The sequence below is a fragment of the Pelobates fuscus genome, chromosome 7, assembly GCF_036172605.1.
Source record: "Pelobates fuscus isolate aPelFus1 chromosome 7, aPelFus1.pri, whole genome shotgun sequence".
In the NCBI taxonomy this organism is placed as follows: domain Eukaryota; kingdom Metazoa; phylum Chordata; class Amphibia; order Anura; family Pelobatidae; genus Pelobates; species Pelobates fuscus.
The window spans coordinates 123,665,285-123,737,373 of NC_086323.1; the positions used below are offsets into that span (position 1 = coordinate 123,665,285).

At 44.2% G+C, this 72,089-nt stretch overlaps 2 protein-coding genes across 2 annotated transcripts; both read right to left on the minus strand.

The window, feature by feature from the left end:
- Window positions 1-216: 216 nt before the first annotated feature.
- On the minus strand, window positions 217-44,846 carry LOC134569206 (coagulation factor XIII B chain-like). Its single transcript, XM_063428119.1, has 11 exons — window positions 44,735-44,846; window positions 40,780-40,962; window positions 38,819-39,016; window positions 30,493-30,675; window positions 26,450-26,614; window positions 23,841-24,023; window positions 21,957-22,154; window positions 10,425-10,607; window positions 9,159-9,350; window positions 1,420-1,611; window positions 217-224 (listed from the first exon to the last, which is right to left on the minus strand). Exons 2-11 carry the CDS (start codon window positions 40,913-40,915, stop codon window positions 217-219), a joined length of 1,638 nt encoding a protein of 545 aa, XP_063284189.1. The 5' UTR covers window positions 40,916-40,962; window positions 44,735-44,846.
- A 6,184-nt stretch (window positions 44,847-51,030) lies between these two features.
- On the minus strand, window positions 51,031-69,608 carry LOC134569207 (coagulation factor XIII B chain-like). Its single transcript, XM_063428120.1, has 9 exons — window positions 69,401-69,608; window positions 67,066-67,242; window positions 66,477-66,644; window positions 63,445-63,624; window positions 61,644-61,808; window positions 58,909-59,091; window positions 56,867-57,064; window positions 51,586-51,768; window positions 51,031-51,044 (listed from the first exon to the last, which is right to left on the minus strand). The coding sequence occupies exons 1-9, from the start codon at window positions 69,486-69,488 to the stop codon at window positions 51,031-51,033; spliced, it is 1,356 nt and encodes a 451-aa protein (XP_063284190.1). The 5' UTR covers window positions 69,489-69,608.
- Window positions 69,609-72,089: the final 2,481 nt, after the last annotated feature.

The window sequence follows — 72,089 nt, forward strand, 5'->3', positions numbered from 1 at the left end:
GAAAAATGTTGAAAAAGGTAGATATTTTGTCTCAATATCCTTCCATTTCCCATCAATCATGACTTCTGTAGACAATATAGCTGATAATAACTGACTTTTTTCTGTGGTTAAAAATATGTTGTTTTTTTTGTTCACCAAATATATGAGCTTTGTTGTCATCCTTGAAAAGGAAAACTACATCATCTTGGAATACTGTCCCAGTTTCACAAATTGTGTTCAGTCTCCTAGAAAATATAAAATATTTAAAAATAAAATCAGTTCACAAAATTTCCACATAGTAATTTTCAGAATATGATACTTTAATCATTATTTTCAGACATATAAGACAAGCAGTCGCATTACTTTCACATTTGTATTATAATAAAAGTTTGGGCAAGGCATTTGATCTGGTTATCAAATTTACACAGAAAAGGCCATACCTATCTGGGAAGTATTTTTCTTCACAGGTATAGCCATGATTCATTCAACTGATGACATAGAACATTGATACAAATAAGAATGTATATAAAGAACAGGCAAAAACGTATGAAAAAGAGGCCAGGGTCTTGCGTTATCATTTCCCATAGGGCCATGCGAAGAAGGTTATGGCCACATAATCAACCTTGCCAGCAGTATGCTCTGAAGGACATTTGAGTCTTTCAGCACCTTAATCCACTGCACGTTTCTGCCTCAAGGTGTCATATTGGTTAAAATCCAAATGTTATCTCCAAATAGTGGAAGGAATAAAATCAGGAGAGAATGAGAGGGAGCTGGACTAGAGTTGAGGCATGCCAGTGACAAAATCAAGAATATATATCAAAGTGTTCTGAAAAGTGATGGTTAAATTCCATCATTATTTTGATTGTATTTATGTGTTAAAAGAACACCAAATGTAGAGTGGAAGAAACAGATGTGAAACAGAACACTTTTTTTGAAGGCAAAATGTGCGGAAATATCAATTAATCCATTGAGTGTCCAAAAAATTGGGGTATGTTAAAAAATGATGGTTAGCACACAAAAAAGGCAACAAATATATAGTACCAAATGGAAAGCAACCCAGCCAACATATAGATAGCATCAGTTGCCCCTGACCAGAGATGGATAGCTAATTTCTGTCACATGAAAATAGAAAAGGTAAGTATCAAATGAAAATGAAACTTAAAGGAAAGATATAGTATATTTTGAACAATATTCATATTGAAGGCATATTGAAGCAAGTGCCATGATGAAATAACCTGCATACATTTTGCCATAAATTAGATGTAAATGTGCCAGCAATAATTAATACATACATCTCCCCCAATGTCCCTATGCAGTCAGAAAGGGGCCTGTCAGCCCAGAGTGGATACATCTCCAGCAAGCCAGCTAACCAATCAAAATACACCAAACAAACAAGGTGCCATCTCCCCTATAATGTAGTCATAAGTTTCAATGACTTACCGCTTTCATAACAGAAAGGATAGATAATATCTTCTTTAATGCACAGTCCAGTTACATCAGAGATACTTTTATACCCTGGTTTGCAGAGAAACTCAATTTTCTCACCATTATTATAATATACTTTGTCATCATTAACTGGATCAAGCTCTAAATGATTTCTATCCAGGTATTCTTGATTTAAACGACAGGGTCCTGGAAAATAGATTAGATATATTTACCACATATTCTAGGGATTTGGCATAGAACTGCACATTTTAGGTCAAATAACAGTACTAGGAAACAAACTAAAATAGAGAATTATTCCAGTCGGGCTATTTTGACCTACATTTTTCAAAAAGTCTTTTTTTCATAATCCATAGTTAGGGGAAGCATTGACCTCCAGCATTGTTTTGCATCATTCATATCATAAATGTGCACTTTTTACAAATAGGCTTGTCATGGTTTTTAGGCATGTTCCTCAAAAGTTGTGATGTGCAGGGTACATCCTGTCTGCTAGCCTATAATCACTGATTTTTCTACTGACCCCCTAAATGATGTAATCTTTGACCTGCTTTGGTGTATTCAAATATTGCAATGATGTATAGATTGTGGCTTCTATCCAGAGACAATGATGGCACAAGCAGACTTGTATTGCTGAGAGATAAAGAAAAGAACCATGAGACTTTGAAGGGAAGCTGAAAGGGACAGAGAGACATGGATAGGCAACTAGGAGACTCAGAAACAGAAAGCCACAGAGCTTTGACAAATATATTGGAGGCAGATATACAATGGGGATGTGAGTCTGGGATGAGCCAAACATGACAAATGTGTTTCATGAGACATACTTTGACTGCAACACCTTGGAAAGTGATTAGACGATATTAAGGGAAAGCAGATAGATATAGGTAGGGGCTCTCAGACATGAAGATGCACTCCTTCAAAAAATAATTTAAAAAAACCTTCTTCATAAAAGCGTATCAATAAAAGCGTATCAATAAAACTGTTAATAGCTCCCGACTGATTCCTCCCCTGCAACTGTCATTAGTCTAATACTATCCTCACCTTTTGTGTCACTATACCCCACTCCCTCTAGCATGTTGTCAGGGTACCTGAGGTCTCTACCTCCGAGAGAGGTAGAGACTTAGTCGTTCATCCATCCGGACGGCCTAATTTCCCTCTTCCTCGCGGTCCATCCGGTCATGCAAAGCCGGCCGCGAGGGAGTGACTCCCTTTTATAGCATGACGTCCGGAAGTCGACGTCAGGACGTCGATCCGGAACGACCTGTCACTCAATTGGTTCAGGACCAATCAGGACTCGTCGGAGGTGTGTCTACTTATCTGAACAGGGCATTTAACAGTGCTTCTTTCGTTAGCTCATTGCCCTGTCGTGGTTCTAGCTTGCTCTAGTCACTCAGTGCTCGTGTTTTCTTGTTATCCCTTTTGGTTTTGACCCGGCTTGTTTGCTCTACTCTGCTTATCTCTGTTTCCCTTGATTCGGCTTGTCTCTCGCTTACCTGTCTTCTGTTACCCTCGACCTCGGCTTGTCTTTGACCATTCTCTACTGTACTACTTACGTTAGTCCGGCCATTCTAAGGTCCGGTATACGTATCTGGCTACTGTTTGTACTCTGCGTGTTGGATCCCTGTCCCGATCCTGACATTACGACAGGGCCAATGGATCCTGCAAGTACAAACAGTCAGCTTGGTTCTCCTGATCCTAGGTTTGAAGCCATGGATCACAGAATGGATCAGATGGCGCTAGCGCTACAAGCGTTATTATCTCGTGCCAATAATCCACCAGAGGAGTTACGTACTACTCCTATATCTCCTGTAGGTTCAGGCCTAGAGGTAGCCACTGTAGGTGCTTCTTCTCGCATTACCCCACCAGTACGTTATGGTGGTGCTCCTGAGAAGTGTCGTGGTTTTTTAAACCAAATTAGTATCCACTTTGAATTGCAACCTCGCTCCTATCCTACGGATAGGGCAAAGGTGGGATTTATTATCACCTTACTCATTGAGAAGGCTCTGAGATGGGCCAACCCACTATGGGAAAACGACAACCCATTAGTATATAACTATAACGCATTTGTAGCTGCTTTTAGAAGAACTTTTGACCCTCCAGGTAGGAAGGTTAATGCAGCCAGATTACTGTTACGCCTGAGACAGGAGAACCGAACACTTGTGGATTATGCACTAGAGTTCAGGTCTCTGGCGTCAGAAGTCAAGTGGAATGAGCAGGCGTATATGGACGTATTCTTGAATGGGCTATCAGATGTAATCCTTGACGAGGTTGCTACTAGAGAACTTCCTGAAAATTTAGATGATTTAATTTCGTTCATTTCTCGTATAGATGAACGTTTAAGAGAGAGACAGAACACTCGAGAGAGGAACCGGAGACCTTCCTTTAGGTTAGCCCCCGCATTTCTAAGTCCTGACTCCACGGTCTCATTGCTTCCTGAACCTATGCAGATAGGCTATACCCGCCTCTCTGAGGAGGAGAGACAGTACAGGAGAAGGGAGGGGTTATGTATGTACTGTGGAGCCAGAGGTCATTTACTCTCGAACTGTCCTAACCGCCCGGGAAACGCTCGCACGCAAGTTTCTCTAGAGGACAGGCCTTGGGTGTTTCTATTTTGTCCTCTACTTCTAATTATAAAGATCACAGGCTTCTGCTACCAGTTTCCTTAACCTGGGAGAAGGAAGTAGTAAGGGCTATGGCCTTGATAGATTCCGGAGCTGCTGAGAATTTTATCGACCAAGCCTTTGCCACTAGACACAATATCCCATCCCAGTTAAGGGACACACCCTTGGCCGTTGAGGCCATAGATGGTAGACCATTACTGGATCCCGTTATCTTTCGTGAGACCATACCCATTAACTTAAATGTTGGTATCCTACACGTGGAGAATTTATCTCTTATGCTCATTTCGTCCCCTTCTGTTCCCATAGTTCTGGGGTATCCATGGTTGAAGAGACATAACCCTATTATCGATTGGGAATTAGGGGAGATACTCTCGTGGGGCCAGAGCTGCCAGGAGAGGTGTTTACGCAAGGTTTCTCCATTGGCTAATATTAATACACCAGGTAGTTCTACTCAGTCCACAGAGAAACAGATACCGTCCCTGTACCAAGACTTAAAGGCAGTATTCGACAAGAAGAATGCCGATTCATTACCTCCACACAGGTCTTTTGATTGTAAAATTAAGCTTCTACCTGGTACTATGCCCCCGAGGGGTAATGTATATCCTTTATCTGTTCAGGAGAACTCTGTTCTAGAGGAGTATATTCGTGAGAATTTAGAGAAAGGATTCATTAGGAGGTCTTCTTCTCCTGCCGGGGCTGGGTTTTTTTTCGTTAAAAAGAAGGATGGCACGCTGAGGCCTTGTATTGATTACCGAGGTTTGAATAAAATAACTATCAGAAATGCCTATCCTATCCCATTGATTACCGAGTTGTTTGATCGTCTTAAGGGCTCCAAAATCTTCACCAAATTAGATCTCAGAGGGGCATATAATTTGGTGAGAATCCAGCATGGACACGAGTGGATGACGGCGTTCAATACTCGGTATGGCCATTATGAATACACAGTTATGCCATTTGGACTTTGCAATGCTCCTGCAGTATTTCAGGATTTGATTAATGAGGTACTTAGGGAGTTTCAACATGATTGTGTTATTGTCTACCTGGACGACATACTGATACACTCTAGGGAGATTGAGACTCACCATAGACAAGTCAGAAAGGTACTACACAAACTTCTGCAACATGGCCTATACTGTAAATTGGAGAAATGCAGCTTTGACCAGTCCCAGATAGACTTTCTTGGTTACGTGATTTCTGGGGAAGGTTTTAAAATGGACCCTGACAAACTCCAATCTATTTTAGATTGGCCTTTGCCTAAAGGACTCAAGGCTATTCAGAGGTTTATTGTTTTTTCCAACTATTATAGGCCCTTCATTAAGGGATACTCTTCTATCATCTCGCCTATTACCAATATGACCAAACAAGGGGCTGATACTAAGACCTGGTCTACGGAGGCTCTTGTTGCTTTTAAGACTCTCAAAGAACTTTTTGCTTCTGCTCCCATTCTAGTCCACCCTGATACGACTCTGCCGTTCTTACTCGAGGTCGATGCCTCTGAGACGGGAGTTGGTGCTGTTCTGTCTCAAAGGTTAGGGGTGGACAAACCGTTACACCCTTGTGGGTTCTTCTCTAAGAAATTATCTGGGCCTGAAAGCAGATATGACATCGGTGATAGGGAACTGTTAGCGGTCATTAAGGCTTTAACCCCTTAAGGACCAAACTTCTGGAATAAAAGGGAATCATGACATGTCACACATGTCATGTGTCCTTAAGGGGTTAAAGGAGTGGAGACATTTACTAGAAGGGACATTACACCCTGTTACTATTTTAACGGATCATAAGAACTTGTCTTATATTGGGGAGGCTAAGCGCCTGTCCGCCAGGCAAGCTCGTTGGTCCTTGTTCCTCACTCACTTTAATTATGTACTTACTTATAGACCTGGTTCTAAGAACTCTAAAGCCGATGCTTTGTCTCGTCAATATGAACCGTTCACTATAACTGAGCCAGTCCTTTCCTCGATAGTCCCTAAGGGTAACATCATCGCTAACACGAATCTCAGGATTCACTCTCCGTTGCTTATTGAGATCATGAAATTACAGCATCTTGCGCCCAAACAGACTCCTGGGGATCGACACTTCGTTCCCGCCACTCTCCAACTAGAAGTGTTCCGCTGTTTCCATAACAGCAAGGTGGCTGGGCATCCTGGCATTCGCAAGACGTATGCTTTGATCTCTAAAGATTTCTGGTGGCCTGATTTACGTAAAGATATTAAGAAATTCATCGGGGCGTGTGAGGTTTGTACCAAGACTAAGCAACCTCATTCGCTTCCATGCGGATTTCTGCACCCTTTAGAGGTTCCTGAAAAGCCATGGTCCTGTTTGGCTATGGACTTCATTGTTGATTTGCCTATCTCTAAAAAGCAGACTGTTATCCTCACTGTGGTGGACAGATTTACTAAGATGGCTCACTTCGTTCCCTTACCTAAACTCCCATCTTCGCCCGAGTTAGCAGAGATATTCGCTAGGGAGATCTTCCGGTTACATGGGATACCTTCCCAAATTGTATCTGACAGAGGTTCCCAATTTGTTTCCCATTTTTGGAAATCCTTCTGCTCTCAACTAGGCATCAAATTGAATTTCTCTTCTGCCTACCATCCTCAGTCCAATGGGGCTGCTGAACGCACCAACCAAAAGGTTGAACAATATCTACGTTGTTTCGTTTCTGAACACCAGGACGATTGGGTCGGTTTGATTCCTTGGGCGGAGTTTGCACACAACAATCTCGTTTGTGATTCTACGCATTCTAGCCCCTTCTTCATGAATTATGGCTTTCATCCTTCCATTCTTCCTTCGGAGTCTCCTTCCCAAGGGGTACCGTCGGTTGATGTCCATGTTGCCAATTTAAGGAAGTTGTGGGACCAGACTCGACAAATTCTTCTGCACAATTCTATGCTGGTTAAAAAACACGCTGACAAACGTAGAAGGGCAGCACCGGTGTTTGTTCCAGGCGATAGAGTATGGTTAAGTACTAGAAACATTCGGTTAAAAGTGCCTTCCATGAAGTTCGCTCCTCGGTATATTGGACCTTACAGGGTGTTGGCTCAAATTAACCCAGTTGCGTATCGTCTAGCTTTGCCTACTACCTTACGCATTCCTAACTCGTTTCATGTTTCGCTGCTGAAACCACTAGTATGTAACAGATTCTCCTCCACGATCGCCCCTCCTCGCTCTGTTCAGGTGGAGGGTCAGGAGGAGTATGAGGTCAATTCCATCGTCGATTCTCGAATCTCCCGGGGGAGAGTACAATATCTGGTCGATTGGAGAGGATATGGTCCTGAGGAGAGAAGTTGGGTACCTCAGGAGGATGTTCATGCTCCCCGTCTCCGCAGGGCATTTCACTCTCGCTTCCCTTCTCGTCCTGGTTCCTTCCGCCCGGTGGGCGTATCTGAGAGGGGGGGTACTGTCAGGGTACCTGAGGTCTCTACCTCCGAGAGAGGTAGAGACTTAGTCGTTCATCCATCCGGACGGCCTAATTTCCCTCTTCCTCGCGGTCCATCCGGTCATGCAAAGCCGGCCGCGAGGGAGTGACTCCCTTTTATAGCATGACGTCCGGAAGTCGACGTCAGGACGTCGATCCGGAACGACCTGTCACTCAATTGGTTCAGGACCAATCAGGACTCGTCGGAGGTGTGTCTACTTATCTGAACAGGGCATTTAACAGTGCTTCTTTCGTTAGCTCATTGCCCTGTCGTGGTTCTAGCTTGCTCTAGTCACTCAGTGCTCGTGTTTTCTTGTTATCCCTTTTGGTTTTGACCCGGCTTGTTTGCTCTACTCTGCTTATCTCTGTTTCCCTTGATTCGGCTTGTCTCTCGCTTACCTGTCTTCTGTTACCCTCGACCTCGGCTTGTCTTTGACCATTCTCTACTGTACTACTTACGTTAGTCCGGCCATTCTAAGGTCCGGTATACGTATCTGGCTACTGTTTGTACTCTGCGTGTTGGATCCCTGTCCCGATCCTGACACATGTAAGCTCATTGAGCAGGGCCCTCAACCCCTCTGTTCCTGTGTGTCCATTTGTCTGGTTACAACTACATGTCTGTTCGTCCACCCATTGTAAAGCGCTGTGGAATTTGTTGGCGCTATATGAATAATAACATAAAAAGGAAGGAGCTGAGATGCACTGAGCTATTATTGACAAAAAAATATGCACTTAAGAAGACAAGTATAAACAAGGGGGAGGTCACAAATATTAATGTATAAAAGTGTTAATATTGATAGAAGCTCTAGACTACCTCATTACTCCAGTACAATTTATGGTGTGCCATAATATGTACATGCAAAGTTTATCATACTGCATTGAGATGTATGAAGAGATAGAACTGATACTGGAGTTATGACAGTTAGAATTACCAATCTTAATATAGTAGGTGTAATAGAACAGTGGAGTTTTAGTTCAACAAATCACTCATCTTTATTTTTTTTTTTAATATTTATCATATTTATTCAGGAGAAAAGTTTCAAAAAGTACATAAAATCACATTTGTTTATACCATGTAAACTTCATCACTCCACACATATGATAATTATACCGTTAGATGATAACATCCCATGTTAATATATACATGCAATATAAGTGATAATATCTATCAAAATATTCAGAATATTTAAATTATGTATGAACATTAAAAATAAACACACAAATAAACACACAAACAAACACACACAAAAAAAAAGAAAAGGAGTAAGAGGAAAAGGATTTTTTCAACTTATATAACAATCACACATATAAATACAAAATAGGTATTAAATTGGGAGATCAAAATTAAAATTAAGATTTTTCCCCTTCTTCCCCTCCCCTCCTCCTCCTGGGCCGCTGAAAGAGAAAAGGATAGTGCAGAGATATATTAAATCAGATTTGAATATTTGGAAGTCCAGAGGGACCAGACTTTCTCGTTTTTCCTAGATTGTAGGTTAAAAACATAACTCATCTCCATTTTAAAATCACTCATCTTTAAAGCAGTATGCTATGGTATGCTTTATGTTTGATTACGAGAGTAGTTCCAAAATGCTGCTCATTAGCAAATACTGTTATTAAAAGATACTCCAATATTAAATATAAATATGTTTGAAAAAATGCCACTACTCCAAGCTCCAATATTAATAGAAGATAATACTTACGTTCGTTAAAGCAGGTGGGATATCTCATTACTCCATTATAGCACTCCAAACTTAAAACAGATACAGTGAAAAATCCAGGTTTACACCGAAGGGGTATTTTCACTCCATGATCATACATACTATCTTTAGTAATGGCCACTCTCATTATTAAATTATTCTTGTTGATTTCTTCTAATGACAATCGGCAAGGCTCTAAAAAGGCAGAATTGAAATCAGCTACTTCTCAATTCATTGCATTTTCCATAGAAAAAAACTAAACAGACATATAGTAATGGTTTGTCTATTTGGATAATATCTTAAAATTAGCCATATGATTGAATAATAATGTATTTTGGGGGATTTTGTTTCCAACATGCATTTCACAAATGGCATGGTTGATCTTGATTGACATAAACAGCTGATAAAATGAGTAGAAATCTATTTTCGATTTCAGAGTATATAAAGAACATGGGGGTGACCTTAGAAGGTTCTTAGAATTGCCAACATAAATATAAATATTGTATCAATAGCATTGACTTTGTAATGACAATGTATTCTTGCGTCACAAAATATGATGAATAACGTGGAAATTAAAAAAAATCTATTTTAAAAATATAATTATTGTAAGGAAACAAATTGTAAATAAAAAGAGGACAGATTACCAGATGACAGGAACGTGTAATTTTTTCAAGGCAGACCCTACATTCCTTCGAGTATCTGTATTTTAACAGTTGAAAACTAAATGAAGATTAGCAGTAATTTTAAAAGAATCGTTTTCAACAAATTCAAATTAATGGAGGATTATGGTAGTGGTCTTGGATGAAGACTGACTGTGAAATTGAAAACTGGAAGCTTTGTGGAAGGGAGCTTTAGAAATCTAATGCCTCGATTCCACTGAGCGGTATGGTTTGGGTCGGTACGGTTCGGAAGGGTTAGAATGGTCCAGCCTATTTAGGTGAGCGTTTCCACTGCAAGTCAGACCCCCAGGGGCATGCGGGGTTTAGACCAAATGCATAGCGTGTCATTTGTCACGAGCATTGACTTTTTCCTGTCCGCCAATCAATGGATTGTATAGTGTGACGCCAGTAGCGCCACCCTAATCGTACCGTACCATTTCCTATGGACCTACATCTGAAGGGTGCCTAGGAATAGTGCAGTTTGGTTCAGTTGTATGGGCCACTTTCATAGTGGAAACACTCAAAATAGAGTACCAGACCATACAGACCCAAACCATACCACTCAGTGAAAACGGGGCATAAGATACATGCATAATAAGACAATACTTACTCTGTTTATTACACTTTGGGTAATTTATTTCACCTTTACTACATGTAACTCTGAGCTCCTGTTCTGGAATCATTCCCTTGATGCATTGAAACTGCATGCTCTCCCCATCTTCAATTTCCAAATGTGTATCTGGCAGCACAATATAATTTATCAACATCACTTTTTTTGATAAAATGCAGGAGCCTGGAAATGGTATACAAATATTTGTATTAATGCTAGTTCAGTGTGATATCATTGTAGAAATACTCAACATGAACTTTGTTTTCCTAAATGTTTACGTGAAAAAAATTCCTTCAATATAGTTAAAGGAACACTCTATAACGATTTCATCTCATTGAATTGGGTGTATTACCTTGAATCTTTATTTAAACATTTTCGTGAAAAGCGGGAGGTGCCTGAGTGGAAACAGGTAAGTAGGCCTACAACAGCCATAGTAGTACAAAACTATTCCAACACAGATATTACACTCGTAGTCAGCATGACCGTAGCAAGCCCCAGTAAAACAGGGGTGACAGATCCTTAACTCACTTGAACTATGCCCAAGTGGGGAGTCAAGTGCTGTGGGTTGTGAGCATGTAGCCTGTGTTCAAAATGGAAAGGAGTTCTGGAAAGGAGTAGCAAGAGGGTTGAGGAAAGGAACTATTTTTAACAAGAGAAGCGGAGGGTAAGACGGAGAAAAAAAAGCAGGGTGGAGTGGGTTTGTTTGTTTGGGTCGGGCAGGGGATGAGATTTGTGTTCTGGGATTCTCTGGTCTAGAGGGATGGGGGGGGGGGGGGTATCGGTACCCTTCCAGGAGATGCAATCCAACCAGGGTGACCAGGTAGAGATATATTTGTCAGAGGTGCCATTAAGGGCAGAGGTCAGGGATTCCATTTCGGAGACCTCCTCCATCCTAGTCACCCACTGCTGGAGGGTAGGTGCACCCGGAAGCTTCCAGAGGTTAAGCTTGGTCAAGGATTTTTTGTACATCCTTTCCTTAGTGGCATGCTGATATGGTGCAAAAGCATTGGGAGCAGTTGCAAAGGAGTATCGGAGTCTGTGATTTCCGTGATATCCCTGGTATCAACGCCCAGTAGGGGGAGATGTTGGGGCAGGACCACCACATGTGAAGCCGGTGCCCCTTGGAGAGCTGCAATCCCAGCATTCTTTAGGGATTGCTGCGTTCATCCAGTGGAGTACATCAGGCATTCTATACCAGTTTGTCAGCACTTTATAGCTCATTTTCTGGTATTTGGAGCTGATGGAGCATTTATGGGACATATATCTTGTCCTATTCCTGGCCCGTGAGAGTCACCCCATCTCCTTCTCCCACCTCACTGTGAACCTGGGGACCTTCATCTCTCCTCCCAGTAGTAGCATAGTGTATAATGTTGAAATTCCCCTAGAGATATGTGATGGCGAAGTGCAAATTGTTTCAAACTGGGTGAGAGACCTATTGTTCCTCCTTTCATTCTTACGTCATTAATCTGTTTTCAAACAGTTAAAAGAGGGTCCCCAGCAGCCCACAGCCCAGCATTCACTAGAAATATGCCTAAAGCAGTGATTACACTTCACCTTAGCTTTACCAACTCATACCAGCAATGGACGAATGTGACCATTCATTCAAGACCAGACAGGTAACACTTCAAAACCTACATATTTATTCCCTTTACCCCTACACTGTTGGGTATATTGCAGAAGGTGTAGAGTAGAGTCAGTGGCATAACTAGTGTAGAGAGGGTTTTGTATGTGCATTAATTGCGTTTATAACATGAATTTCGCATAATATATATATATTCAAAATGCTCTTACGACAGATTAATAAAGTTTTAAAACAAAATTGAAATGCTAGTAAGTCCATCTTACTTACAACTTACTATACTATGTGTCAGGGTACCTGTGGTCTCTACCTCCGAAAGAGGTAGAGACTTAGCCGTTCCTCCATCCAGACGGTCTGATGGCTCCCTTCCTCGCGGTCTATCCGGTCATGTTAAGCCGGCCGCGAGGGAGTGACTGCCTTTTTCAGCATCACGACCGGAAGTCGACGGCAGGACACTACCCGGAACGACCTGTCAGTCAATTGCTGCAGGACCAATCAGGAAGCCTTGGAGGCGTGGTTACTTTCCTGAACAGGGTATTTAACGGAGCTTCTTTCTTTAGCTCATTGCCCTGTCGTGGTTCTAGCTTGCTAGTCACTCAGTGCTCTGGTTTTCTAGTTATCCCTTTTGGTTTTGACCCGGCTTGTTTGCTCTACTCTGCTTATCTCTGTCTCCCTTGATTCGGCTTGTCTCTCGCTTACCTGTCTTCTGTTACCCTCGACCTCGGCTTGTCTTTGACCATTCTCTACGGTACTACTTACGTTAGTCCGGCCATTCTAAGGTCCGGTATACGTATCTGGCTACTGTTTGTACTCTGCGTGTTGGATCCCTGTCCCGATCCTGACATTACGACAGGGCCTATGGATCCTGCAAGTACAAACAGTCAGCTTGCTTCTCCTGATCCTAGGTTTGAAGCCATGGATCACAGAATGGATCAGATGGCGCTTGCGCTACAGGCACTTTTATCTCGTGCCAATAACCCACCAGAGGAGATACTTAATACCCCTGTTTCTCCTGTCAGTTCAGGTCTAGAGGTAGCCACAGTGGGTGCTTCTTCTCGCATTACCCCCCCCCCCCCCCCCAGTACGCTATGGTGGGGCTCCTGAGAAGTGTCGTGGTTTTTTAAACCAAATTAGTATCCACTTTGAATTGCAACCTCGCTCCTATCCTACAGATAGGGCAAAGGTAGGATTTATTATCACCCTACTTATTGAGAAGGCTCTGAGATGGGCCAACCCATTATGGGAAAACGATAACCCATTAGTGTATAACTATAATGCATTTGTAGCTGCTTTTAGAAGAACATTTGACCCTCCAGGTAGAAAGGTGAATGCAGCCAGATTACTGTTGCGCCTGAGACAGGAGAATCGAACACTTGTGGATTATGCACTAGAGTTCAGGTCTCTGGCGTCAGAAGTCAAGTGGAATGAGCAGGCGTATATGGATGTATTTTTGAATGGCCTATCTGATGTAATCCTTGATGAGGTTGCTACTAGAGAACTCCCTGAGAATTTAGAAGACTTAATTTCGTTCATCTCTCGTATAGATGAACGTTTAAGAGAGAGACAGAACACTCGAGAGAGGAATCGGAGACCTTCTTTTAGGTTAGCCCCCGCTTTTCCAAGTCCTGACTCCACAGTATCTTTGCTTCCTGAACCTATGCAGATAGGGTATACCCGCCTCTCTGAGGAGGAAAGACAGTACAGGAGAAGAGAGGGTTTGTGTATGTATTGTGGAGCCAAAGGTCATTTACTCTCGAACTGTTCTAACCGTCCGGGAAACGCTCGCACCTAAGTCTCTCTAGAGGACAGGCCTTGGGTGTTTCTATTTTGTCCTCTACTCCTAATTATAAAGATCACAGGCTTCTGCTACCAGTTTCCTTAACTTGGGAGAAGGAAGTAGTCAGGGCTATGGCTTTGATAGATTCCGGTGCTGCTGAGAATTTTATAGACCAAGCCTTTGCTATTAAAAACAATTTCCCATCCCAGCTAAGGGAGACACCCTTGGCCGTTGAGGCCATAGATGGTAGACCACTACTAGACCCTGTTATCTTTCGTGAAACCGTACCCATTAATTTAAATGTTGGTATCCTACACGTGGAGAATTTATCTCTTTTGCTCATTTCGTCCCCTTCCGTTCCCATAGTTCTGGGGTACCCATGGTTGAAGAAACATAACCCTATTATCGATTGGGAGTTAGGGGAGATACTCTCGTGGGGCAAGGGTGTTTATGCAAGGTTTCTCCATTAGCTAACATTAACATACCGGAGAGTCCTACTCAGTCCACAGAGGGACAGATACCAGACCTTTACCTAGACTTAAAGGCAGTATTTGACAAGAAGATTGCCGATTCTTTACCGCCCCACAGGTCATTCGATTGTAAAATTAAGCTTCTACCCGGGACTATGCCTCCGAGGGGTCATGTATATCCTTTGTCTGTTCAGGAAAACTCGGTTCTAGAGGAGTATAGTCGGGAGAATTTAGAAAAGGGATTCATTAGGAGGTCTTCTTCTCCGGCCAGGGCTGGGTTCTTTTTCATTAAGAAAAAGGATGGCACGCTGAGACCTTGTATCGATTACCGAGGATTGAATAAAATAACTGTCAGAAATGCCTATCCTATCCCACTGATTACCGAGTTATTTGATCGTCTTAAGGGCTCCAAAATCTTCACTAAGTTAAATCTCAGAGGGGCATACAATTTGGTGAGAATCCAGCATGGTCATGAGTGGATGACGGCATTCAATACCCGGTATGGCCACTACGAATACACGGTTATGCCATTTGGACTTTGCAATGCTCCAGCAGTATTTCAAGATTTGATTAATGAGGTACTTAGGGAGTTTCAACATGATTGTGTTATTGTTTACCTGGACGACATACTAATACACTCTAAGGAGATTGAGACTCACCATAGACAGGTCAGAAAGGTATTACACAAACTTCTGCAACATGGTCTATACTGCAAATTGGAGAAGTGCAGTTTTGATCAGTCTCAGACAGACTTTCTTGGGTATGTGATTTCTGGGGAAGGTTTTAAAATGGATCCTGAAAAGCTCCAATCCATTTTAGACTGGCCTTTGCCCAAAGGACTCAAGGCTATCCAAAGGTTTATTGGTTTTTCCAACTACTATAGGCGCTTCATTAAGGGATACTCCTCTATCATTGCGCCTATTACCAATATGACCAAACAAGGGGCTGATACTAAGATCTGGCCTAAGGAAGCTCTCGTTGCTTTCAAGACTCTCAAGGAACTTTTTGCCTCGGCTCCCATTCTAGTCCATCCTGATACGACTCTGCCTTTCTTGCTCGAGGTCGATGCCTCTGAGACAGGAGTTGGGGCTGTTCTGTCTCAAAGGTTAGGGGTGGACAAACCGTTACACCCTTGTGGTTTCTTCTCTAAGAAATTATCTGGGCCTGAGAGCAGATATGACATCGGGGAGAGGGAACTGTTAGCGGTCATTAAGGCTTTAAAGGAGTGGAGACATTTACTGGAAGGGACATTACACCCTGTTACTATTTTAACGGATCATAAGAACTTGTCTTATATTGGGGAGGCTAAGCGCTTATCCGCCAGACAGGCTCGCTGGTCCTTGTTCCTCACTCACTTTAATTATGTACTTACTTATAGACCTGGTTCTAAGAACTCTAAAGCTGATGCTTTGTCTCGTCAATATGAACCATCCACTATAACTGAACCAGTCCTGTCCTCCATAGTTCCTAAGGGGAATATCATCGCAAACACGAATCTCAGGATTCACTCCCCATTGCTTTCCGAGATCATGAAGTTTCAGCATTTGGCACCCAAACAGACTCCTGGGGATCGACACTTCGTTCCTGCCGCTCTCCAACTGGAGGTGCTACGCTGTCTCCATAACAGCAAAGTGGCTGGGCATCCTGGCATCCGCAAAACATATGCTCTGGTCTCTAAAGATTTTTGGTGGCCTGACTTACGTAAAGATATTAAAGAATTCATCGGGGCATGTGAGGTTTGTACCAAGACCAAGCTACCTCATTCGCTTCCATGCGGATTTCTGCACCCTTTAGAAGTTCCTGAGAAGCCTTGGTCCTGCCTGGCTATGGACTTCATTGTTGATTTGCCTATCTCTAAAAAGCAGACTGTCATCCTCACTGTGGTGGACAGATTTACTAAAATGGCTCACTTCATTCCCTTACCTAAACTCCCATCTTCGCCCGAATTAGCGGAGATATTCGCTAGGGAGATTTTCCGTTTGCATGGGATACCTTCCCAAATTGTCTCTGACAGAGGCTCCCAATTTGTTTCCCGTTTTTGGAAATCTTTCTGCTCCCAACTAGGCATCAAATTGAATTTCTCCTCTGCTTATCATCCTCAGTCCAATGGAGCTGCTGAACGCACTAACCAAAAAATTGAACATTATTTACGTTGTTTCGTTTCTGAACACCAGGACGATTGGGTCGGTTTGATTCCTTGGGCGGAGTTTGCACATAACAATCTCATTTGTGAATCTACGCATTCTAGCCCTTTTTTCTTGAATTATGGCTTTCATCCCTCCATCCTTCCTTCGGAGTCTTCTTCTCAAGGGGTACCGTCGGTGGATGTTCATGTTGCCAATTTAAGGAAGTTGTGGGATCAAACTCGACAAATCCTGCTGCACAATTCTATGCTGGTTAAAAAACATGCTGACAAACGTAGAAGGGCAGCACCGGTGTTTTTTCCTGGCGATAGAGTATGGTTAAGTACTAGAAACATTCGGTTAAAAGTGCCGTCCATGAAGTTTGCTCCTCGATATATTGGACCTTACAGGGTTCTGTCTCAAATTAACCCAGTTGCGTATCGTTTAGCGTTGCCTAATGCCTTACGCATCCCTAATTCATTTCATGTTTCTTTGCTAAAACCTCTAATATGTAACAGGTTCTCCTCCACGATCGCCCCTCCTCGCTCGGTTCAGGTGGAGGGTCAGGAGGAGTATGAGGTCAATTCCATCGTTGATTCTCGAATCTCCAGGGGGAAATTGCAATACCTGGTCGATTGGAAAGGTTATGGTCCTGAGGAGAGAAGTTGGGTACCTCAGGAGGAGGTGCATGCTCCCCGTCTCCGCAGGGCGTTTCACTCTCGCTTCCCTTCTCGCCCTGGTGTCTTCCGCCCGGTGGGCGTATCTGAGAGGGGGGGGTACTGTCAGGGTACCTGTGGTCTCTACCTCCGAAAGAGGTAGAGACTTAGCCGTTCCTCCATCCAGACGGTCTGATGGCTCCCTTCCTCGCGGTCTATCCGGTCATGTTAAGCCGGCCGCGAGGGAGTGACTGCCTTTTTCAGCATCACGACCGGAAGTCGACGGCAGGACACTACCCGGAATGACCTGTCAGTCAATTGCTGCAGGACCAATCAGGAAGCCTCGGAGGCGTGGTTACTTTCCTGAACAGGGTATTTAACGGAGCTTCTTTCTTTAGCTCATTGCCCTGTCGTGGTTCTAGCTTGCTAGTCACTCAGTGCTCTGGTTTTCTAGTTATCCCTTTTGGTTTTGACCCGGCTTGTTTGCTCTACTCTGCTTATCTCTGTCTCCCTTGATTCGGCTTGTCTCTCGCTTACCTGTCTTCTGTTACCCTCGACCTCGGCTTGTCTTTGACCATTCTCTACGGTACTACTTATGTTAGTCCGGCCATTCTAAGGTCCGGTATACGTATCTGGCTACTGTTTGTACTCTGCGTGTTGGATCCCTGTCCCGATCCTGACACTATGTAAGTGTTGCAAGTACTCCAAAAATAAAATAAAAAAAATAAAGAGGGAAACAAATCCTTTCCCTCCTACTATTCCCCTACTTAACCAAAAAATAAATAAATTAACAAACCCTATAAAATATTATTTGCACTAGCATCATATATTACATGTTTACAAGCAGAAGCGTAACTAGAATCCACTGGGCCCCGGTGTGAAAAATGCCCTGGGCCCCCATCCCATGTGTGCCTTTCCCCCCCTGGATGTCTCATTCTCTCCCCACAGGCCCTCCATGTGTCCCATTCCCTCTCCCCCCTCAACCCCTCCATGTGTCTCATACCCTCCACCCTCCCATTGTCCCATTCTTCCCTCTCTCTCCCCTCCCCTCATTTGCCCTATAGCCACCCTCTCTCCCCCTCCCTTCATTGGTCCCATAGCCTCCCTTTCTGTTCCCTCCACTCCCTGTGTCCCATACCCTAACCTCACTTCCACCTCCCCTCCATGTGCCCCATAGCCACCATTTCTCCCCCTCCCCTTCATTTGCCCCATAGCAACCCTCTCTCCCCCCTCCCCTTCATTTGCCCCATAGCCACACTCTATCCCCCTCTCCTTAATTTGCTCCATAGCCACCTTCTCTCCTCCCTCCCCACCATTTGCCCCTAAGCCACCCTCTCTCCCCATTTCCCTTCACTTGCCCCACAGCCATGCTCTCCCCCTCCTTCATTTGTCCCATGGCCACCCTCTCCCCCCCCCCTCCCCTTCATTGGTCCCATAGTCTCCCTCTCTGCCCCCTCCACTCCCTGTGCCTCATACCCTTACCTCTCTCTCCCCTCCCCTTCATTTGTCCCAGTCCTACCTCTCTCCCTCTCCTGTACTTGGCTCGCCACGTTTCCCAGTCTGACAGGAAGTGCTCTCACAGTGAGCACTTCCTGTCAGACCGCTCGGCCACGCTAAACACAGGCAGGAAGGGAGCAGCATAGCTCTGCCCTCCTACCAGACACCCAGCAACCACAGACCAGGTCTGTGTGGCTGTGCACCGGCCCAGAAGGTATGCAGGCAGCCCATGGTCGCAGGGGTCACGGCTGCGTCTCGGCCCCCTGGATTGAGGGGCCCGGTTGCAGCTGTGACCCCTGCAACCGAGGTAGGTAGACCACTGTTTACAATACTGCCCAACCCTTTTGTCATTGAAAAGTTTCAAAGTCAAGAAAACTCATCGTTATTCTAGCACCGAGAGAGTTTCCTCACTAAAGCCTCTATCCATGTCCTGTGAAGTCATCATTACCGATTACTTGTGTCCATGCACATGCATTGGGACACACACAGCACGCATGTAAATTGCTGTGATTGAATCTTGAGCTTCCCTATGAGAAGCACTCACTTCTGCTCTGAACAAATCAAAGCTAATGATGCAAGAAACTCGCTCTGTAACTGAGGGGATTTATAGATTTATAGAAAATCCGGTCATGATTGTGGCTCGTAACACTGTAATTTAGCATCTCCACCCTCTGAATGGAGGTGCTGAACGTTCCTCATGGAGATGCACTTATTCACCGAAGTTCTATGAGGAGATGCTGATTGGCGCAGAGCCAGCTGTGACCGGACTGGCAAGTAAACTACCTTTTTGATGGGGCGGGTGCAAGGGGACTAAATGGTGTTTGACACCTATAGTGTAGTATAGTGTGAATATACATTTGTATTCCTGTCACTATAGAGTTCCTGTAACTATTAATAAATATTACTTAGCATAATATTTTTACTGTGTTGGCACCCCCTATATTATATTCTTAATTACTATTACCTTATAAGCTCTATTTTTGGGGTTGCAGCCAAAAGTTATTCTATACTTACTTGATTAATTTTGCTTTTGAATATCCCTGAAATTCCTTTCCATACACATAGACACATGCACACTGTATTTCTCCCAGATATTGCTAATACACAATATGTTTCCTAATGCACAATATCTTTCCACAAGCACAAACTTATTTGATTGCAAATCCCTGTCCTAATGTGTTTTACACCCCACCTCCTATAGAATGTACCGTATATACTCGAGTATAAGCCGACCCGAATATAAGCCGAGGCCCCTAATTTTACCCCAAAAAACTGGGAAAACTTATTGACTCGAGTATAAGACTAGGGTGGGAAATGCAGCAGCTACTGGTAAATTTCTAAATAAAATTAGATCCTAAAAAAAATATATTAATTGAATATTTATTTACAGTGTGTGTATAATGAATGCAGCGTGTGTATGAGTGCAGCGTGTGTATGAGTGCAGCGTGTGTATGAGTGCAGCGTGTGTGTATGAATGCAGTGTGCGTATGAGTGCAGTGTGTGCGTATGAGTGCAGCGTGTGTGTATGAGTGCAGCGTGTGTGTATGAGTGCAGCGTGTGTGTATGAGTGCAGCGTGTGTGTATGAGTGCAGCGTGTGTATGTGTGCAGTGTGTGTAGTGTGTGTGTGTTGCAGAGCTTTGGTGGGGGGTGGGCAATATGATTATTTTTTAATTAATTTCATATTTTTTTATTATTATTTCTTATTATTAATTTTTATTTAATTTAATTATTATTTTATTTTATTATTATTATATATTTATTTCGTCCCCCCTCCCTGCTTGATATATGGCAGGGAGGGGGGCTCTCCTTCCCTGGTGGTCCAGTGACATTGGCAGTTTAGTGGGGGGCTGTCAGAGCTGTAACTTACCTTTCCTGCAGCTCCTGTCAGCTCCCTCCTCCTCCGCGCCGTCCATTCAGCTCTTCTGTCAGCTCACACTGTAAGTCTCGCGAGAGCCGCGGCTCTCGTGAGATTTACACTGGGAGCTGACCGAGGTGCTGAACGGACGGCGTGGAGGAGGAGGGAGCTGACAGGAGCTGCAGGAAAGGTAAGTTACAGCTCTGACAGCCCCCACAGCCCCCTGTCTGTATTATGGCAATGCAAATTGCCATAATACAGACTATTGACTTGAGTATAAGCCGAGTTGGGGTTTTTCAGCACAAAAAATGTGCTGAAAAACTCGGCTTATACTCGAGTATATACGGTAAGCTCGATTGAGCAGGGTCCTCTTCAACCTATTGTTCCTGTAAGTTTATTTGTAATTGTCCTATTTATAGTTAAATCCCCTCTCATAATATTGTAAAGCGCTACGGAATCTGTTGGCGCTATATAAATGGCAATAATAATAAATAAGGGGAAGTCTATGCACCATAACCACTACATAGTATCTGAGTAAACAAATTTGAATACCTCCCAACGATAGCGTATCCAGCAGGATCAGCCAGAATTTAGAATTCTGTTGCACCATCCTGAGTTAATTCACTGGTGTCACTCATCTAGTGATATGTCCCAAACAAACCCAGCATGAGCATAGAGCGGTAGTACTATGCAGAATGCTGTCAGTGCATTGCACTTCGGTTGCCTTAAGAGGTATAGCTTTGAGTTGGTCTGGCCAGACCAGAGCTCCTGTCAGTCAGGTTAGCACACAATGTTTTCTACACAGTCCTGCCTCCATGTCACTGCCTGTTTTCTGGTCCAGCAACTTCCAGTCCCAGATCCATATTTGTTAATGTTGTGAAGTGTGACTTTGTCTCCATCTAGTGGTTGCTGGATTTACCATATTTTCCTAGATACTGCTACTTGGGGGATGCTTTTAACATGAAAAGCGCTGCCCTGTAATACGTAGCATTTATACCTGCACAAAGTAAAACAACTAATCATAGTTGCTCATTTGGGATCTCATCCTTATTAAAGGGACACCATAGGTCCCCAGACCACTTCAGCTCATTGAAGTGGTCTGCGTACAGTGTGCCTATAGCACTAAGTGCTGACATGTAAAACATGCATGAGAACATCCAACGTCAGCTATTTAATGTTTTCCCATGGAGAGGACCTATTGCGCGTACGGCACCGCTACGCATGCGCATTAGCGCCCCCTCGCTGGTAACGTCTGAGGAGGACGAGCCACGACCCAGCGCCAACAGACATTTGCACTGAGATCAAGTAAATAAAGGAATTATAACCCTCTATTCACTGTGGCAGGGGGGGGGGGGGGAGGGGGAGCTAAAGTGCCAATAATAGCTTTCTATTCTTGGCTCTATAGAATCCCTTTAAAGAACTGATTTACATCCTGCAAGATATGAATTGAATACACATATTCTGGGCAGCTCTTAGCATGTCCTGTCTATCAGCATGTCATATTTATACATGTCCAGGGAATTTTGGTGCATCTGGAAACCCTTCTCAATACCGCACACAGTCATCAGGCTTACCTTGCTTAAAGCATCTAGGGTACATTAATTTTCCTCTGTTGCATTTAACTCGAAGCGTTGAAGATGGCTGAATTTCAAATCCAGGGGAGCAGATAAACTCCACAGTGTTGTCATGTTCAGAATACAATTTATTATCTGTTTTCCACCTTAGCTGTATGTTATTTTTTGTCATGTCTTTCTGACTTACTGTGCATGGTTCTGAAAACAGAGGAGACAATTTCCACTCATTTCTTCATTTTAATTATAAACACAAGCACAGATGTTGCAAATGTAGAGAAATACAAAATAAGTGAGACACAGCATTTGCAAGAAAAGAAATGCATTGATGAAATAGCTCACAATTCAACACTGTAATACCTTAAAAACTACTAGCAAGTGCAGATCGGGGGGGCATTGGGGCTTGTTCTCTCCCCAAGACATGTTTACAATCAGAGGCGTAACTAGAATCCACCGGGCCTTCCCCTTCATTTGCCCCATAGCCAACCTCTCTCACCCCTCCCCTTCATTTGTCCCACAGCCACCCTCTCTCCCCCTCCTGCTCCATATGCAGGCATGAGGCAACTTCAGTTGTAAGAAAATTAATTAGGCTTTGTGATAGGAGGGAATACAGGCATTTGGAAAGACGAGGGGACATAAGGACTCTTCTTACAGTGGTATGGGGGATTGGAGAGAGGGGGGACATAAGAACTTAGGTGTTAGAATGTCTCTCAAGTAAGAGTTAAATTACTCAGTTGTCAGGCTCAGTGAAGTCATACTGGCTCTTTGTTTTCTAATAAATTATTTCAGATTATTGTAGTTCACTTTTCCTATTTAAGAATTACCATGAGAACATCAAGTCGTTCGACTGAGTCCCCTGGTCTGCGTGGTTTTGTGTTACATAGATCCTTTGCAGCCTGTATCCATTACTACTCTACACATTTGGCTGTTGCCCTTGGCTCAGACATCCCAACTACTCTGTTGCTATATCCTGTCTTCTGTGTCTTCCCAAATTTCTGAACTTGGCACTTATATTCTAACAATGCTTATGGAACAAACTTTTAACTCCTGACCTGGATTCTGACCCCGACTTTGCTTTTTGTCGTAGCCATTATTGCATGGATTCCCAGGATTAAAATTTGCTTAATATTGGACTCTGCCCTTTCGCCAAAACCCCAACAGAGCTCCAAACTCAAAGTGTATGTTACAGTAAAATCCAAACACTCACTTATTGTCTTGTATCAAGACTATGAATTCTCTCCTCATTCAGCTTGTTCTCCATAATTTACTGTGTACATGGGGATTTGGGGGAGGAAGGGATACATAGAAAGGAGAGGGCATAGGGCCATAGGAAGTGAAGGGGACGCAGGGACTTAACAAGAGGAGGTGATATGGAAACCTAGTAAGATGAGGGGACATGAGTTTAGACTTAAGAAGAGGACGGGACTTTGGCAGGGGAGGGAATTTGGGGACTGGAAGTGAAATAGAAAGCAGGTATAGGAAAATAACAAGGCCTGTGGAGAAATAAGATGTAAGGTTGTTAACTTTGCAGGGTTTTATCCACCTGACTTCCATTTTATTATAGTGGGGTACTAAAAGAGAGAATGGGAGGTACTGTATGGATTTGTTTCCATCTTATATTCCACAATGCCAACTACTCCACATTATTCCCTACAGTGTCAACCCAAATGCACTTGTTTGTTTTACTGTTGTGGAGCTCAGCAATGCAATAATACACAACGAGCATTACATTAAAATACATTTTGCAGTAAAATGCACAACACTGTGCATTGTTGATGAATATTCTTTTTTTTTTTCTCTGTTCTTATTACATAATTTGCCAGTGGTTCTACCAACCCTGATTACTATATATATTTACCTTAAGCGAAACATTGTTAGTTTACTCACCCAAACAAACAGGGACATCTGACCAACTTCCATTTTCACATACAATTGTTAGATTTCCCTGATGCTTGTAAAGCTGCTGGCATTGATATTCTACTGTAGATCCGGAAGGGTATTCTGTATGGACTAAGGATTTCATTTCTCCATAGATGATTCTTGGAGGTGCTGGACATTTTTTTTCCGTCTCTAAAATATTCATTTAAACATTAACAATACTGTACACTGACTGTACAAATGAAACAGTAACCAAGTAAATAAATAAAAAAAAAAACACCCTAGGAATAAAAGGAACACTATAGGGTGAGGAATAAAATACTGTATTCCTGACTCTGTAGTGTTAAAACCATCATTTAAGTGTCTGGACAGTAAAGGTATCCCTAGGGGGCAATGTAAACACTGCATTTTCTCTAAAAAGGTAGTGTTTACATGGAAATACCTGCAGGGAATGAATATACTCACCAGAACAACTACATTAAGCTGTAATTGCTCTGGTGACTATAGTGCGCCTTTAAGACGCAAGGCACACTACAATATGACAAATTGCAATCTATTCATTTATTGTTGCACAATGCCTGCTGGATCAGCTAGGCAAATAAGGGTTTGCGACCCACTCCTTCAGCATTTTAGTCCACAGAAGAATTTCACACACAAGCAATGTGTGTGAACTCACTATTCCTGCCACAGTTCACTGAATCTGTGAGTTGATGACATCATGGGAAGCAGACAACTATGGGAACAACAATGGGTTGACTTTTCCTATAAATCTGATTTTTTTTATTCCCTTGTCGAATATCCGTATTTTTGGTTTAATGAATAAATTCCTAAAATCCACTCTTTCTAAAGCCTAAAATATTGGCTTTCAAATAAAGATGTATAAGAATGGAGGGTCTCCCCAGCCGGCGGGGGTTATCCTGGCAACTTTCAACGGTGACTAACTTGTGAAGTTCCTGCCACGATACACTCGAGACAAACTACCCGCCAAGACCAAGATGGCGGACACAGTGTGCATCTCACCGCCTCAACCCAACCGACTGTCTCTGCAGTAGAGGCTTGACGTCCTATTTACAAACTTCTGGGCCACAATAGCCGCACGCCGGCACAAGCCTGCTGGAGCCCAGCCTGAACCAAGCGTGCCGCTCACACCGGGCAGCCCACGACTCCTGGACAAAGCTGTGGTGCAGCATGGCCGCTAAGGAAGGAAAAACGGAGGCCACATAAACGAACATGGCGCCGGAAAATCCGCCCGGCAAGGTCCAGCACCCGTCCTGAAGCACAGACCCAACCGGGAAAGGTACGAAACCTATCGACGGCTAAGCACCACCGCAAGCACTCTTCAAACCCACTTACACCCAGCCAACACCAACAGAGGGCTTACCTTGCTCCGAGCAACCTGGCACCTTCATACCCAGCTAGCCCAAAGAGCCTGCCTCACGACGCACCGCAGAGGTCGCGACCACTCGGACGGACCCTGCAAACCGCAACATGTCTGCCCCACTCCCACGACATACCAGCAGACCGAGGGCGTCTAAACCTGAAGTCGGAGCTACGACGTGAAGTACAGCAAGAAGGTTTGCCGGACCGAGCTCTGCCGCAATCACCCTTGGGGGATCCTGCCTTACCAGCACAGGGGGTTGGCTGATCACAGCAGAGATGCGTCAATTGGGACACTATACTCAATATTGGCGGTCCCACCTCATCCCGGACTTCTCAATGGGCCTGAATATCCATATACTATTGCAATGCCCTCTACTGATTTAATCTGCATGCTCCTATCCTAGGGCAGTATCCCAGTAATGTCATACACAAACCTGATTTATATGCTTATACTGTCATGTAAAATAGAGACACATATTTGCAAGTTTTACAATCATAACTGCACCCAGCAGCTTCTTGTCACCCTATAATCTATGTCTAGGCTACATACTAGGCCAGCTACTTCCTATCTTTAGCCACCATAAGTAAGAACCATAAGCAAGCCTGTAAGATATCACACTAGAACTACTAGCCTGTAAGCTTGTCCAGCTACTATTCACAGTAACCAGCTACCGTAAGCACTGAGTAGCTATACATAAACTACATACAGCCGTTGACACACAACTTGGTGAAAACGCCCTAATAACGATAGCAAGTACGTAGCCGGTTTTATACCAGTCGCACACAACGCCAGCCTACTCAGATATAGTATGCTCAGCTTGGCTACCCCATACAAAAGCGCACCCACGCTCCTGCGCCTAGACAGATGTGGATAGCTAAAACTCAGGGACACTTACTGTTCCAGCATACTCTAAGCTCAACTGTTAAACCACGTTTCGTACTGTACTAACTAAGCATGATAATTACTACTCAAACACTTGTTTACCAAATCGTTACCTTTTCTATTTTAAAAAATATATGCAAACCAAACATGCCACAATTTTGTTATGTTATGACCATGAAAATCGAGCCTGCTGAAGCTGTTGTGGCGATACAGGCACTGTTGTACCCACCTGCATATCAAAAATAAAGAATAAAAAAAAAAAAGAATGGAGGGTCTGTGAACTGTTTTGTAAAATATTTATTACAGTCTCAAAACTTTACTATGGATGCTCAAGCAAAATTCATGATGTACTCACTTAAACAGATCGGAGGTAAGGACCAGTTCCCACCAATGCAGATACTTTCCTCTGGTCCACTTAATTGGTATCCATTATCACATCTGTATTTGACATTACTTCGATTGCTTGTTGGTTCAATTTGTCCAAATCTTATAGAAGGTGGGTTTTCACATTTATGCTCATCTTTAATTAACAAGAAAATGTTTTATTTTCACATCATTGTTGAATCAAGTTTGTCAGACAAGAAACTGCTATGTGCCCCTCTTGTAGTCAAGCCTTTATGCAAATTTTAAATGAACACTTCACGCATCATAACCCCTATAGCATTCCTGGCAGCCACACATAGCAAGAAGACAAACTATTTTAGAATTTTCACTTCTTACTTGGGGCCCGCTGGGCACGGTTTCCCACCTTCACTATAGCTCAGTGAGAGCAGGGAGCTCTGTTCACTAAGCTAAGACTGGCAGTGCAGGACTTATCTCATTGGTTGGGAGAGATCAGCTGATTCTCTCAGCCAATGAGCTAGCCCAGTTTACCTCAGCAGTGCTAATGGAATCTCCTGAGCAAGAGCTCTCGCTTAGCTGTAGTGAGGCGAGTAGAGAGATAAAGTAGAAAGATAAGAAAAATAAATTAAGACAGTGCACAACCAAAGAGAACGTGTTCAATTTCAGCACACCAATTCAGTGTTTCTCAACCTTTTATGGAAAAATAACACTGCAAGTCTAAAAAAAGATCATCAGCACCCATCGCTCGAGAAAGTAATTTCTATTGATTTAAATTCCAAATGAAATGTGTAGACACTAATATTTAAGTTAATCCTATATTGGAGAACAAGCCTGACTAAAAGGAGTGAAGAATATTTTACAAATATATATGACATATACTGTGAATATTGTGTATGTAAGGAGGAGTGTATATTAATCAGGTGTATAAAAGTCAAAAAATGAAAATATGGGGGCGGGGCCTGACCGCCATGCAGATCAGCCGCATGAAACAAGAGCTCCTGCAATCAGGCGAAATTTAAGCAAGTCAAAGCTAACCTAGCACACTCCTGACGGCCAGTGAACGCGGTCCGATACACGAAGGGGCCCTGGACCTGAGGAGAGGCTTGCACTCCCTGTTTTATTCCCTCAGAAAGACGCATGTTGTCCGCATAGGATGAGGCCTACTTAGGCGGTGAGCGGGGTAGACGGCCACTGCCCTGCTATCCCGCCTGACTGTGTCGCGCCAGACCCCTACAAGTTCGTGGAGCGGGCCCCGCCTCCCCCCCTTGGGCCAGTGGGGGTTATCCTGGCCCGTGCCCCGAGACCCCGGCGACAGCAGTGAACCTGCGGCAAAGAACTGCCACCACATTATGGATAAGGCCTGGAGCCGCGTGTAAAATGGCGGCAAACTCAACGCTGAAAACTCATACCCAGAGGCATGTGGACTCTCCCTCTTGACTGTCCACACTCCCCACAGAGCCCTGGTGGAGACAGACACCGGGGTCGGAGAGACTGGATCGGATGGGGCTCTGATCTGTGCCCACTCGATACCCGCCGGAACATAACCGCTAAAAGTCCGGGCCCACAGGCGGCGAGTGGAATGGAGATAGCGACAGACCTGCGAACGAGGCTCAGAAGTAGCCCATATCGCTCCCCACCAAAGAACCTACCTTCGGGCCGACCCGTCAGGAGGCGACACTCCACGGAGGGACTCCAGCCTGATCGGCTTCCACAACAAGGCGATAACACCTGATGACAGCCTCTCCACAAGGGGGCGACAGCTCGCACGAACTCTCCATCTTGCAGTCAGAACCCACGGACGCAGCAACCTACAGCTAGAGGTGAACACTCACGGCGAGTCCCTGAGATATCTGCCACTATCACGCTGCAACAGTTAACTCCATGCAGAGTCTTGACCTTTGTTCTGGACCCTCTTTTTCTTAATATTGCTGTCTGCTGTCTGTACTATATGCCTGCCTTCCCCCATTAGCCCTAGTTCAACCTGAGGGGCAGGGGTCCTCTGCCCACCCAGCATACCATGTAGATGGGGAGGTCCCTGGGGCACAATAATCTGCGGTACCTACCAACCGTTTACCATAAGTACCTGAAAACTTGCTGATAATCTATGAGCCTGCCTGAGGTTTTTTATCAATCAGTCTCTTGAATCGTATTATCTGTCTTGTAATAGGGCAGGTCCTCTAGGCATGTATGCATACTCACAAAAACAGTGCAGAATACGATATATGTTGTAAACCACTTCAAGACTAATCGTGCTGCTTTCATGCGACATAGCTAAATAGTCCTTAATCATATGCTATCCATAATATGATAGCAAGTTACTGTTATAAAGCTGTTAAATTATCAAATGTTCTAAGCAACTGTGACAAGCTAATGTTATCCACAAATGTAGGGTAGTCCTAAGTATACCTGTCAGTTCAACAAGTAATCGAACAATCAATACTTAAGCCTAACCAAGTATAGATGAGATAAGCTACATATGCAACCACATAGCGACTACATAAGCGATTACAAAAACGAATCCACTAGCATGTAACTCAGCATGCAGACACGAATATAAATATTAGACCACTGTTTTTCTTTTTTATGTGCATCGCTGGGGTTTAACGCAGATATAATCGTCTGTTTAATAGATTACTAACGTATACATAAAATTGCCTAGTTTAGCATGTTCAACAAATATAATCTATAATATGCCTAAATAGCGTGATTTAAGCCTGTTTATAAATATAAAAATAGTGCATTGTACTACCATACCCTAATGCTTTCCATGTTATCACTCTTTGTTTTAAGTATGCATGCGGATTGCCTTTGGGGTACCACGTGCCTGAATGTTAACACCATATGCACTGCAAAAATAAAGAATTAAAAAAAAAAAAAAAAAAAAATGAAAATATAATACACATATAACAGTTACATACAGAGGACACTGGCACTCACACAGACGCACACAGGACACCGAAACACATACACAGTTACACAAAAAGGGCACTGACACACACATTTACACACAGAGGAAACTGACACACACACACTTACACACAAAGGACAAAATCACTCACAGACACACTCTAACTGAATTGATACACACTGGCACACACGCTCACTGACAGACAAATAGTAACACTCAGAGGACGCTGACACGCAGAGAACACTGACACATGCACACATTTACACACAGAGGACAGTGACACACACATTCACTGACAGACACACTCTCACTGATTTGACACACTGACAAACACACACACATTCACTGATTTGGTTCTTAGAATTGCCAACATAAATATAAATATTGTATCAATAGCATTGACTTTGTAATGACAATGTATTCTTGCGTCACAAAATATGATGAATAACGTGGAAATTAAAATAAATCTATAAATCTAAAAATATAATTATTGTAAGGAAACAAATTGTAAACAAAAAGAGGACAGATTACCAGATGACAGAAATGTGTGATTTTTTCAAGGCAGACCCTACATTCCTTCTAGTATCTGTATTTTAACAGTTGAAAACTAAATGAAGTAATTTTAAAAGAATCGTTTTCAACAAATTCAAATTAATGGAGGATTATGGTAGTGGTCTTGGATGAAGACTGACTGTGAAATTGAAACCTGGAAGCTTTGTGGAAGGGAGCTTTAGAAATCTAATGCCTCGATTCCACTGAGCGGTATGGTTTGGGTCGGTACGGTTCGGAAGGGTTAGAATGGTCCAGCCTATTTAGGTGAGCGTTTCCACTGCAAGTCAGACCGCCAGGGGCATGCGGGGTTTAGACCAAATGCATAGCGTGTCATTTGTCACGAGCATTGACTTTTTCCTGTCCGCCAATCAATGGATTGTATAGTGTGACGCCAGTAGCGCCACCCTAATCGTACCGTACCATTTCCTATGGACCTACATCTGAAGGGTGCCTAGGAATAGTGCAGTTTGGTTCAGTTGTATGGGCCACTTTCATAGTGGAAACACTCAAAATAGAGTACCAGACCATACAGACCCAAACCATACCACTCAGTGAAAACGGGGCATAAGATACATGCATAATAAGACAATACTTACTCTGTTTATTACACTTTGGGTAATTTATTTCACCTTTACTACATGTAACTCTGAGCTCCTGTTCTGGAATCATTCCCTTGATGCATTGAAACTGCATGCTCTCCCCATCTTCAATTTCCAAATGTGTATCTGGCAGCACAATATAATTTATCAACATCACTTTTTTTGATAAAATGCAGGAGCCTGGAAATGGTATACAAATATTTGTATTAATGCTAGTTCAGTGTGATATCATTGTAGAAATACTCAACATGAACTTTGTTTTCCTAAATGTTTACGTGAAAAAAATTCCTTCAATATAGTTAAAGGAACACTCTATAACGATTTCATCTCATTGAATTGGGTGTATTACCTTGAATCTTTATTTAAACATTTTCGTGAAAAGCGGGAGGTGCCTGAGTGGAAACAGGTAAGTAGGCCTACAACAGCCATAATAGTACAAAACTATTCCAACACAGATATTACACTCGTAGTCAGCATGACCGTAGCAAGCCCCAGTAAAACAGGGGTGACAGATCCTTAACTCACTTGAACTATGCCCAAGTGGGGAGTCAAGTGCTGTGGGTTGTGAGCATGTAGCCTGTGTTCAAAATGGAAAGGAGTTCTGGAAAGGAGTAGCAAGAGGGTTGAGGAAAGGAACTATTTTTAACAAGAGAAGCGGAGGGTAAGACGGAGAAAAAAAAGCAGGGTGGAGTGGGTTTGTTTGTTTGGGTCGGGCAGGGGATGAGATTTGTGTTCTGGGTTTCTCTGGTCTAGAGGGATGGGGGGGGGGGGGGTATCGGTACCCTTCCAGGAGATGCAATCCAACCAGGGTGACCAGGTAGAGATATATTTGTCAGAGGTGCCATTAAGGGCAGAGGTCAGGGATTCCATTTCGGAGACCTCCTCCATCCTAGTCACCCACTGCTGGAGGGTAGGTGCACCCGGAAGCTTCCAGAGGTTAAGCTTGGTCAAGGATTTTTTGTACATCCTTAGTGGCATGCTGATATGGTGCAAAAGCATTGGGAGCAGTTGCAAAGGAGTATCGGAGTCTGTGATTTCCGTGATATCCCTAGTATCAACGCCCAGTAGGGGGAGATGTTGGGGCAGGACCACCACATGTGAAGCCGGTGCCCCTTGGAGAGCTGCAATCCCAGCATTCTTTAGGGATTGCTGCGTTCATCCAGTGGAGTACATCAGGCATTCTATACCAGTTTGTCAGCACTTTATAGCTCATTTTCTGGTATTTGGAGCTGATGGAGCATTTATGGGACATATATCTTGTCCTATTCCTGGCCCGTGAGAGTCACCCCATCTCCTTCTCCCACCTCACTGTGAACCTGGGGACCTTCATCTCTCCTCCCAGTAGTAGCATAGTGTATAATGTTGAAATTCCCCTAGAGATATGTGATGGCGAAGTGCAAATTGTTTCAAACTGGGTGAGAGACCAGGGCCGGCGCCACCTGTAAGGCGACCTAGGCAGCCGCCTAGGGCGCAACTTACCAGGGGGTGCCGGATCCCTGTCCCCGCTGCGCCTCCTCATGCTGCGCCGCCTGAGCGCTTTAACAAGCCCCAGGCGGCGCAGCACTGCTGCACGGAGGGCGGCCGGGTTTGAGTGACCGGCAGGAGGGAAGCGCAGAGCGCTCCCTCCTGCCGGTCTCTCCATGTAGCGTGGCCGGGCGGCGCGGAACGCGGGACAGGAACCTTTGTTTCCTGTACCCGGCCGCCGGCGGAATGACAGGAAGTGCTCACTGAGTGAGCATTTCCGGTCATTCCGCCGGCGGCCGGGTACAGGAAACAGAGGTTCCTGTCCCGCGTTCCGCGCCGCCCGGCCACGCTACATGGGCAGGAGGGGAGGGTAAGGACCACTAAGGGGGTGAGGGGGGTGGGGGTTGTAAGGACCACTAAGGGGGGGGGGTTGTAAGGACCACTAAGGGGGGGGGTTGTAAGGACCACTAAGAGGGGGGGGTTGTAAGGACCACTAAGTGGGGGGGGGTATAAGGACCACTAAGGGGGAGGGGGGTATAAGGACCACTAAGGGGGAGGTGGGGTATAAGGACCACTAAGGGAGGGGGGGTATAAGGACCACTAAGGGAGGGGGGGTATAAGGACCACTAGGGGAGTGATGGGGGGGTAAGGACCACTATGGGAGGGAGGGGGGGATAAGGACCACTATGGGAGGGAGGGGGGGATAAGGACCACTATGGGAGGGAGGGGGGATAAGGACCACTATGGGAGGGAGGGGGGGATAAGGACCACTATGGGAGGGAGGGGGGGGGATAAGGACCACTATGGGAGGGAGTGGGGGATAAGGACCACTATGGGAGGGAGGGGGGGATAAGGACCACTATGGGAGGGAGGGGGGGATAAGGTCCACTATGGGAGGGAGGGGGGATAAGGACCACTATGGGAGGGAGGGGGGGGTAAGGACCATTATGGGAGGGAGGGGGGGGATAAGGACCACTATGGGAGGGAGGGGGGGATAAGGACCACTATGGGAGGGAGGGGGGGATAAGGACCACTATGGGAGGGAGGGGGGGATAAGGACCACTATGGGAGGGAGGAGGGGGGGATAAGGACCACTATGGGAGGGAGGGGGGGATAAGGACCACTATGGGAGGGAGGGGGGGTAAGGACCACTAGGGGAGGGAGGATAAGGACCACTAGGGAAGTGAGGGAGGGAGGATAAGGACCACTATGGGAGGTTGGGGGGGATAAGGACCACTAGGGGAGGGGGGATAAGGACCACTATGGGAGGGAGGGGGGGGGATAAGGACCCCTATGGGAGGGAAGGGGGGATAAGGACCACTAGGGGAGGGAGGGAGGGGGGATAAGGACCACTATGGGAGGTTGGGGGGATAAGGACCACTAGGGGAGGGGGGATAAGGACCACTAGGGGAGGGGGATAAGGACCAGTAGGGGAGGGGGGATAAGGACCACTAAGGGGGGGAAGGACCACCAAAGGGGGGTAAGGAGGGAGGACTACTAAGGAGAGGGGAGGAGGGTGATTACCACTAAGGGGGTGGGGGGAGTAGGGGAAGGTCTACTAAGGGGTTTGGGAGAGGGAGGACCACTAAGGGGTTTGGGAGAGGGAGGACCACTAAGGAGGGGGGAGTGAGAAGACCACCAAGGGGGACTGCAGAGGGACAGGGGGCCAAGGGAGAGCACTAAGTGACAGAAGGGGAGAACACGGAGGGACAGAAGGGAAGGGGAAATCAATAATTGAGGGGAGAGCACTATGATTTTTTTTTTAAAAAGAAAGAGCTGTTCCCCTCCCAGTCTCTATCCTACCCCACAAACCCTCTTTTTTACACTACACACATACACAATGCACCCCCCCACACAGAAACATACAATGCATTCCTACTCACACACAGACACACCCGAAACACACAATGCATCCCTTACGTTCTCTTACATAATTAATGCACCCCTTACAGACACACACTGCATTCAATTACATACAATGCATTCCTACTCACACACACACACACACCCAGAAACATACAATGCATTCCTTACACGCAAACACACACTACATCCCCTATAAACACACTACATCCCTTACACAAATTGCACACATAAAACATCCCCAACTCATGGATGGGCCATGTAGGTGGATTTATGGGTGGGCATTGTAGGAGTATGCCCCCTGGGGGCCCAGACCTTGAGCTGTGTAAGGGACCCTAAAAAATGGAGCTGCTTCCTGTTCGTTAATTGTTGTGAGCACTGTTAAAAACAGTCTCCAGAGAGCCTCTTCTACACCAGACCTGTGGAGCCAGACTGAGCCCATCATCAGCCTCTTGTCCTCATCTGGTGGTAAGTAGGCAATCCAATATATTATTAGTGGCACTAATCTCTAATTTACCTCACATTAAATGGATACTATAGTCACCAGAAGCACTACAGCATAATGTAGTGGTTCTGGTGTCTATAGCCTGTGCCTGTAGGCTTTTTAATGTAAACACACTGTCTTTTCAGATAAGACACTTTGTGAAGACTGGCGTTGGCCCATATGGCAGAGCATATGGGCGGGGCATTGTGATGTCACATGGTGGGCTGGACATATGGGGGGGCGGCAAATTTTTTTTTGCCTAGGGCGGCAAAAATCCTTGCACCGGCCCTGTGAGAGACCTATTGTTCCTCCTTTCATTCTTACGTCATTAATCTGTTTTCAAACAGTTAAAAGAGGGTCCCCAGCAGCCCACAGCCCAGCATTCACTAGAAATATGCCTAAAGCAGTGATTACACTTCACCTTAGCTTTACCAACTCATACCAGCAATGGACGAATGTGACCATTCATTCAAGACCAGACAGGTAACACTTCAAAACCTACATATTTATTCCCTTTACCCCTACACTGTTGGGTATATTGCAGAAGGTGTAGAGTAGAGTCAGTGGCATAACTAGTGTAGAGAGGGTTTTGTATGTGCATTAATTGCGTTTATAACATGAATTTCGCATAATTTATATATATTCAAAATGCTCTTACGACAGATTAATAAAGTTTTAAAACAAAATTGAAATACTAGTAAGTACATCTTACTTACAACTTACTATACTATGTAAGTGTTGCAAGTACTCCAAAAATAAAATAAAAAAAATAAAGAGGGAAACAAATCCTTTCCCTCCTACTATTCCCCTACTAAACCAAAAAATAAATAAATTAACAAACCCTATAAAATATTATTTGCACTAGCATCATATATTACATGTTTACAAGCAGAAGCGTAACTAGAATCCACTGGGCCCCGGTGTGAAAAATGCCCTGGGCCCCCATCCCATGTGTGCCTTTCCCCCCCTGGATGTCTCATTCTCTCCCCACAGGCCCTCCATGTGTCCCATTCCCTCTCCCCCCTCAACCCCTCCATGTGTCTCATACCCTCCACCCTCCCATTGTCCCATTCTTCCCTCTCTCTCCCCTCCCCTCATTTGCCCTATAGCCACCCTCTCTCCCCCCTCCCTTCATTGGTCCCATAGCCTCCCTTTCTGTTCCCTCCACTCCCTGTGTCCCATACCCTAACCTCACTTCCACCTCCCCTCCATGTGCCCCATAGCCACCATTTCTCCCCCTCCCCTTCATTTGCCCCATAGCAACCCTCTCTCCCCCCTCCCCTTCATTTGCCCCATAGCCACCCTCTATCCCCCTCTCCTTAATTTGCTCCATAGCCACCTTCTCTCCTCCCTCCCCACCATTTGCCCCATAGCCACCCTCTCTCCCCATTTCCCTTCACTTGCCCCACAGCCATGCTCTCCCCCTCCTTCATTTGTCCCATGGCCACCCTCTCCCCCCCCTCCCCTTCATTGGTCCAATAGTCTCCCTCTCTGCCCCCTCCACTCCCTGTGCCTCATACCCTTACCTCTCTCTCCCCTCCCCTTCATTTGTCCCAGTCCTACCTCTCTCCCTCTCCTGTACTTGGCTCGCCACGTTTCCCAGTCTGACAGGAAGTGCTCTCACAGTGAGCACTTCCTGTCAGACCGCTCGGCCACGCTAAACACAGGCAGGAAGGGAGCAGCATAGCTCTGCCCTCCTACCAGACACCCAGCAACCACAGACCAGGCCTGTGTGGCTGTGCACCGGCCCAGAAGGTATGCAGGCAGCCCATGGTCGCAGGGGTCACGGCTGCTTCTCGGCCCCCTGGATTGAGGGGCCTGGTTGCAGCTGTGACCCCTGCAACCGAAGTAGGTAGACCACTGTTTACAATACTGCCCAACCCTTTTGTCATTGAAAAGTTTCAAAGTCAAGAAAACTCATCGTTATTCTAGCACCGAGAGAGTTTCCTCACTAAAGCCTCTATCCATGTCCTGTGAAGTCATCATTACCGATTACTTGTGTCCATGCACATGCATTGGGACACACAGCACGCATGTAAATTGCTGTGATTGAATCTTGAGCTTCCCTATGAGAAGCACTCACTTCTGCTCTGAACAAATCAAAGCTAATGATGCAAGAAACTCGCTCTGTAACTGAGGGGATTTATAGATTTATAGAAAATCCGGTCATGATTGTGGCTCGTAACACTGTAATTTAGCGTCTCCACCCTCTGAATGGAGGTGCTGAACGTTCCTCATGGAGATGCACTTATTCACCGAAGTTCTATGAGGAGATGCTGATTGGCGCAGAGCCAGCTGTGACCGGACTGGCAAGTAAACTACCTTTTTGATGGGGCGGGTGCAAGGGGACTAAATGGTGTTTGACACCTATAGTGTAGTATAGTGTGAATATACATTTGTATTCCTGTCACTATAGAGTTCCTGTAACTATTAATAAATATTACTTAGCATAATATTTTTACTGTGTTGGCACCCCCTATATTATATTCTTAATTACTATTACCTTATAAGCTCTATTTTTGGGGTTGCAGCCAAAAGTTATTCTATACTTACTTGATTAATTTTGCTTTTGAATATCCCTGAAATTCCTTTCCATACACATAGACACATGCACACTGTATTTCTCCCAGATATTGCTAATACACAATATGTTTCCTAATGCATAATATCTTTCCACAAGCACAAACTTATTTGATTGCAAATCCCTGTCCTAATGTGTTTTACACCCCACCTCCTATAGAATGTACCGTATATACTCGAGTAAAAACCGACCCGAATATAAGCCGAGGCCCCTAATTTTACCCCAAAAAACTGGGAAAACTTATTGACTCGAGTATAAGACTAGGGTGGGAAATGCAGCAGCTACTGGTAAATTTCTAAATAAAATTAGATCCTAAAAAAAATATATTAATTGAATATTTATTTACAGTGTGTGTATAATGAATGCAGCGTGTGTATGAGTGCAGTGTGTGTATGAGTGCAGCGTGTGTATGAGTGCAGCGTGTGTATGAGTGGAGTGTGTGTGAATGAATGCAGTGTGCGTATGAGTGCAGTGTGTGCGTATGAGTGCAGCGTGTGTATGAGTGCAGCGTGTGTGTATGAGTGCAGTGTGTGTGTATGAGTGCAGCGTGTGTGTATGAGTGCAGCGTGTGTATGTGTGCAGTGTGTGTAGTGTGTGTGTGTTGCAGAGCTTTGGTGGGGGTGGGCAATATGATTATTTTTTAATTAATTTCATATTTTTTTATTATTATTTCTTATTATTAATTTTTATTTAATTTAATTATTATTTTATTTTATTATTATTATATATTTATTTTGTCCCCCTCCCTGCTTGATATATGGCAGGGAGGGGGGCTCTCCTTCCCTGGTGGTCCAGTGACATTGGCAGTTCAGTGGGGGGCTGTGTTGGCGCTATATAAATGGCAATAATAATAAATAAGGGGAAGTCTATGCACCATAACCACTACATAGTATCTGAGTAAACAAATTTGAATACCTCCCAACGATAGCGTATCCAGCAGGATCAGCCAGAATTTAGAATTCTGTTGCACCATCCTGAGTTAATTCACTGGTGTGACTCATCTAGTGATATGTCCCAAACAAACCCAGCATGAGCATAGAGCGGTAGTACTATGCAGAATGCTGTCAGTGCATTGCACTTAGGTTGCCTTAAGAGGTATAGCTTTGAGTTGGTCTGGCCAGACCAGAGCTCCTGTCAGTCAGGTTAGCACACAATGTTTTCTACACAGTCCTGCCTCCATGTCACTGCCTGTTTTCTGGTCCAGCAACTTCCAGTCCCAGATCCATATTTGTTAATGTTGTGTAGTGTGACTTTGTCTCCATCTAGTGGTTGCTGGATTTACCATATTTTCCTAGATACTGCTACTTGGGGGATGCTTTTAACATGAAAAGCGCTGCCCTGTAATACGTAGCATTTATACCTGCACAAAGTAAAACAACTAATCATAGTTGCTCATTTGGGATCTCATCCTTATTAAAGGGACACCATAGGTCCCCAGACCACTTCAGCTCATTGAAGTGGTCTGCGTACAGTGTGCCTATAGCACTTAGTGCTGACATGTAAAACATGCATGAGAACATCCAACGTCAGCTATTTAATGTTTTCCCATGGAGAGGACCTATTGCGCGTACGGCACCGCTACGCATGCGCATTAGCGCCCCCTCGCTGGTAACGTCTGAGGAGGACGAGCCACGACCCAGCGCCAACAGACATTTGCACTGAGATCAAGTAAATAAAGGAATTTTAACCCTCTATTCACTGTGGCAGGGGGGGGAGGGGGAGCTATAGTGCCAATAATAGCTTTCTATTCTTGGCTCTATAGAATCCCTTTAAAGAACTGATTTACATCCTGCAAGATATGAATTGAATACACATATTCTGGGCAGCTCTTAGCATGTCCTGTCTATCAGCATGTCATATTTATACATGTCCAGGGAATTTTGGTGCATCTGGAAACCCTTCTCAATACCGCACACAGTCATCAGGCTTACCTTGCTTAAAGCATCTAGGGTACATTAATTTTCCTCTGTTGCATTTAACTCGAAGCGTTGAAGATGGCTGAATTTCAAATCCAGGGGAGCAGATAAACTCCACAGTGTTGTCATGTTCAGAATACAATTTATTATCTGTTTTCCACCTTAGCTGTATGTTATTTTTTGTCATGTCTTTCTGACTTACTGTGCATGGTTCTGAAAACAGAGGAGACAATTTCCACTAATTTCTTCATTTTAATTATAAACACAAGCACAAATGTTGCAAATGTAGAGAAATACAAAATAAGTGAGACACAGCATTTGCAAGAAAAGAAATGCATTGATGAAATAGCTCACAATTCAACACTGTAATACCTTAAAAACTACTAGCAAGTGCAGATTGGGGGGGCATTGGGGCTTGTTCTCTCCCCAAGACATGTTTATAATCAGAGGCGTAACTAGAATCCACCGGGCCTTCCCCTTCATTTGCCCCATAGCCAACCTCTCTCACCCCTCCCCTTCATTTGTCCCACAGCCACCCTCTCTCCCCCTCCTGCTCCATATGCAGGCATGAGGCAACTTCAGTTGTAAGAAAATGAATTAGGCTTTGTGATAGGAGGGAATACAGGCATTTGGAAAGACGAGGGGACATAAGGACTCTTCTTACAGTGGTATGGGGGATTGGAGAGAGGGGGGACATAAGAACTTAGGTGTTAGAATGTCTCTCAAGTAAGAGTTAAATTACTCAGTTGTCAGGCTCAGTGAAGTCATACTGGCTCTTTGTTTTCTAATAAATTATTTCAGATTATTGTAGTTCACTTTTCCTATTTAAGAATTACCATGAGAACATCAAGTCGTTCGACTGAGTCCCCTGGTCTGCATGGTTTTGTGTTACATAGATCCTTTGCAGCCTGTATCCATTACTACTCTACACATTTGGCTGTTGCCCTTGGCTCAGACATCCCAACTACTCTGTTGCTATATCCTGTCTTCTGTGTCTTCCCAAATTTCTGAACTTGGCACTTATATTCTAACAATGCTTATGGAACAAACTTTTAACTCCTGACCTGGATTCTGACCCCGACTTTGCTTTTTGTCGTAGCCATTATTGGATGGATTCCCAGGATTAAAATTTGCTTAATATTGGACTCTGCCCTTTCGCCAAAACCCCAACAGAGCTCCAAACTCAAAGTGTATGTTACAGTAAAATCCAAACACTCACTTATTGTCTTGTATCAAGACTATGAATTCTCTCCTCATTCAGCTTGTTCTCCATAATTTACTGTGTACATGGGGATTTGGGGGAGGAAGGGATACATAGAAAGGAGAGGGCATAGGGCCATAGGAAGTGAAGGGGACGCAGGGACTTAACAAGAGGAGGTGATATGGAAACCTAGTAAGATGAGGGGACATGAGTTTAGACTTAAGAAGAGGACGGGACTTTGGCAGGGGAGGGAATTTGGGGACTGGAAGTGAAATAGAAAGCAGGTATAGGAAAATAACAAGGCCTGTGGAGAAATAAGATGTAAGGTTGTTAACTTTGCAGGGTTTTATCCACCTGACTTCCATTTTATTATAGTGGGGTACTAAAAGAGAGAATGGGAGGTACTGTATGGATTTGTTTCCATCTTATCTTCCACAATGCCAACTACTCCACATTATTCCCTACAGTGTCAACCCAAATGCACTTGTTTGTTTTACTGTTGTGGAGCTCAGCAATGCAATAATACACAACGAGCATTACATTAACCCCTTAAGGACAGACGACGGATATATTCCGTCATGATTCCCTTTTATTCCAGAAGTTGTGTCATTAAGGGGTTAAAATACATTTTGCAGTAAAATGCACAACACTGTGCATTGTTGATGAATATTCTTTTTTTTTTTTCTCTGTTCTGATTACATAATTTGCCAGTGGTTCTACCAACCCTGATTACTATATATATTTACCTTAAGCGAAACATAGTTAGTTTACTCACCCAAACAAACAGGGACATCTGACCAACTTCCATTTTCACATACAATTGTTAGATTTCCCTGATGCTTGTAAAGCTGCTGGCATTGATATTCTACTGTAGATCCGGAAGGGTATTCTGTATGGACTAAGGATTTCATTTCTCCATAGATGATTCTTGGAGGTGCTGGACATTTTTTTTCCGTCTCTAAAACATTCATTTAAACATTAACAATACTGTACACTGACTGTACAAATGAAACAGTAACCAAGTAAATAAATAAAAAAAAAATAAAAAACACCCTAGGAATAAAAGGAACACTATAGGGTGAGGAATAAAATACTGTATTCCTGACTCTGTAGTGTTAAAACCATCATTTAAGTGTCTGGACAGTAAAGGTATCCCTAGGGGGCAATGTAAACACTGCATTTTCTCTAAAAAGGTAGTGTTTACATGGAAATACCTGCAGGGAATGATTATACTCACCAGAACAACTACATTAAGCTGTAATTGCTCTGGTGACTATAGTGCGCCTTTAAGACGCAAGGCACACTACAATATGACAAATTGCAATCTATTCATTTATTGTTGCACAATGCCTGCTGGATCAGCTAGGCAAATAAGGGTTTGCGACCCACTCCTTCAGCATTTTAGTCCACAGAAGAATTTCACACACAAGCAATGTGTGTGAACTCACTATTCCTGCCACAGTTCACTGAATCTGTGAGTTGATGACATCATGGGAAGCAGACAACTATGGGAACAACAATGGGTTGACTTTTCCTATAAATCTGACTCAGAACCAGAAAACATTAAGGTATTAACCATAGGCGTGCGCACGGGGTGTGCCGGGTGTGCCTGGGCACACCCTAATCCCCGCGGCACGCCTATGGATTGAGACCGGCAGGGGAGATCTCGGGATCTCCCCTGTCGGCTCATGCAGAGCCGGCGCTATCCGAGCGCCGGCTCTGCTCTAAGCCTCCCTCCCCACCGACCCACAGGCAGGGAGGGAGGCAGGAGAGGACCCAGGGAGCTCTTCCCAGCAGCTCCGCCGGGTCCTCTCGCGGGATTCTGAGCTTTGCCGCGGTTACCGCGGCAACGCTCAGATCTCGCGAGAGTGAACTCTAGCCTGCAAGGCTAGAGTTCACTCTCCACTGGACCACCAGGGAAGGCAGCAGCAGAAATGATCCCCCCTCCCAGGCATAATGTAAGAAGGGAGGGGGGATATTAAGAAATCTGCCCCCACCTCCACTGGACCACCAGGGAAGGCAGCAGCAGCAAGGACCCCCCTCCCTACATAAGGTAAGAAGGGAGGGGGGATATTTACCAAATGGCCCCCACACAATACACACAATCCCCCAAACATACAGCACACACAGCACCCACATACAGCACACAAACAGCACCCTTACACACACATCACCCTTACACACACACACTAACAGCACCCTCACATATACACACTAACAGCACCCTTACACACACACACACACACATACAGCGCCCTTACACACACATACAGCGCCCTTACACAAACAGCACCCTCACACACACACATCAGCCTTACACATACACACTAACAGCACCCTTACACACACATCACCCTTACACACACACACACACTAACAGCACCCTCACATATACACACTAACAGCACCCTTACACACACACACACAGCACCCTTACACACACATACAGCGCCCTTACACACACAGCGCCCTCACACACACATCACCCTCACATATACACACTAAAAGCACCCTTACACATGCATACAGCGCCCTTACACACACACAGCGCCCTCACACACACAGCGCCTTCACACACACAGCGCCCTCACACACACACACACAGCGCTCTTACACACACAGCGCTCCTTAAACACACAGCACCCTTACACACATCGCCCTCACACACACAGCGCCCTTACACACACAGCGTCTACACACACACACACACACACACAGAAGTATATATATATGCGGCGTGTGTTTTTGTGCTTTAGGGTGCACACCCTTATACAATAGGCTGCGCACGCCTATGGTATTAACACACTAAACCATTCATTCATTGTTAACAACTGAAAAGGTTATTGCAAATATTTGATAGTTTTTACAGTGTCATTATTTTTAATTTTTTTTATTCCCTTGTCGAATATCCGTATTTTTGGTTTAATGAATAAATTGCTAAAATCCACTCTTTCTAAAGCCTAAAATATTGGCTTTCAAATAAAGATGTATAAGAATGGAGGGTCTCCCCGGCCGGCGGGGGTTATCCTGGCAACTTTCAACGGTGACTAACTTGTGAAGTTCCTGCCACGATACACTCGAGACAAACTACCCGCCAAGACCAAGATGGCGGACACAGTGTGCATCTCACCGCCTCAACCCAACCGACTGTCTCTGCAGTAGAGGCTTGACGTCCTATTTACAAACTTCTGGGCCACAATAGCCGCACGCCGGCACAAGCCTGCTGGAGCCCAGCCTGAACCAAGCGTGCCGCTCACACCGGGCAGCCCACGACTCCTGGACAAAGCTGTGGTGCAGCATGGCCGCTAAGGAAGGAAAAACGGAGGCCACATAAACGAACATGGCGCCGGAAAATCCGCCCGGCAAGGTCCAGCACCCGTCCTGAAGCACAGACCCAACCGGGAAAGGTACGAAACCTATCGACGGCTAAGCACCACCGCAAGCACTCTTCAAACCCACTTACACCCAGCCAACACCAACAGAGGGCTTACCTTGCTCCGAGCAACCTGGCACCTTCATACCCAGCTAGCCCAAAGAGCCTGCCTCACGACGCACCGCAGAGGTCGCGACCACTCGGACGGACCCTGCAAACCGCAACATGTCTGCCCCACTCCCACGACATACCAGCAGACCGAGGGCGTCTAAACCTGAAGTCGGAGCTACGACGTGAAGTACAGCAAGAAGGTTTGCCGGACCGAGCTCTGCCGCAATCACCCTTGGGGGATCCTGCCTTACCAGCACAGGGGGTTGGCTGATCACAGCAGAGATGCGTCAATTGGGACACTATACTCAATATTGGCGGTCCCACCTCATCCCGGACTTCTCAATGGGCCTGAATATCCATATACTATTGCAATGCCCTCTACTGATTTAATCTGCATGCTCCTATCCTAGGGCAGTATCCCAGTAATGTCATACACAAACCTGATTTATATGCTTATACTGTCATGTAAAATAGAGACACATATTTGCAAGTTTTACAATCATAACTGCACCCAGCAGCTTCTTGTCACCCTATAATCTATGTCTAGGCTACATACTAGGCCAGCTACTTCCTATCTTTAGCCACCATAAGTAAGAACCATAAGCAAGCCTGTAAGATATCACACTAGAACTACTAGCCTGTAAGCTTGTCCAGCTACTATTCACAGTAACCAGCTACCGTAAGCACTGAGTAGCTATACATAAACTACATACAGCCGTTGACACACAACTTGGTGAAAACGCCCTAATAACGATAGCAAGTACGTAGCCGGTTTTATACCAGTCGCACACAACGCCAGCCTACTCAGATATAGTATGCTCAGCTTGGCTACCCCATACAAAAGCGCACCCACGCTCCTGCGCCTAGACAGATGTGGATAGCTAAAACTCAGGGACACTTACTGTTCCAGCATACTCTAAGCTCAACTGTTAAACCACGTTTCGTACTGTACTAACTAAGCATGATAATTACTACTCAAACACTTGTTTACCAAATCGTTACCTTTTCTATTTTAAAAAATATATGCAAACCAAACATGCCACAATTTTGTTATGTTATGACCATGAAAATCGAGCCTGCTGAAGCTGTTGTGGCGATACAGGCACTGTTGTACCCACCTGCATATCAAAAATAAAGAATAAAAAAAAAAAAAAGAATGGAGGGTCTGTGAACTGTTTTGTAAAATATTTATTACAGTCTCAAAACTTTACTATGGATGCTCAAGCAAAATTCATGATGTACTCACTTAAACAGATCGGAGGTAAGGACCAGTTCCCACCAATGCAGATACTTTCCTCTGGTCCACTTAATTGGTATCCATTATCACATCTGTATTTGACATTACTTCGATTGCTTGTTGGTTCAATTTGTCCAAATCTTATAAATCTTATAGTTTTTACATTTATGCTCATCTTTAATTAACAAGAAAATGTTTTATTTTCACATCATTGTTGAATCAAGTTTGTCAGACAAGAAACTGCTATGTGCCACTCTTGTAGTCAAGCCTTTATGCAAATTTTAAATGAACACTTCACGCATCATAACCCCTATAGCATTCCTGGCAGCCACACATAGTAAGAAGACAAACTATTTTAGAATTTTCACTTCTTACTTGGGGCCCGCTGGGCACTGTTTCCCACCTTCACTATAGCTCAGTGAGAGCAGGGAGCTCTGTTCACTAAGCTAAGACTGGCAGTGCAGGACTTATCTCATTGGTTGGGAGAGATCAGCTGATTCTCTCAGCCAATGAGCTAGCCCAGTTTACCTCAGCAGTGCTAATGGAATCTCCTGAGCAAGAGCTCTCGCTTAGCTGTAGTGAGGCGAGTAGAGAGATAAAGTAGAAAGATAAGAAAAAGAAATTAAGACAGTGCACAACCAAAGAGAACGTGTTCAATTTCAGCACACCAATTCAGTGTTTCTCAACCTTTTATGGAAAAATAACACTGCAAGTCTAAAAAAAGATCATCAGCACCCATCGCTCGAGAAAGTAATTTCTATTGATTTAAATTCCAAATGAAATGTGTAGACACTAATATTTAAGTTAATCCTATATTGGAGAACAAGCCTGACTAAAAGGAGTGAAGAATATTTTACAAATATATATGACATATACTGTGAATATTGTGTATGTAAGGAGGAGTGTATATTAATCAGGTGTATAAAAGTCACAAAATGAAAATATAATACACATATAACAGTTACATACAGAGGACACTGGCACTCACACAGACGCACACAGGACACCGAAACACATACACAGTTACACAAAAAGGGCACTGACACACACATTTACACACAGAGGAAACTGACACACACACACTTACACACAAAGGACAAAATCACTCACAGACACACTCTAACTGAATTGATACACACTGGCACACACGCTCACTGACAGACAAATAGTAACACTCAGAGGACGCTGACACGCAGAGAACACTGACACATGCACACATTTACACACAGAGGACAGTGACACACACATTCACTGACAGACACACTCTCACTGATTTGACACACTGACAAACACACACACATTCACTGATTTGGTTCTTAGAATTGCCAACATAAATATAAATATTGTATCAATAGCATTGACTTTGTAATGACAATGTATTCTTGCGTCACAAAATATGATGAATAACGTGGAAATTAAAATAAATCTATAAATCTAAAAATATAATTATTGTAAGGAAACAAATTGTAAACAAAAAGAGGACAGATTACCAGATGACAGAAATGTGTGATTTTTTCAAGGCAGACCCTACATTCCTTCTAGTATCTGTATTTTTTTTTTTTTTTTCAATTTGACCATTTTTATTTTGCCGTGATTCTCAACAGGGGATACAGAAGAGAAAAAAGGGGGGGGAAAGGATGAACATTTTACACATGTCTGGCATACGTTGGTAATTGACATAGTTCACATGGTATAACATCACAACATCACAATATGTGCAATATGGTCGTTCTATGTAGACAGATTTGTTCGACACTGAGAGTCAGCTTGACACTTTATGTGTTTTGGAGAATTTCCTTGGGTATCATACAGATTATCATATAGATTACAACAGACATATAAGTACATAGGTCACTTTATACCTATTTAGAGTCATCTATCGACTTGTCTTGGAACCTTTGCTGATTGACTAGTCAACCTAGTAACTAACTGTAATGTGGTACAATTATGCCTTGTGCTTACTGAGTGTTAGCAGCTACTAGAGCGTGCTGAGGTGATTGCACCAATTGCTGCGGGTATTCTCGTTCGTTTGTTAGTGAACATATCTGATGCTTGTAGTTCCGGGATGGGGGTATGGGGTGTATTAACAGGGGGGTATAGGCGGGGTGGAAGACAGAGGGGGGTAGGGGGGATGGGGAGTTCCTAGAGCCCTTCTCCGGATTTACGAAGCTTCCGGCTATCTTGCCGTGTTTGTTGTTCTTTGCGATAGTTAGGCCTGGTTCCCCTCAACTATGTACAGTGTGGGTTCTATTTCTTCAATGCTTTGGGTCAGGTGTAGTAGTGGGTGCGTTCCGTAAACCTCTATCTTACTTATCCGGAATCATCACTCCTCGCCTCCCTCCAGTTCCTACGATTACCCGTTACTGTTAAAGATTTTCCTCTTTGTTTTTTTTTTGTTGTTTTTTTTCCCTTTTATTTTTCCTCTAACTTTATCTTTTTTTTTTTCACGGCTCCAGCTCGTCCACTGGTCCTAGCTTCTCCACAAAGACCTCCCAATCTTGTCTAGCTTGCATGATGTGTTTTGCTATTTGGGATTGCTGGTTGGTCCCTATTTCATAAGTCAAGTTAAGTGATACTTGTTGTATCAGGTCATTCCATTTGGGTGTTTGTGTTTGTTTCCATCTCCTTGCTATTAGGAGGGTGGCTGCTATTACTATGTGGAACAATAGGCTGGCTTGCGTTTTTGTGTAGGTTTCTAATGTCATGAGTAGTAAGGCACATTCCGGTCTTAGCTCGAATTCGATTTGTAGTGCACCTTGTATCGTCTCTTCCACTCTCCTCCAGTATTCCCTAATGGCCGGGCAGGTCCACCAGGTGTGGAGCATGGTGCCCTCTCCTGTTAAGCATCTCCAGCATGTTTTGGGGGAGCCCGGGTATATGTGCGCCAATCTGGTTGGCACGAGATACCATCTGTACTGTAGTTTGCGCATAGGTTCTAGATGGGATGAGCAGCGAGACCTGCCTTTGTGAGCCGTAAAGGCTCTGGACCATTGATCGTCTGAAAATTCCCTGCCTATGTCTTTGTGCCATGCTACCCTAAAGGTGTCACCCTGTTTTTGTTGGCTCGGGTCATTTAGTATTGCATAAATGAGTGAAAGTGTTTTTTTGGGCAAGGTCATTGATATGCATGCGTGCTCTATTCTTCTCGCAGTTATCGGGGTGGTCGGGATGGTGTTGTTTGCCAATATTCCTTTCAATTGTAAATAAGAGAATATTGTGTTTAGTGGTAGGTTATATTCTACTTGTAGTTCTGGGAATTGTTTCATGTGTCCCTTGCTATATAGGTGATTGACTAGTGTACATCCTCTTTCTATCCATTTGCGGTGGTCAAAGGTGGGGTACGCAATATGAATGCTGAATATGGGGGTAGCCAGTGACCAAGCTTTTGTGTAACCTAGTTGCGATTTAGCCTTGTCCCAGATTCTGAGTAGGGTGTCTGTGGTGGTGGGCATGTGTGGGAGCGGTGGTCGTCGGTTGTGCGGCACCCATAAGAGGTATTTAAGGCCTTTGGGGTTTGTCCAGGCCGATTCCATTTTTACCCACTGTGGTGGGTTTTCGGCTGCGTGAGCTTGCAGGGCCGTGGAAATTATTGCCGCTCTATAGTACGTCCTCATGTCCGGTAACCCCAGCCCTCCCTGGTCCACAGTCTTGGTTAGAATCGATGTTGCTACTCTTATTTTTTTGTGTGCCCATATAAAACTTGTGATGGCATTTTGCATCCGTTTTATGTATGTAATGGGGAGGGGGATCTGTAGTGTCCTAAGTAAGTAAGTATTGGTACTTAGGCAATAACATCATCTTAACCGCCGCTAATCTCCCCACCCATGTCATATATGTGTTTTCCCATTTTTTCAGTCTGTCACTGTATTCTCTGTATAATCTCCCGTAATTGAGTTCCAGGAGGCCTTGCGGGTCTCTCGGGATTCTCAAACCTAGGAATGTGAGGTGGTCGTCTCTCCAGTCCAGTGGGAATGAGAGCTTGAGGTGTTCTATAGAGCTGTGCTGTAGTCCTATCCCCATCGCTTGGGTTTTTGTGACATTTAGTTTATAGTACGATTGTTCCCCGTAGTTCTTGATTTCCTGCAGTAGGTTTGGTAGTGATATGTGTGGCTGTGTAAGAGTAAGCAATATGTCATCTGCGAACAGGTTAGTTTTGTACTCCCTCCCCCCTATTTCTATCCCATGTATCGCTGGATTGTCGCGTATCCTCACCGCCAGCGGTTCCAATGCCAAGACATATAGCAATGGGGACAGGGGGCAACCCTGCCTCGTACCATTCGTGAGCTTGAACGGTTCGGACCGAAACCCTGCATTGAGCACTCTTGCTGAGGGCTGACACAAAGCCAGGTGGAATGTCAAACTTGCTTAAAACTGCCCGCAGGAACCCCCAGTGCAGGCGGTCAAAAGCTTTTTCCGCGTCGAGGGAGACCATCAGTCCCCCTTTCTGCTGGGCTTTTAGATGGTAAAGGATGTTTATGACCTTTCTAGTGGCTACGGCTTCCCTCTACGGCTATATTGGTTTTATACAATGGAGAAATCCAACTTTCCGCAAAAGCCTTAGGCCCAAATCTAACACTGAGCAGTCCTCTTGGTATTGCCATTATTTTATATTTAGCATCTCTTTTTTTTTTTTTTTTTGTTTTATTTTATTTATTTATATATATATTTTTTTTTTATTTTTTTTTTTTTTAAATGCTTTTTTCTTTTTTTTTCTATTAGATTTTCATTATTCTTATCTAGTGTTTCTATGTGGATTAACTACCGCTACAGTAAGTCCCTGCCTGGGATGAGGCATCTGTGGATGCTTGTCTAGCTGCGCATCTCGGCCATGTGGATGAGTCGTGGTAGCATACTACAAACGGCTGGTCAGGGTGGGAGATAAAGGTCTAAACTCTCTGGGCCCTCGGTTACTCTGGGATCATTTTGTGTTATTTTTATTTTTATCATTTTAATATTATTATTATTATTATTATTTTTTTTTTATTTTTTATTTTTTATTGTTTTTGTGTTTGTTTTTCTTTTTTTTTTTTTTATATATATATATGGCTGTACTTATAGAAGCCCTTATTACTCTTCTTACTCACTCACGAGTTTACAAGTTATATCATGTGCTGGTTACATTATAGTACGTTACCCTGCCCCTTAGTTGACCATCTCGATCTTTAAAGCACCAGTCCTCCTCCACAGGTAAAGTCTCTGTCTCTTATTTCTTTTTCGCCCTCTTCCATTCCTGCGGGGCCCTGGTCCTATTCCCCTCTTGTTCCTCCGTCGATATGGTAGCCAAGTTCCATTCCCGCAAGATTCTGTGGCCGTCCTCCGGGGAGCCCATGACAATAGTTTTCCCTTCTCTCAGCACTAGAAGTTTGGTGGGATAGCCCCATCGATATGGGAGATGATTGTCCCTGAGCGCCGTGGTTATGTCTCGAAAGTCTCGTCGTCTCCTCAAGGTATATGAAGATATGTCCGCATAGATGGTGGTCCCCTTGTATGCCGTAGGTAATTCTTTCCTTTTTCTGCTGGCATTGAGTATCGCCTCTTTGGCATGGTAATAGTGCATGCGTAGTAGGATGTCTCTTGGTGTGTCAGCCGGTAGGAATTTTGGTTTGGCGGTTCTGTGAATCCTATCCAGCAGGAGCAGATCTTGTGGTAGATCCGGGGCCAATTCTCTCAGCAAGCCGGTGATGTGGGCGGTGAGGTCTTCTGTTTTGACCGCTTCTGTCACACCCCTTATCCTCAAATTATTGCGGCGTGCCCTATCTTCAATGTCCGCAACTTTGAGGTCCTGGGCGTCCATTCTCGCAACCAGGCCCTCTACAGTGTCAGCTAGGGAGTTGTGGGCCTCCGCCATTTCTGAGAGCTGATCCTCTGTGCGCGATGTGCGCTGACCAATCTCCTGTATCTCCTTACTTAGGTCCTTGATGGCTCTGTCCACCTTCCCCACTATTTTGTCGGACATTTCTTCCAGAAGCCTTTTCAGGGTTTTGTGGGTTAGAGGGCTGTCTTGTTCATTTTCGCCTTGCAGGGGCTCTGTCTCGAGTTCCCCGCCGGCGCCATCTTGGACGTGCTCTGTCAGGGTTGAGGCCTTCCCTTGTCCTGCTCTCGAGGCAAAGAAATTGTTCTTTTCTCCCCTCTCCCCGGTCCTCCTGCCCTTTGTCTGGGACATGCTGTCGTCGGATAGCGTTTTTTTGTAAGTTAGTCGGCTTTCTTTCTGTAGATATGACTCCTATTTAGCCGTCGCGGCACGGAGCTCCAGCTACATGCGACTGCTCCGGTCCGCGTCCAGGACACGCCCCCGTATCTGTATTTTAACAGTTGAAAACTAAATGAAGTAATTTTAAAAGAATCGTTTTCAACAAATTCAAATTAATGGAGGATTATGGTAGTGGTCTTGTATGAAGACTGACTGTGAAATTGAAACCTGGAAGCTTTGTGGAAGGGAGCTTTAGAAATCTAATGCCTCGATTCCACTGAGCGGTATGGTTTGGGTCGGTACGGTTCGGAAGGGTTAGAATGGTCCAGCCTATTTAGGTGAGCGTTTCCACTGCAAGTCAGACCGCCAGGGGCATGCGGGGTTTAGACCAAATGCATAGCGTGTCATTTGTCACGAGCATTGACTTTTTCCTGTCCGCCAATCAATGGATTGTATAGTGTGACGCCAGTAGCGCCACCCTAATCGTACCGTACCATTTCCTATGGACCTACATCTGAAGGGTGCCTAGGAATAGTGCAGTTTGGTTCAGTTGTATGGGCCACTTTCATAGTGGAAACACTCAAAATAGAGTACCAGACCATACAGACCCAAACCATACCACTCAGTGAAAACGGGGCATAAGATACATGCATAATAAGACAATACTTACTCTGTTTATTACACTTTGGGTAATTTATTTCACCTTTACTACATGTAACTCTGAGCTCCTGTTCTGGAATCATTCCCTTGATGCATTGAAACTGCATGCTCTCCCCATCTTCAATTTCCAAATGTGTATCTGGCAGCACAATATAATTTATCAACATCACTTTTTTTGATAAAATGCAGGAGCCTGGAAATGGTATACAAATATTTGTATTAATGCTAGTTCAGTGTGATATCATTGTAGAAATACTCAACATGAACTTTGTTTTCCTAAATGTTTACGTGAAAAAAATTCCTTCAATATAGTTAAAGGAACACTCTATAACGATTTCATCTAATTGAATTGGGTGTATTACCTTGAATCTTTATTTAAACATTTTCGTGAAAAGCGGGAGGTGCCTGAGTGGAAACAGGTAAGTAGGCCTACAACAGCCATAATAGTACAAAACTATTCCAACACAGATATTACACTCGTAGTCAGCATGACCGTAGCAAGCCCCAGTAAAACAGGGGTGACAGATCCTTAACTCACTTGAACTATGCCCAAGTGGGGAGTCAAGTGCTGTGGGTTGTGAGCATGTAGCCTGTGTTCAAAATGGAAAGGAGTTCTGGAAAGGAGTAGCAAGAGGGTTGAGGAAAGGAACTATTTTTAACAAGAGAAGCGGAGGGTAAGACGGAGAAAAAAAAGCAGGGTGGAGTGGGTTTGTTTGTTTGGGTCGGGCAGGGGATGAGATTTGTGTTCTGGGTTTCTCTGGTCTAGAGGGATGGGGGGGGGGGGGGGGTATCGGTACCCTTCCAGGAGATGCAATCCAACCAGGGTGACCAGGTAGAGATATATTTGTCAGAGGTGCCATTAAGGGCAGAGGTAAGGGCAGAGGTCAGACCTCCTCCATCCTAGTCACCCACTGCTGGAGGGTAGGTGCACCCGGAAGCTTCCAGAGGTTAAGCTTGGTCAAGGATTTTTTGTACATCCTTAGTGGCATGCTGATATGGTGCAAAAGCATTGGGAGCAGTTGCAAAGGAGTATCCCTGGTATCAACGCCCAGTAGGGGGAGATGTTGGGGCAGGACCACCACATGTGAAGCCGGTGCCCCTTGGAGAGCTGCAATCCCAGCATTCTTTAGGGATTGCTGCGTTCATCCAGTGGAGTACATCAGGCATTCTATACCAGTTTGTCAGCACTGTATAGCTCATTTTCTGGTATTTGGAGCTGATGGAGCATTTATGGGACATATATCTTGTCCTATTCCTGGCCCGTGAGAGTCACCCCATCTCCTTCTCCCACCTCACTGTGAACCTGGGGACCTTCATCTCTCCTCCCAGTAGTAGCATAGTGTATAATGTTGAAATTCCCCTAGAGATATGTGATGGCGAAGTGCAAATTGTTTCAAACTGGGTGAGAGACCTATTGTTCCTCCTTTCATTCTTACGTCATTAATCTGTTTTCAAACAGTTAAAAGAGGGTCCCCAGCAGCCCACAGCCCAGCATTCACTAGAAATATGCCTAAAGCAGTGATTACACTTCACCTTAGCTTTTACCAACTCATACCAGCAATGGACGAATGTGACCATTCATTCAAGACCAGACAGGTAACACTTCAAAACCTACATATTTATTCCCTTTACCCCTACACTGTTGGGTATATTGCAGAAGGTGTAGAGTAGAGTCAGTGGCATAACTAGTGTAGAGAGGGTTTTGTATGTGCATTAATTGCGTTTATAACATGAATTTCGCATAATATATATATATTCAAAATGCTCTTACGACAGATTAATAAAGTTTTAAAACAAAATTGAAATACTAGTAAGTCCATCTTACTTACAACTTACTATACTATGTAAGTGTTGCAAGTACTCCAAAAATAAAATAAAAAAAATAAAGAGGGAAACAAATCCTTTCCCTCCTACTATTCCCCTACTAAACCAAAAAATAAATAAATTAACAAACCCTATAAAATATTATCTGTCAGACCGCTCGGCCACGCTAAACACAGGCAGGAAGGGAGCAGCATAGCTCTGCCCTCCTACCAGACACCCAGCAACCACAGACCAGGCCTGTGTGGCTGTGCACCGGCCCAGAAGGTATGCAGGCAGCCCATGGTCGCAGGGGTCACGGCTGCGTCTCGGCCCCCTGGATTGAGGGGCCCGGTTGCAGCTGTGACCCCTGCAACCGAGGTAGGTAGACCACTGTTTACAATACTGCCCAACCCTTTTGTCATTGAAAAGTTTCAAAGTCAAGAAAACTCATCGTTATTCTAGCACCGAGAGAGTTTCCTCACTAAAGCCTCTATCCATGTCCTGTGAAGTCATCATTACCGATTACTTGTGTCCATGCACATGCATTGGGACACACAGCACGCATGTAAATTGCTGTGATTGAATCTTGAGCTTCCCTATGAGAAGCACTCACTTCTGCTCTGAACAAATCAAAGCTAATGATGCAAGAAACTCGCTCTGTAACTGAGGGGATTTATAGATTTATAGAAATTCCGGTCATGATTGTGGCTCGTAACACTGTAATTTAGCGTCTCCACCCTCTGAATGGAGGTGCTGAACGTTCCTCATGGAGATGCACTTATTCACCGAAGTTCTATGAGGAGATGCTAATTGGCGCAGAGCCAGCTGTGACCGGACTGGCAAGTAAACTACCTTTTTGATGGGGCGGGTGCAAGGGGACTAAATGGTGTTTGACACCTATAGTGTAGCATAGTGTGAATATACATTTGTATTCCTGTCACTATAGAGTTCCTGTAACTATTAATAAATATTACTTAGCATAATATTTTTACTGTGTTGGCACCCCCTATATTATATTCTTAATTACTATTACCTTATAAGCTCTATTTTTGGGGTTGCAGCCAAAAGTTATTCTATACTTACTTGATTAATTTTGCTTTTGAATATCCCTGAAATTCCTTTCCATACACATAGACACATGCACACTGTATTTCTCCCAGATATTGCTAATACACAATATGTTTCCTAATGCACAATATCTTTCCACAAGCACAAACTTATTTGATTGCAAATCCCTGTCCTAATGTGTTTTACACCCCACCTCCTATAGAATGTACCGTATATACTCGAGTATAAGCCGACCCGAATATAAGCCGAGGGAAAACTTATTGACTCGAGTATAAGACTAGGGTGGGAAATGCAGCAGCTACTGGTAAATTTCTAAATAAAATTAGATCCTAAAAAAAATATATTAATTGAATATTTATTTACAGTGTGTGTATAATGAATGCAGCGTGTGTATGAGTGCAGCGTGTGTATGAGTGCAGCGTGTGTATGAGTGCAGCGTGTGTATGAGTGCAGTGTGTGTATGAATGCAGTGTGCGTATGAGTGCAGTGTGTGCGTATGAGTGCAGCGTGTGTATGAGTGCAGCGTATGTGTATGAGTGCAGCGTGTGTGTATGAGTGCAGCGTGTGTGTATGAGTGCAGCGTGTGTATGTGTGCAGTGTGTGTAGTGTGTGTGTGTTGCAGAGCTTTGGTGGGGGGTGGGCAATATGATTATTTTTTAATTAATTTCATATTTTTTTATTATTATTTCTTATTATTAATTTTTATTTAATTTAATTATTATTTTATTTTATTATTATTATATATTTATTTCGTCCCCCCTCCCTGCTTGATATATGGCAGGGAGGGGGGCTCTCCTTCCCTGGTGGTCCAGTGACATTGGCAGTTTAGTGGGGGGCTGTCAGAGCTGTAACTTACCTTTCCTGCAGCTCCTGTCAGCTCCCTCCTCCTCCGCGCCGTCCATTCAGCTCTTCTGTCAGCTCACACTGTAAGTCTCGCGAGAGCCGCGGCTCTCGTGAGATTTACACTGGGAGCTGACCGAGGTGCTGAACGGACGGCGTGGAGGAGAAGGGAGCTGACAGGAGCTGCAGGAAAGGTAAGTTACAGCTCTGACAGCCCCCACAGCCCCCTGTCTGTATTATGGCAATGCAAATTGCCATAATACAGACTATTGACTTGAGTATAAGCCGAGTTGGGGTTTTTCAGCACAAAAAATGTGCTGAAAAACTCGGCTTATACTCGAGTATATACGGTAAGCTCGATTGAGCAGGGTCCTCTTCAACCTATTGTTCCTGTAAGTTAATTTGTAATTGTCCTATTTATAGTTAAATCCCCTCTCATAATATTGTAAAGCGCTACGGAATCTGTTGGCGCTATATAAATGGCAATAATAATAAATAAGGGGAAGTCTATGCACCATAACCACTACATAGTATCTGAGTAAACAAATTTGAATACCTCCCAACGATAGCGTATCCAGCAGGATCAGCCAGAATTTAGAATTCTGTTGCACCATCCTGAGTTAATTCACTGGTGTCACTCATCTAGTGATATGTCCCAAACAAACCCAGCATGAGCATAGAGCGGTAGTACTATGCAGAATGCTGTCAGTGCATTGCACTTAGGTTGCCTTAAGAGGTATAGCTTTGAGTTGGTCTGGCCAGACCAGAGTTCCTGTCAGTCAGGTTAGCACACAATGTTTTCTACACAGTCCTGCCTCCATGTCACTGCCTGTTTTCTGGTCCAGCAACTTCCAGTCCCAGATCCATATTTGTTAATGTTGTGAAGTGTGACTTTGTCTCCATCTAGTGGTTGCTGGATTTACCATATTTTCCTAGATACTGCTACTTGGGGGATGCTTTTAACATGAAAAGCGCTGCCCTGTAATACGTAGCATTTATACCTGCACAAAGTAAAACAACTAATCATAGTTGCTCATTTGGGATCTCATCCTTATTAAAGGGACACCATAGGTCCCCAGACCACTTCAGCTCATTGAAGTGGTCTGCGTACAGTGTGCCTATAGCACTTAGTGCTGACATGTAAAACATGCATGAGAACATCCAACGTCAGCTATTTAATGTTTTCCCATGGAGAGGACCTATTGCGCGTACGGCACCGCTACGCATGCGCATTAGCGCCCCCTCGCTGGTAACGTCTGAGGAGGACGAGCCACGACCCAGCGCCAACAGACATTTGCACTGAGATCAAGTAAATAAAGGAATTTTAACCCTCTATTCACTGTGGCGGGCGGGGGGGGGGGGGGGGGGGAGCTATAGTGCCAATAATAGCTTTCTATTCTTGGCTCTATAGAATCCCTTTAAAGAACTGATTTACATCCTGCAAGATATGAATTGAATACACATATTCTGGGCAGCTCTTAGCATGTCCTGTCTATCAGCATGTCATATTTATACATGTCCAGGGAATTTTGGTGCATCTGGAAACCCTTCTCAATACCGCACACAGTCATCAGGCTTACCTTGCTTAAAGCATCTAGGGTACATTAATTTTCCTCTGTTGCATTTAACTCGAAGCGTTGAAGATGGCTGAATTTCAAATCCAGGGGAGCAGATAAACTCCACAGTGTTGTCATGTTCAGAATACAATTTATTATCTGTTTTCCACCTTAGCTGTATGTTATTTTTTGTCATGTCTTTCTGACTTACTGTGCATGGTTCTGAAAACAGAGGAGACAATTTCCACTCATTTCTTCATTTTAATTCTAAACACAAGCACAAATGTTGCAAATGTAGAGAAATACAAAATAAGTGAGACACAGCATTTGCAAGAAAAGAAATGCATTGATGAAATAGCTCACAATTCAACACTGTAATACCTTAAAAACTACTAGCAAGTGCAGATTGGGGGGCCATTGGGGCTTGTTCTCTCCCCAAGACATGTTTACAATCAGAGGCGTAACTAGAATCCACCGGGCCTTCCCCTTCATTTGCCCCATAGCCAACCTCTCTCACCCCTCCCCTTCATTTGTCCCACAGCCACCCTCTCTCCCCCTCCTGCTCCATATGCAGGCATGAGGCAACTTCAGTTGTAAGAAAATGAATTAGGCTTTGTGATAGGAGGGAATACAGGCATTTGGAAAGACGAGGGGACATAAGGACTCTTCTTACAGTGGTATGGGGGATTGGAGAGAGGGGGGACATAAGAACTTAGGTGTTAGAATGTCTCTCAAGTAAGAGTTAAATTACTCAGTTGTCAGGCTCAGTGAAGTCATACTGGCTCTTTGTTTTCTAATAAATTATTTCAGATTATTGTAGTTCACTTTTCCTATTTAAGAATTACCATGAGAACATCAAGTCGTTCGACTGAGTCCCCTGGTCTGCATGGTTTTGTGTTACATAGATCCTTTGCAGCCTGTATCCATTACTACTCTACACATTTGGCTGTTGCCCTTGGCTCAGACATCCCAACTACTCTGTTGCTATATCCTGTCTTCTGTGTCTTCCCAAATTTCTGAACTTGGCACTTATATTCTAACAATGCTTATGGAACAAACTTTTAACTCCTGACCTGGATTCTGACCCCGACTTTGCTTTTTGACGTAGCCATTATTGCATGGATTCCCGGGATTAAAATTTGCTTAATATTGGACTCTGCCCTTTCGCCAAAACCCCAACAGAGCTCCAAACTCAAAGTGTATGTTACAGTAAAATCCAAACACTCACTTATTGTCTTGTATCAAGACTATGAATTCTCTCCTCATTCAGCTTGTTCTCCATAATTTACTGTGTACATGGGGATTTGGGGGAGGAAGGGATACATAGAAAGGAGAGGGCATAGGGCCATAGGAAGTGAAGGGGACGCAGGGACTTAACAAGAGGAGGTGATATGGAAACCTAGTAAGATGAGGGGACATGAGTTTAGACTTAAGAAGAGGACGGGACTTTGGCAGGGGAGGGAATTTGGGGACTGGAAGTGAAATAGAAAGCAGATATAGGAAAATAACAAGGCCTGTGGAGAAATAAGATGTAAGGTTGTTAACTTTGCAGGGTTTTATCCACCTGACTTCCATTTTATTATAGTGGGGTACTAAAAGAGAGAATGGGAGGTACTGTATGGATTTGTTTCCATCTTATCTTCCACAATGCCAACTACTCCACATTATTCCCTACAGTGTCAACCCAAATGCACTTGTTTGTTTTACTGTTGTGGAGCTCAGCAATGCAATAATACACAACGAGCATTACATTAACCCCTTAAGGGCAGACGACGGATATATTCCGTCATGATTCCCTTTTATTCCAGAAGTTGTGTCATTAAGGGGTTAAAATACATTTTGCAGTAAAATGCACAACACTGTGTGAATATACATTTGTATTCCTGTCACTATAGAGTTCCTGTAACTATTAATAAATATTACTTAGCATAATATTTTTACTGTGCATTGTTGATGAATATTCTTTTTTTTTTTTCTCTGTTCTGATTACATAATTTGCCAGTGGTTCTACCAACCCTGATTACTATATATATTTACCTTAAGCGAAACATTGTTAGTTTACTCACCCAAACAAACAGGGACATCTGACCAACTTCCATTTTCACATACAATTGTTAGATTTCCCTGATGCTTGTAAAGCTGCTGGCATTGATATTCTACTGTAGATCCGGAAGGGTATTCTGTATGGACTAAGGATTTCATTTCTCCATAGATGATTCTTGGAGGTGCTGGACATTTTTTTTCCGTCTCTAAAATATTCATTTAAACATTAACAATACTGTACACTGACTGTACAAATGAAACAGTAACCAAGTAAATAAATAAAAAAAAATAAAAAACACCCTAGGAATAAAAGGAACACTATAGGGTGAGGAATAAAATACTGTATTCCTGACTCTGTAGTGTTAAAACCATCATTTAAGTGTCTGGACAGTAAAGGTATCCCTAGGGGGCAATGTAAACACTGCATTTTCTCTAAAAAGGTAGTGTTTACATGGAAATACCTGCAGGGAATGAATATACTCACCAGAACAACTACATTAAGCTGTAATTGCTCTGGTGACTATAGTGCGCCTTTAAGACGCAAGGCACACTACAATATGACAAATTGCAATCTATTCATTTATTGTTGCACAATGCCTGCTGGATCAGCTAGGCAAATAAGGGTTTGCGACCCACTCCTTCAGCATTTTAGTCCACAGAAGAATTTCACACACAAGCAATGTGTGTGAACTCACTATTCCTGCCACAGTTCACTGAATCTGTGAGTTCATGACATCATGGGAAGCAGACAACTATGGGAACAACAATGGGTTGACTTTTCCTATAAATCTGACTCGGAACCAGAAAACATTAAGGTATTAACACACTAAACCATTCATTCATTGTTAACAACTGAAAAGGTTATTGCAAATATTTGATCGTTTTTACAGTGTCATTATTTTTAATTTTTTTTATTCCCTTGTCGAATATCCGTATTTTTGGTTTAATGAATAAATTCCTAAAATCCACTCTTTCTAAAGCCTAAAATATTGGCTTTCAAATAAAGATGTATAAGAATGGAGGGTCTCCCCGGCCGGCGGGGGTTATCCTGGCAACTTTCAACGGTGACTAACTTGTGAAGTTCCTGCCACGATACACTCGAGACAAATTACCCGCCAAGACCAAGATGGCGGACACAGTGTGCATCTCACCGCCTCAACCCAACCGACTGTCTCTGCAGTAGAGGCTTGACGTCCTATTTACAAACTTCTGGGCCACAATAGCCGCACGCCGGCACAAGCCTGCTGGAGCCCAGCCTGAACCAAGCGTGCCGCTCACACCGGGCAGCCCACGACTCCTGGACAAAGCTGTGGTGCAGCATGGCCGCTAAGGAAGGAAAAACGGAGGCCACATAAACGAACATGGCGCCGGAAAATCCGCCCGGCAAGGTCCAGCACCCGTCCTGAAGCACAGACCCAACCGGGAAAGGTACGAAACCTATCGACGGCTAAGCACCACCGCAAGCACTCTTCAAACCCACTTACACCCAGCCAACACCAACAGAGGGCTTACCTTGCTCCGAGCAACCTGGCACCTTCATACCCAGCTAGCCCAAAGAGCCTGCCTCATGATGCACCGCAGAGGTCGCGACCACTCGGACGGACCCTGCAAACCGCAACATGTCTGCCCCACTCCCACGACATTCCAGCAGACCGAGGGCGTCTAAACCTGAAGTCGGAGCTACGACGTGAAGTACAGCAAGAAGGTTTGCCGGACCGAGCTCTGCCGCAATCACCCTTGGGGGATCCTGCCTTACCAGCACAGGGGGTTGGCTGATCACAGCAGCGTCACAGCAGCGTCAATTGAGACACTATACTCAATATTGGCGGTCCCACCTCATCCCGGACTTCTCAATGGGCCTGAATATCCATATACTATTGCAATGCCCTCTACTGATTTAATCTGCATGCTCCTATCCTAGGGCAGTATCCCAGTAATGTCATACACAAACCTGATTTATATGCTTATACTGTCATGTAAAATAGAGACACATATTTGCAAGTTTTACAATCATAACTGCACCCAGCAGCTTCTTGTCACCCTATAATCTATGTCTAGGCTACATACTAGGCCAGCTACTTCCTATCTTTAGCCACCATAAGTAAGAACCATAAGCAAGCCTGTAAGATATCACACTAGAACTACTAGCCTGTAAGCTTGTCCAGCTACTATTCACAGTAACCAGCTACCGTAAGCACTGAGTAGCTATACATAAACTACATACAGCCGTTGACACACAACTTGGTGAAAACGCCCTAATAACGATAGCAAGTACGTAGCCGGTTTTATACCAGTCGCACACAACGCCAGCCTACTCAGATATAGTATGCTCAGCTTGGCTACCCCATACAAAAGCGCACCCACGCTCCTGCGCCTAGACAGATGTGGATAGCTAAAACTCAGGGACACTTACTGTTCCAGCATACTCTAAGCTCAACTGTTAAACCACGTTTCGTACTGTACTAACTAAGCATGATAATTACTACTCAAACACTTGTTTACCAAATCGTTACCTTTTCTATTTTAAAAAATATATGCAAACCAAACATGCCACAATTTTGTTATGTTATGACCATGAAAATCGAGCCTGCTGAAGCTGTTGTGGTGATACAGGCACTGTTGTACCCACCTGCATATCAAAAATAAAGAATAAAAAAAAAAAAAAAGAATGGAGGGTCTGTGAACTGTTTTGTAAAATATTTATTACAGTCTCAAAACTTTACTATGGATGCTCAAGCAAAATTCATGATGTACTCACTTAAACAGATCGGAGGTAAGGACCAGTTCCCACCAATGCAGATACTTTCCTCTGGTCCACTTAATTGGTATCCATTATCACATCTGTATTTGACATTACTTCGATTGCTTGTTGGTTCAATTTGTCCAAATCTTATAGAAGGTGGGTTTTCACATTTATGCTCATCTTTAATTAACAAGAAAATGTTTTATTTTCACATCATTGTTGAATCAAGTTTGTCAGACAAGAAACTGCTATGTGCCACTCTTGTAGTCAAGCCTTTATGCAAATTTTAAATGAACACTTCACGCATCATAACCCCTATAGCATTCCTGGCAGCCACACATAGTAAGAAGACAAACTATTTTAGAATTTTCACTTCTTACTTGGGGCCCGCTGGGCACTGTTTCCCACCTTCACTATAGCTCAGTGAGAGCAGGGAGCTCTGTTCACTAAGCTAAGACTGGCAGTGCAGGACTTATCTCATTGGTTGGGAGAGATCAGCTGATTCTCTCAGCCAATGAGCTAGCCCAGTTTACCTCAGCAGTGCTAATGGAATCTCCTGAGCAAGAGCTCTCGCTTAGCTGTAGTGAGGCGAGTAGAGAGATAAAGTAGAAAGATAAGAAAAAGAAATTAAGACAGTGCACAACCAAAGAGAACGTGTTCAATTTCAGCACACCAATTCAGTGTTTCTCAACCTTTTATGGAAAAATAACACTGCAAGTCTAAAAAAAGATCATCAGCACCCATCGCTCGAGAAAGTAATTTCTATTGATTTAAATTCCAAATGAAATGTGTAGACACTAATATTTAAGTTAATCCTATATTGGAGAACAAGCCTGACTAAAAGGAGTGAAGAATATTTTACAAATATATGACATATACTGTGAATATTGTGTATGTAAGGAGGAGTGTATATTAATCAGGTGTATAAAAGTCACAAAATGAAAATATAATACACATATAACAGTTACATACAGAGGACACTGGCACTCACACAGACGCACACAGGACACCGAAACACATACACAGTTACACAAAAAGGGCACTGACACACACATTTACACACAGAGGAAACTGACACACACACACTTACACACAAAGGACAAAATCACTCACAGACACACTCTAACTGAATTGATACACACTGGCACACACGCTCACTGACAGACAAATAGTAACACTCAGAGGACGCTGACACGCAGAGAACACTGACACATGCACACATTTACACACAGAGGACAGTGACACACACATTCACTGACAGACACACTCTCACTGATTTGACACACTGACAAACACACACAAATTCACTGATTTGACACAGCTATCCACCTTCTTGGGGCGCTACAGTGGGGTTAAGCGCCCAGCTCTTGGCATACCCCATGCGCATACCCACTGAGTTACAGATACTGAGTGGATCTACTTCATATATATGCCATCGCAGATTGTAAATCTCACAGTGGACACTAGATGGAGGAATTTTTCCACACTATGCTCAGAATTAGACAATAATAATATAAGTAGAGAATGGTACTGTGCCTTCCCAGAATTACAGGACACATATAGATAAAGGTGATACAGATAAAGGTGATAAAGGTGATACAGATATAGATTGAACACACCAAAGGAAACTCTGTAACTATTCTATTAAAAGCTATTGAAATTTCAACTTGTGAGCCTGAACTCTGCTTTGGAATTACTGATATAGATAGATACAGAGTGCAAGCTCTGAAGATCATTTGTTTCTCCTCTTCAGGCATCAAGCACAAGTAAATATTTGTCACATCTGTCTACTCTTTTTCAAGCACTGAATACTTACAAATGCACTGCGGAAGAGACGTCCAGCTTCCATTGATACAGAGTATTGATTCTGAGCCATGTAACTTGAATCCTGGCAGGCATTTTATCTGCACTTCCTCCCCATTAGAATCATGTTGTTTTGAAGGGATCTCCTCTGTGTTGCTTGGCCGTGGTCTGGGAGGACATCTGTCTCTGATTTCTACAAAGAGGGAGCAGAGATTTCAGATAGAATAGTCTAGAGGAGTACCCTGGCACCTGGGCTGGCTCAGACAATTTACCTGGGGTCCACCAGGTGTCAGTGATCTCCTACATGAAAGCTAGGTGTGTTCAGGTATAACATTCCAAAACACCTGTAGACAACCTGTATATCACATAAACGTTGTTTTTTTTGCACTAAACCAGGAGTTGAAATTTTCAGGTTAAAATATATTTTTTTCCAGTTAAGCTATTTTGACCAGGGTTGGGTTTCCCATTTAAAAGAATAGCACCTGCCTGTAGGGCAGAGGTGGATCCAGAACCTAATCTCGAAAGGGGCACTGGTAGATTATTTAAAGAAACAATTCAGGAGCAATAACCACTACAGCTCTCTTTATTGGTTGTGGTGCCAGGAGTGCCATGGCGCCCTCCTAGAGTAAGTAGCCAAACTCAAGAACAGTTTGACAACATACTCGGGCTCTGCAAGGATAGGTGCTGTAGTAGGGCATAGGGGCTGTATAGTGTATGTGAGGGTTGAAGTGTGTGTGCAAGGGGGGCACTGTGTGTATATGGGAGGCAATTTGTGTCGGGGGCAATGTCTCTGAGGGGTGCAGTGTGTGTGTGTATGGGAGGTAGTGTGTGTTTGGGAGGTGTAGTGGACTGGACCCTGCACCAGAGTCTGCCCCAGTTTTCTGGAGGGGACTGCTTGCTCGCCTCCTGCCCAGTGATTATGGTCCCGGGAAGATGGGACCCTTTAAAGAACTGCATTTGGACATATTGTACTTTATTGTACTGTGCTGGCCTTTTAACAACAGTGAAGGAAAATACGAAACTTTTTGGACACTTCCTCTTCCCCTCCCCCGGATCCATTGTTCTCCAGCAGGGTGTTGTCCCAGGGATACTGCCAGACTCTTGTGAAACTGGTTTGGGCCGGAAAGCCATGCTGGCAGTGGGTTTTAAAAATACTTTTGCTGACTTTTGAACCCCTGGTCTGATTCGTGCCATTTTTTTAATATATTGTTCCCCTGAATGGATTGATTATGAAAAATGTATGTTTTATGTTTGTGACATGTATGTTTTAGAAGTTATAAATATTGTGTAAAAACTGTATTCCTCTGCCTGTGATAATGAGATTAACCATTGTGTTCAGTAATCATATCACAGGCAGAGGGGAGGATTTTGTGTGGGAGTGCCTGTGTGTATTGTACGGATTGATTGGTTGTTCTGTAAAACCCTGTGGGCTGTACTGTGTTTGGGGATAGGGAATAAAAGAGGCTGTATGGGCCAGGACAGAGAGTTCCTGTTTTAACCCTCAAAGTGAAGTGTCGTCTCATTCTTGGGGGAGGATTTATTGTATGCTGTTCCAGTTTGACTGCTAGGAGTGTAAACCTATTCGTATGGTTTCCTATTCAACTGTCTACAGCATTCATATGCTTGAGAGGATTTATATGCTTCTTCGGTTCGGTGATTGTGGTGTCTGCCAGAGTGCTTGGAGTCCTCAGGAAACGCTAGGTGCATCCTTTAACGGAGGTACCCAGTCGGGGTGCCAGGCGATCCGTTACAGGAGGTAGTGTGTGAGTACTGTGTGTGCGCATGGGGGAAGTGTGTGTGTGAGGGGTGCAGTGTGTGTATGTGGGAGACTGTGTGTGTGTGAGAGGGGTGCAGTGTGTGTATGTGATAGAGTGTGTGTGTATGTGCGTGTGAGATGAGTGCAATGTTTGGAGCAGTGTGTTGTATGGGGGCAGTGTGTGAATGGGGGGTACTGTGTGAATGGGGGTAGTGTGTGTGGGGGGGCAGTGTGTAAATGGGAGGGTAGTTTGTGAATGGGGGTAGTGTGTGAATGGGGGGGTTGTTTTGTTGAATATGTACAACTTTACAATGGCTTAAAAAGGTAACTAAAAGTTGCAGCAATGTTACTTTATAAATCACCCTCATGGAAATTTCAGCTTTCCCTGGTAAACAAAGTTCACTCTCCTACTCTGCCCATAGATGCACCTCTACTTCCAACCTGCTTGTGCCTCTTCCCCTCAGTTGTCCCTTTTTGCCCCAAACTCTCACAGTTTTGTCTTTTTGCATCAAAAGTCCTCATCCTTAATGTGTCTCCATAACACTTCTCTAGCCCTCTTAATACCTTCTTGATTTCTCATGTCTCTTAATACCTCCCCCATCCCCAATGTGTCTATTAGCAGGGCTGGCACTACCATTAGGCAGCAAAATGTCCAGGTGACCAGATGGAGGGAAGAGGGCAGTACACTCCCATCTGCCGGTCACTGCGTGTAGTATGGCCGAGCTGCTCCATGGCATCCTCCAGCTCTGGTTCATGCCGTAAGCTATGTAGAGGGGGCAGGGGATATGAAGCACATTATATCCTTGCCTTCTGTGTTCCACACAGTGTGGCTAGTCCCTAAGTGATGGGGCAGGACTGGAAATCTGATTCCACAGAGCCAGCCATCATGCTTTCAGGATAGCTGATTGCACAGGGCTGACAAGTAAGTATGTAAATGTGATAGTATGTATGCTGATATGCCTGTGCTTGCATGTCTCTGTATGAATGTATATGACTGTGTTTGTATGACTGTGTCTGTATGTATGTGCATGTGTGACTGAGTTAGGGGGAGGTACACACCCAAATGGGCTGGGGGAAGAAAGAGACGTACACAAAGGAGCTGTTGAGGCAAGAGACACACAAAGGGGCTGAGGGGGAGAAAGAGACACAAAGGGGCTGTAGGGAAGTAAGAGACACACAAGGGGGGATTGTAAGATAAACAAAAGACGGTAAGGCAGTGTAAGGTACACATTCAAAAGATAGGAGGACAAGAAACACTAAAATGGATAAGAAAACAGAGAGACGTTTACCTTCACAGGTAGGCAATGGTGGATCCCAGCCATAATAATGGCACTGGCTGATTTCTGAACCGTTCAACATCAAACCATCATCACATGAGAACTTTGCCACCTCATTATTTCTATAGCTTAGGCGTTTGCTCAGGACACCAGCTGTTGATGGTACTGTGCATGTAATTTCTTAATGGAAAAATAAAATATTCCGTAAGTTCATTGTATCTCAGGCAATTTATGTAATCATAGTATCCGTTTTAGCTCATTTCCAAGACAGTGACCCTTGATGTTACCGCTTATCTTTAAAATAGCCAATTTTGTTACTTAGATTTGAGGAGAGCAGTTAGAAAATAGAAGGTTTATATTTAATTTTGATATTTTAATCGTCAGTCATTAATACTTTGCATGCAAAATCTGAGTTTGGTTGTTAATCTTTTGAGGAATGTAGTGGTTTTATGCAGATGCTTTAACAACTATGGTAATTTATTTAAAAATAGGTTAGCTATAATTTTATTGTATGATTTTATTTCCTTACTTTTTATGTACTGAATATGTTACTGTTACATAAGAATGTACTAAACAAAATTTGCAAATGTGAAGTACATACCAATACATTGAAGAATTGTTGACCACCCAGATGAAAGACACACGGTTTCCTCCACTATATTTTTGTGTGGACTCACATAACCTACATCACATTGGTACTGCAAATGCTCCCCAGTTTTAAAAAGGGTTTTATTTGGTAGGTGCTGTATATTCTCGAAAGAGGATACTTTGCAAGTACCTAAAATTAAAAAAAAAAAAACAAATCTGAATTAAATGAAAAGCAAGCCCATTATATTAGAACCCTCCTCAACAACGTTTCTATTGACCTTAACCTGTTTATTGTTTATTTGTTGCATTTTTATCCACATTTACATTGTGCAATGTAGCCTAACATGTTGATACTCTATTAACATTATTAAAGGAACACTTCAAGCACCTTAACCACTACAGTGTGCTCTTTTGGTTATGGTTCCGGGTGTGTCCTGAGGGCACCCTCCAAAATTGCAAGTAGTCAAACTGTTTCAGTTCTGACTTCTTACCTGGGGTCTACCAGGCTCACTCTTTGTCTTCTCTATTTCCAACAGAGAGCTGAAACCTTTCTGTCTGAGCAGAAGACTGAGAGCAATCAGCTGATCCTATCCGCCAATGAGCTAGCCCTTCAGGATTTCAAAACAGCATGTCTTCTTACAATGGTGAATGCCAGTGCACACCTGCCATAAAAACACCTACAGCGCACTGTAGTATTTATGGTGCTTGGCGTTTTGGCTGTTGCAAATTTGGGGTTCAAATATTGCTAATATAGTTATTCACCAAACTGGGAAGTTGATCATTGCAAATGAAGAGCAAATTTGAGGACAAACTAGCTAAGCTGAAAAAGTTAATTTAGTTTTGAAGACTGGCCAATCCTTGGAGCAGAAGCAAGAAACAAAACAGGGCTTTCCACACACCGGGTATGACAGTATGTCAGAAAGTTTAAGACATGATGGAAAGAACTTTGGAACAGTGGAGGGCAAGCCAAAGTCTGTTTTTAGACCAGTATATTGACATTAAGTCCCCATGGGGAATGACGATTGGACAATAATAGGGCAGCTAGTGGCAGTCCTTAAACTCTTTAGAAACGTGACAGAAATTTTGAACCATGGTAATGCCAGGTTGAGATAGGGCATCCCCTTACTTGCCAGATAGATGCCTTCCTGAAAAATATGGAGGTTGCTCCTGAGTCCTGATAGAACACTGCAGTAACTGCAATGGTCAGGAGGCTGAAAGATGTACTCAAATCTCATGTTCGCAAATTATTTGATAATTGCCTTGTGTGATCCTCTGGTTTTTGTTTTATTTTATTTATTTTTTTTTTATTTTTTTTTTATAGCTGCACATAAATTAGCAAATAAAAATCGGTGACATTTGGTTTAAGCAGCATTTTCGGTAAATATTAACACGTGAATAAATCATTGAAGAAACATACAAGATATAAGTGCTGCGGCCGTAGAAATTTACATGCATATTTGATTTACTCCATCCCAGAGGTGGTCCAATATTTGAAATGATATGCACATTACCCAACGTGAGGGATATCTTTATTATAGAGGTTGCATCGCGAGCTGTTGCAAGAAGGTGTGGCTCTAATATATCAAACTGAAAGATTTAAAGGGACACTATATTCACCCAGACCACTTCAGCTCAATGAAGTGGTCTGGGTGCCAGGTCCCCCAGGTTTTAACCCTTCAGATGTAAACATAGCAGTTTCAGAAAAACTGCTATGTTTACATTTCAGGGTTAATCCAACCTCTATTGACAGTCTTCCTGACAGCCGCTAGAGGCGCTTCTGCGACGCTGGATTCGAAAATCGCATCCAGCGTTCAGAACGTCCATAGGAAAGCATTGAGAAATGGTTTCCTATAGACTGTTTGAATGCGCACGCGGCTCTTGCCGTGCATGCGCATTCGGTTCCACTCGGGAGCTGACGTCGGCAGGGGAGGAGAGGTCACCAGCGATGTGGGAGCCCGCTGCTGGATTAAGGTAAGTAACTGAAGGGGTTTTAACACCTTCAGCGCCAAGGGAGGGGAACCCTGAGGGTGGGGGGGGGGGGGGGGGGAGAGGGTCCCAAGGATGATATAGTGTCAGGAAAACAAGTTTGTTTTCCTGACACTATAGTGATCCTTTAAGTATACTTAAACACACCAAAGTATATTTACTGTCAGTTACTTGTTTGTTTTTACTGGGGTTCTTCTTTAATACACCAAATAGTTTGATTTCTTAGAAAAGAGGAATAGAAAGAATTGTGGCCTGAAGCCAGAACTCTTCTGCCTGAAGAAGAACACATGTTTTGTCTTTATTTAATATATCAAGAATCATTCAAAGAAACCAATCATAATATATAACATTTGTAGACTTACCTTGATCTCCTCCTTCTGCGGTGAAAAATACTGAGCAAGTCAGTAAAATGAGAGCCATGAAAGTGGTAGAATAATCCTGATCGTTCATTTTAGTTACAGAGTATGCAATCAGATGCTACTCCCAAGGAACTTTTCCTCCGTTGATATTTTTTATCCTCAGAAATGACTGTGTTGACTTAATGAGCAAGCTGCGGACTATCATTTGACATCAAATTGTATTACTCATCTTGTTGCAATGCTGTACTTTTTCTTGGCAATTATTTTTCAGTTTCCAATTTTAGTTTCGTTTTCTTCTCTCCAGACCTATCCCAACAGTAACTTTGCGAAAGCAAAAATAACATAACCTTTTTTAATTTTTTTTTATATTTAACCCCTTAAGGACCAAACTTCTGGAATAAAAGGGAGTCATGACATGTCACACATGTCAAGATTCCCCCTGGAATAATAAGGAAGGGGGAACATGACTGCTGCCCAAGATTGTGGGATGGATCAGGGAAGATACAATGTTGCTAAGATTGGGGGGTTCTTAAAAAAAGGGAGAGGGAGGGGACTTACCAGTCGGCAGGATCAGTTGAGGGCTCCTGACTGTTTTCTTAGCTGACTGTCCCCTGTAATTCATAAAGAAAATTATTATTATTATAAAAAAAAAAAAACGGCGAATCTACCCTAGCCTGTTCTTGCTGTTATGGCTGCCCCAGCTGCTGATTTACAGAGGCTTCTGCAGGCTTACCTTGAGGCCCACGGTCGAGGGGCCCTGTATGAATTGATGTCGGGGGTGAGGAGCATGGCCCAGGAAGAAGGAGAGGAGTCCGGTCAGCCTGTGGCATCTGGCGGACGGAGGGCCTGGAGATCGCGGCCTCCGTCGTGCCTTTCCCCGAGCCTGGTCCAGCAGCGTGAGCAGAGGCATAGTGGCGACTCGGCCGCGCACTTGGAGCGGTCATCGGTCCCCAGGAGGCGAAGGAGCCGGACTGTCACTGGTGTCCGTGCCCAAGATGGCGGCGGCGGCAATGGCGGAGGTGAGGCCGGAAGATCGCGCAGCCCGCACTCTTCTCTTCCGGCCCAACCGGATGTGACGTCAGCGCGCCAAGCGTGCGCACATTGGAGGAGAACGCCAGGACGCAAGGCGCGTACGTGACGGCTTCGCGCAGGAGAGTGCGGCCATCACAGGCCTTGCGTTCCACCGTGCGCTCCACGGGGATTACGCCGGTGCTGGAGCCGGCTGTCAGCAGTGACCACAGCGGAAGAGGGCGGTCGGGCCAGGAGGCTGACCGTGGGTCCCCCCATACCTCGGCAGGGTCCAGTTCTGGATCGGAGGAGGAGGCATCCCAGCATCCTCAGGCAGCCACAGGTGAGTGTTGCGCCAGCGCTTGGGATGCGCTGGCGGTAGACAGGGGTAGTGGTGGGTTTGGGGGGAAGAGGTGCTGGGGTTGCTTAGGGCAGTTTTAGAGAGGCTCCCAGGCCCAGCTGCCAGCTCGCTCCTTTCACAGTCAGGGGATACGAGTAGGCAGGTGGGGTGCGCTCTGGGGGACTGCGGGGGTGCTTGCCGGGTTACGAATTGTCCCCCCTATGTATCCCTTTCCTGGAGCTGCCGGCGCACCGTCCAGGGGCGTCTGTTGGCTCTCAATGAGAGCCATTGCAAGTGGTTTGGATAGTGTCGATTCAGACACGAGTGCTCTCATTGTGGAGGGGCCCACCCGGCCCTGCGTGCTTCAAGAAGGGTAGACAAGGAGGGAGGCCCACTAGGGAGGATCTCCCTGGAGGGGAGGACTCCGGTGAGCGTCTTGAGGATGCGCCCTTGGCTTGCCAAGTACCCCAAGCGTAAGGATGCAGAGGTCCTACTGGAGGGGTTTTCGGTAGGGTTTTGGATTCCGTTGTTCATTCGGATACCCTTCGTAAGCAGACAATCTGCATTCGGTAGTGGGTAAAGAAGGGATATTAGAGGGGAAGTTGATGAAGGAAGTTCAGTTGGGCAGGATGGCCGGCCCATTTGATACGCCGCCATTTCCCAATTTGCGGGTCTCCCCACTGGGATTGGTCCCTAAGAAGGAGCCTGGATCCTTTCGTCTCATTCACCACCTCTCCAATCCGTCAGGCGGGTCGGTGAATGATGACATTGACAGGGAGGTGTCGCACGTTCGCTATGCCTCCTTTGATCGGGCTCTGGAGTTGGTTCGGGAGGCAGGGAGGGGAGCTCAGTTGTCCAAGTCGGATATCGAGTCCACTTTTCGACTGCTCCCGGTCCACCCAGACTGCTTTCACCTGTTGGGTTGCCGGTTTCAGGGTTCCTTTTTCGTAGATATGTGTTTGCCAATGGGCTGCGCTATCTCCTGTTCTTATTTTGAGATGTTCACGTCCTTTTTGGAATGGGCGGTTGCTCGGGTTTCCGGGTTAGCGTCGCTGACTCACTATTTAGATGATTTCTTGTTTGTGGGCCCACGGGAGTCGGAGGACTGCGTGGGGCTCTTAGATTCATTTAGAGCTGTCGCGTCGGATTTTGGGGTGCCCATAGCAGGGGAAAAGACGGTTGGGCCGGTGGGGGTTCTGTCCTACCTGGGTATTGAAGTGGACTCGCAGAGTATGGTTTTCCGGTTGCCGGAAGAGAAACTGCATAACCTGCTGTGTCTGGTGGATTCGATTAAGGGAGCGAAAAAGGTAAAGCTCCGGCAGTTACAGGCATTGCTAGGGCATC

Bases quoted from the DNA above. Each gene is read 5' to 3' on its own strand.
- LOC134569206 (XM_063428119.1), bottom strand. From the start codon at position 40,915: ATGAAATCCTTAGTCCATACAGAATACCCTTCCGGATCTACAGTAGAA. The intron at 24,024-26,449 runs GTGAGTACATCA...TGAATATTTTAG, and splicing joins CTTACCTCCGATCTGTTTAA to AGACGGAAAAAAAATGTCCA. The intron at 9,351-10,424 runs GTAAGTATTGTC...CTGCCTTTTTAG, and splicing joins CCCAAAGTGTAATAAACAGA to AGCCTTGCCGATTGTCATTA.
- LOC134569207 (XM_063428120.1), bottom strand. From the start codon at position 69,488: ATGAACGATCAGGATTATTCTACCACTTTCATGGCTCTCATTTTACTG. The intron at 63,625-66,476 runs GTAAACGTCTCT...CCCTCTTTGTAG, and splicing joins ACCATTGCCTACCTGTGAAG to AAATCAGAGACAGATGTCCT. The intron at 59,092-61,643 runs GTGAGTACATCA...TGAATATTTTAG, and splicing joins CTTACCTCCGATCTGTTTAA to AGACGGAAAAAAAATGTCCA.